This window comes from Gossypium hirsutum, chromosome A01 (assembly GCF_007990345.1).
Source record: "Gossypium hirsutum isolate 1008001.06 chromosome A01, Gossypium_hirsutum_v2.1, whole genome shotgun sequence".
Lineage (NCBI taxonomy): Eukaryota > Viridiplantae > Streptophyta > Magnoliopsida > Malvales > Malvaceae > Gossypium > Gossypium hirsutum.
This window is the reverse complement of record NC_053424.1, coordinates 117946552-118018073: the sequence shown is the minus strand read 5'-3', so window position 1 is coordinate 118018073 and position 71522 is coordinate 117946552. Positions and strand designations below refer to the sequence as shown.

The window sequence follows — 71522 nt, the reverse complement described above, 5'->3', positions numbered from 1 at the left end:
TTAACAGATAAATTATATATTTTTTATGTAATATGCTGATATGACACTATTTAGGTAGGTTTCTTAGTATAACTTTAATAAAGGTAAAGGGTCAAGGGTAGATGCATGCATGGCCCTTTGACTGATCAGTCGTGCTTTTTCATGCAGGTGTTATCATCATCATATTCAAGAAGCCAACCATCAAGATCAAGATGCTAATTACCATTGGTGCATTTGAAATGTGTGGTAATGTGACTTCTGCATTTTTTTTCAAGATAATTTCTAGATTATATATATGGCAAAGCAACCATTCAATTCATAATATGAAACATTTTTTTGCATTTAACTTCACAATACACATTTACGTCTGTCTGTAATCTATATATATTTATATTAATTAAGTTATAAAAATTAATTATATTAATTATATATGTTAAATAATAATTATATATTTATATTAAATCATTAACTCAATAATAATTAAATTCATTATTGAAAACTTCAAAAAACTTACTCAACTAAATAACTCAACTCAAAATATAAAATTTTAAAAATTATATTTAATACAATAAAATATTTATTATATTTATTTGTATTTTTTAATATAATGAAACATTTATTATATTTATAGTAGTGTTTTCTCTAATATAAATACTTTTTGAATGTAGTTTTAATGTGTTAATAAACTTTATTTTAGTGATTTTAGTGCATTTGGTGTATTATATTTTCTTAAATATTATTTTTAAAGAAAAATTAATCTAAAAAAAAATCAAATTTGAGTGGGCTGGGTCGGGCTTGGGTTTTCGTTTCTTAAATTAGGTTGGGTTGACTTGGGCTTAAAAAATTAGTCTAAATATCTTATGTAGGTTTGGCTCATAGCACTTTTACTTTCAATATATATTATTTACAAATTATTATATATCAATTTATTTGCTATTAAGAAAATGAAAATTGAACGGTAAAGAGTTTATTTTACAATATAATATTTTTTATTGTTTGTAATGTTTTAATAATAGAATTTCGTAGTTAGTAACATATTTGAATTATCAAAATAATGAATATATTTTAATAGCCTTTAGTAGTTATTATTTTAAATAATGATTACATGAAGTAAAATTACATTATATGTTGAAAATATTATTAATGTTTTAATTATAATTTGAATTTTTTTAATATTATCAAAAAATTATTTATCAACAAAATATCAATCTTTTGATATGATATTAGAAATTTCTTTTTTATTATATTTGATTTGTTAAATAGATTGATATATTTTAATTATATTTAACAATTCATATAATAAATTAAAATTTTAATTACAATAATTAAAAATACTTTATTTAAAAACTATTTAAAAATTAAACGCTAAATTTCAAACAAAGTATTATTTTAAAATCTCTTCTTTTTCTCTATAGTAAAGAATGAACATCGAAGTTCATAAAAAAAACCCCCCAGAAATTTCCTTCCCAAGTTAGACAATCAGCCAGCATATCTTTCGTTGCCTGCCACCATAGTTGCCGTTGGTTGACTTTCACTGTTTCTCGAGATGTCATTCTCGTAACAATTTTGATCCATATTTTTTATTTTTTAAAAATAATAAATTTTGCAATTTTTCTTGAAAATAAAAAATTGCTAAAGTAGAAAGAAATTATCAAATTTTTATACCCAGACAGCCTATAAAATAAATTTGATGTTCTATTGTGATGGTATGATAGGAGAAAAGATTAACAACGATAGGAGTGGTCGAAATGAATTTTTAATTTTTAATAGTTTATATATTTATAATTTTAAACTATTAAATTAAATTTTCATAATTTTAAAAAAAGTTAAAGTGTAATTTTATCTTTACTAATTTAAAATTTTAAAAATTTTTAAATGGTAAAAACAATAATTTTTTATTTTAAGGAACTAGGGCGTAAAACAATAATTTTTTATTTTAAGGAGCTAGGGCGTAAAGTTGCCTCTGACAATGATGGTAAAATAAATTTCATAAACAATTTAATCAACCATGAGCTAGAATTCTTTCTTTCAAAATGATTATTCCATTTCAAGTGACATAATAATAATAGATTATACTTGCTTACAAATAAATAATAAATAAATATCAGCTCAAAGAAATTGTATTTCAATATTGTATATGCCTAAAATGATTAATGAAAAACTAATTAAAGAAGAGGACAAGTAATCACACAAATAATTAAGAAAAATATATTATTAATAACACGTTTTTAACAAAAAAAATAACAATTTTTAATTAAAATATAAATTTTTGACTGATTAATAAAATAATCATAGCTTGATCCAAGAAGACATTTAGAATCAGTAAGGAGGAAGAAAACATTTTAGATTTTATATGTTTAAATTATTTCATATATATTAAGTGTTTATATATAATTTTTTATAATATCTTTTAGCTTTTATTTTTATAATTTTTAATAAAATTTAAAAATTTAAAATAATATTTACAAATTTTTATAATAGTTACAAGTTTTTTTTTCATATTTTACAATAATATTATTAATTTCAATTAATTTCTTTTCATTTATCGTATTTTTAAAATAATTTTTATGAGTTATATTTTTTTCTTGATTATATATATTTTGAATTTTTATATATTTATTTCCATACTTTATATATATATTTTAATTTTTATATACATTTGATAAAAGAAAATATATATTTTTTACAAAATGACTTCATTTGGTGTTATGTGATTGGTCATTAGCTTTTTTAGTGTCCATTAAAAAATTAACTAAAAAATATAATGAACGCATACTTTAAAGGACTAAATTAAAAAGCAAGTTAAGCATTTTAGAAATTTAAGTGTTGCACTTGAAAATGGGTTTAACTAAAAAAAATTGGCCATAAACTATATTGTTTTTCACTTAAATATATAATTTTTTGATAAAAATGGCAATTAAATTATTAAAAGTTAATTTATTTTACCAAAAAATATATGGTGTTTAACAAAAATAGGTCACATCTCATGGTTTTATTGATTACCACTTAAAAGTACGTAAGTGAAAAAAACCAAAATAGTATGAGGTCTAATTTTGGATTTAACCCTAAAAGATTTGCTATATTGATCAAATTAGGCTGGACGACCCTAAAAGCAAAGAAAAACAAATTTAAAGTTGTTCCTTTAAAAAAGGGTTAATATATTATTTGGTACGAAAATTTAGTTTTAATATTCAATTCAATACTTTAGTTTTTTTGTCCCAATTTGATACTTAAGTTTAGTTTCAATGTTCACTTTAGTAACTGAATTTTTAAATTTGATACCTGAGGTTTTTTATCCTAATTTAGTACCTAAATTTAACTTCAATATTCAATTTAGTACTCGAATTTTTTCTTTGTCTCATTTAAGTACTTAATTTTTTAATAAAGTACACATGTCAAATATTTATTAAGCCACATGAAATTGTTTGGTCTGGTTACCAAATGGAAGTTGAAGCTAAACTTAAGTACCAAATTGGAATAAAAAAGACTCAGGTACCAAATTGCAACTTGAAGCCAAACTCAGGTACTAGATGGTATATTAACCCTTTAAAGAAAACATACCCTACAGTTACAGTGTTGCAGGCTGTAGTTCATTTTCATTGTCTTTTTATTTTTATAAAACTGTTTTAATTTTTGAATCTCTGGAGTCTGGAGGTTGGTTCCGTTACCAATATTAACGGCGAAAGAAAAGAAATCAAATTCTTTTCTTTTCTTTTCTTTTCTTTTCATCCAAACAGCTTCATTTATCGGTAGACTCATCGAAGCTAATTAGACAAAAGAAGAAGAAGAAGAAAATGACTGTCATTGATATATTGACCAGAGTAGATGTGATCTGTAAGAAGTACGACAAATACGACGTCGAAAAGCAGCGAGACCAAAATATCTCCGGCGACGATGCCTTTGCTCGCCAATACGCTGCTATTGAAGCCGACATTGAATCCGCTCTTCAAGTAAACTCCCGATCTAATCTATTTGGTTTAAGCTTATTTTTGTTGAGATTTGTTAGGTTTAAGCTTGCGATTTAGAGTGTCAGTCTTCTCTGCTTTTTGTTTAATTGAGAGTTTTTCAGCAAGAATTAGGGTTTTTATGTCTTCAATTTATGTTTATTCGTTTTGTTTTAGAAAGCGGAGCTTGTTTCCAAGGAGAAAAGTAAGGCATCTGCTGTTGCGGTGAATGCTGAGATTCGTCGAACCAAGGCTAGATTGCTTGAGGAGGTCCCTAAACTGCAGAGGTTGGCTGTTAAGAAGGTTACTTTCTTATCTTATCTTTAAAATTTCCAAAAAATAAATTTTAACAGTTTAGTGTAAATGTGAGCTCGTTTACTAGTAATTGATTGGTTGTGTTGTTATGTAACACAAGCATAGGCTACGTTTTTGTGATAGTGCATTTTATTTAACACGTTTAAGGGTATTGTGTATTTGTGGACTTGAGAAATCAATTAGTTCAGACTTCTAGTGTGATAAATTTTGGAATTTGCTTTCAGGTTAAAGGGATTTCAACCGAAGAGATGACTGCTCGTAGTGATCTGGTCCTCGCATTGCCGGATAGGATTCAAGCTATACCTGATGGAACTGCTGCTCCTAAAACTGGAGGCGGGATGTCTTCAGCACCTTCAGCTTCTCGTACTGAAATTAAGTTCGACTCAGGTGATTCTTAACTTCATTGAAATTTATTGAGATTGTATACACGTAGTGTAAATTTTTATGTAAAAAATCTAGTTTATACGACCTTTGCGGAATGAAATAAGGATAACCTGATCTTTGAAGACAAATGGTTTGACTCACTGATCAATAACAAAATAAAAAATGAGACTACTGTCTTTAATTTTCTTGTTCCGTTCAAATGGTATGGTTTTAGACAATGATGTGCTGTCTTTGAATGTCTTTCTAAAACCAAATTGTTGGTTTTGTTTCATGTTATACTTCCCTACTTTCGTTTTTGTTTGTTTTGGGAAGGGTAGATGTGGTCTAATGGTTCATTTTCTTTGGTGGTGGTGTACATAATGATGCGAGGAGTGTTATTTTGTTTTATGAGAGCTGCTTCAACCTTAAGATGAAAAATTGGGAAAAAATGGATAAAGAACAATAGCTTGACTCAGATAAAATAGAAGAATTCGGGAGATAAAGATGGAGAAATAGAAGTAATAGTGGGAACCCCAGAAAATGTTGGGGAGAGAGAGATAAACATATGAATGCTATCTCAAATATAGAAAAAGTTTTATAGTTGACCATTTATTGCTTCAATAATAATACAGCAAGGAGGGTGCTTACTTATGCCAAGTACAAAACCACTCATTCTTTTATTAATATCTGACTATTTGTGGTGGGAAAATTTTCTGTCATAGTTTATCATGCAGAATTTATCAATTACTCTTTCTTAACCTCTGAAATTTTTGCCTGGAAGATCTTATGATTTGTTGTACTTACATATTCATATTGTTCATAGATGGGCGATTTGATAATGAATACTTTCAAGAATCTGAGCAGTCAAGTCAATTCAGGCAGGAGTATGAAATGCGAAGAATAAAGCAGGCAAGTCGAACTTTTGCTGATGCTATTGTTTTTGATCCTTCTTCCTTTGGAAGGAAAGCTTGCTTGTGTTTTGCTTACATGCACCCCATTGATGGAGCTATGATTGGCTTTTTATTTCTTTTGATATCGATGTAGGACCAAGGTTTAGATATGATTTCAGAAGGTTTGGATACTTTAAAGAACATGGCTCATGATATGAATGAGGTAAGGTTGCCTTGATGGTCATTTGAAACTATTCAATATTATGTATTGTAACATTTATGCTTGCTACTTAAGTGTTACCTCTGATACGTGCAGGAATTGGATAGGCAAGTTCCTTTGATGGATGAAATTGAAACCAAGGTTAGCATCATGACCATCATGTTATTATACATCTTACTATCTTAGTAACTGCTTAGATTACCAATTTACACTATGTATTCTGCTCCTTACACATTTTACAGGTGGATAAGGCAGCTGGTGACCTAAAGAATACCAATGTCAGACTTAAACACACTGTCACTCAGGTGATTCATTATAGCTTCATTAATTGTAGATTTGCATCCTTTTTCATTTTTCTTTGTTGGATCTGACTTAATTTTCTGATTTTATCCAGCTGAGATCCAGCCGAAATTTCTGCATCGATATTGTCTTATTATGCATAGTTTTGGGAATTGCTGCCTATTTATACAAGTAAGCTTCAAACTCATGCCTTCTATTAAAAAAATGAATAAAAGAAAAACCCTGCATCATAAGCTTTTTTCTAACGCTCTAGTGAATCAAAAACGTGCAAGGATATTGGTCTGTGTTTGACAAGGGTAGGGGCTCCCCCCCCCCTCCCCCCGGAAATGGGAAATTGCTGCTTTAAACCCCTCAAAATTTGTTAAATCTTAAGCTAATATATGGTAAAATTATAGTTTGGCCCCCCAAAATGCTAGAATTTTAATTTAGTCCTTTCGAAAACCATAAAGATATAAGCCAATACAATGGTGAAATACATTTTAGCTCTCATGAAAATATATAACTTAATCTGGGCCCCCCCAAAATAATTTTTGGCTTCACCCCTGGACAAAGGATTGTTTTTTTGAAGTTCTTCATTATACCTTGAAGTGGAGGGTCATATCCTTCATACTCATGTCCATACAATGTCTCAGACATGTCCAAGAATAAAATAAATAATCGAAGCGACATAATCATATTCTATGTCATAGAATATCATTTTAATTGAACTCATATGGTGTGCTTCAGTTTTATTTGGGGATACAATTTGGATTTTGGTTTTTTCAAGTAATGATTTAGGCCGAATAACTCATTTGTTCTCACATTTCTTTTGTTTTTATCGTTGAGAAGCGGTCACCCTTAACCTTAAAATGTCCCTCATTTACAGTGTTTTGAAGAAATGAAGCGATAAAAGGATAAGTCGATCCGTTCCCTTATGTTCTGTCATCTTTTCTTGCATTGTCTTCCATCTTGAGGGCTTGCTAAGGTGGTCGATCTCGTATTTGATTTGTTTCTTTTGTGGGAATCATTGGTCACACTGGCATAATGTGAGTTTATCTATATATTATGTGATTTACAGAGATGGATTATCACATTATTTTAAAATGATACTTCTGCTTTCATTGCTCTTCATCCAGATATGGACATTGTTATCATACTCTGGAAAGATCATATAGTGCATTGTTTTGTGTATTTCTTCATCCAGATATGGGGCATTGTTAACGTTATTTAAATTGGCCTATATATATATAGTGTTGTATTTTGGTAAGTAAAGCTATTAAGAGCTAAATCCCAATCACTTAATTAAGAATCAATCATTATATCGTGGTTTTGTAAACTTTGAAATTTAGTTTTTGTATTTTTTATTTTTAGAAATTTAGTCAGATTTCAAACTTCGGGTTCAATTATTAACATTGTTAAAATTATTTTATTAAATTTAAATTTATTATAATGTTATTTTTTAGTTATATGATTATCAAGTGAAATTTTTTATTTATTTAAAAGTGTCATATCAACAAATTCAACAAAGAAAAGTTTTTAATAGTATTAATAATTGAATTTTAATTTTGAAGTCTCAAAAATAGATGGATTAAATTTTAAATTTTTAAAGAATATAAAGATTTATCGAATATTTTAGCTAAGCTACGCTTTCTAATGTTGCCAAGTTGGTTATTAGAATAACAAACTTGAGAAGCTTATAATGGGTTTGGATAGGCAGTGCATTTACCTATGGTTAGTGTCAAAATAACACTGGCGATAAGATTAGATATTGTAGTGATACTATAGCCTGAGACAAAAAGTAAGCTAAACGCGTTGCATTGCACTTCACCACTGATCCAAACCCACCGTTAAGATGCTCAGTTGAGAGGAAAAAATTAAAAGGGCATTTGTGTAAAATTGGTTTTTTTTATAAAATATTCATCCAACTGAAAAAAAATTCCATAAAAGAAAAGATTTTTTATTTTGATAAATTTTTTCATAAACAGTACCATATCACTTGTAAATTTTAATAAAAATTTCGTCAAAAAAGTAGTATATCAAACTAAAAATCAATTACAAAGAATATAGAAAGATATTCCATATTGGCAATATTTTTGAATAGATTTTTGAATTTTTATAAAATTTAAATGTTTAGATTTTTTTTTCGATTATTTAAGTTTTGAAATTGATAGTCATTTAAAAAATTTTGGAAATATTTTTTTATAAATGTACTGAATTTTTTAAAACTATTTTTTGGACAATTTTGATTTTTAAATATTTTTTACTACTTTCTATAGATTTTAATTTTGTTATCATTTTAAAATTTTTAATGATTTAAAAAGAATCAAAATTATGGATAGGTCTAGTTCTTTGGGCTTTTTTATGTCCCAACAGTAAGGAAATCCAGGAAATTATTTGAATTGGGCCAGTCTCAAGTCGAGAGAAAAATTATTTTATGACGTGTCAATATTCTACTGCTAAAAATTCCACGTACACTTTGGTCCCATTAAATTCTACGTGTATTCCATCAATTGGTTGAAATAACGTGGACTGACATGCAAATCCTCGGATCCTCGATCATTTCTTCTAAAAAAAAATTCGAACAAATTTTTTATAAATTCAAATTCCATTAATTTTTTATTTTCATTTACTGACAAATATTTGGTTTTCTCAAAATACCCAAATCCGAAAAAATTGCCAAACATCAAAAAAGTATTCCTATGTAAATCTATTGATTTATAGAGAACTGAAGGAAGAACAATGTTGAAGAGTTTGAGTTTGAACTGGGCCTTCAATTCAATGGCTTGGAATGGACTTGTCTACACAGCTTTTATACTGAATTTTGTATTGATTTGTCAGCATTTGCTTCTTCAGCCTCTCGTTTCGGCTTTGGGTTAGTTTTCTTTTTTAACTTTGTTGTGTTTTTTGAAGTATTCCCATTAATTTGTTCCTGATTTGATAATTTGATCTGTGTTTTTTTTTAATAAATTAGTGTGCTTTAGCTTTAACCTTATCTGGGGTTTTATTTGAGTGTGGTTAAATGATGTCTTTGGGTTAAAGATTGTGAGAAAGTCGGAAGTCTTCGAAGGGAAAAAGGGAAATTTTAATCAGTTCTTTTGTATAGTCAATTAGTCATTTTATGCTTTTATTAATTGCTTATTCATTGCTATATTAATTCATCCAGCTTGAGTAGAATTGTGAGAAAAATAAAATGAAAATTTTAAAATTGCAAATGGGAAAAAGTTTTGAATTTTATGATATGCAAAAATCGCCATTATCTTGTAAAATGATTATCAAATATATTGGATCTTAATTGGGTTAGGATGGATAGTTTTATCATATTTTATGGTTTATCATCATATTTGTAATTAGTCATTAGCCTTCTATTGTGAACATTGATGAATTAGAATTTGTCTATTGGATAATTCGGGTTGAAAATAGCCGTTCTTGTGTTCGAACTTACTTCAAAATGTACTATTTGAAATGAATTGAGAAGTGTTGAGGGGAGAAGTCTTTGAAGTGTCGTCCATTGAGCAGCTGATCGGGCCCTCAAATAGTGGAGGTATAGTGCTCGGGGTTCGATGCTCAGTTTTAGCCTCGGGTTTTATCTCCCGACTCCAAGGAGAGCCCAACGGGTTCATGGAGTTTGGGGAGCATCTCGCCGCCAAGGAAATGTTTAGCATTTTGGCCTCCTTGGTGGGGTTGAAATCCATGCCCTTATATGGCATTAGTGGGTAAGAACAGCCGCCCAACAATGTCTTCATATAAATGCATCATCTGTTTCATTGTTTTATGATGTTTTAAGTCTGAGGAGCCAAATAGCCAGTGCTTGTTTTTTGAATATCGGAATTAATATTCTTGGAGTTTGCAACCATTGCATATACTTTCAATATGTCTTTGCTTAACATTTCAACTTGGATGTGTAGATGGAAATCTAGGAAATGCTGCTGAGTTGTTCGAGAGAGTTTCACAGAGTATAAAAGTGAAGCGTTACAGTGAGGCACTCAATGATCTCAATGCTGCTATTGAGGCAGATCCAGCACTTTCAGAAGCATATATGCGCCATGCATCTCTTTTACGTCAGCTATGCCGGTATTGTTGAATCACAGGAAGTTTGGATATATATATATATACACTTGTAATCTATCATTCACAGTACTCTCTTTTCCTTTCACATTTTTGGTTAAAAAATGATGAAAACTATTACGAAACTATGATTTTATTGAGCTATCCTGAAGTCTTAGATGACATTTGCCTGTAATAAAAATGCTTTTTCATTGCAGATACGAGGAATCGGAGAAAAGCTACAAAAAGTTTCTAGAACTAAAACCCAGAAATTCTGTTGCTGAAAAGGAACTATCTCAGTTACATCAGGCTCAAAGTGCTTTGGAAACAGCTTTCAGTTTATTTGAGTCCAAGGATTATACAAAAGCTTTGGATTATGTGGATAAAGTTGTACTTGTTTTTTCTCCAGCATGCTCGAAGGTAGCACATACATTCCGTTTCTGTTTTATTTTTTATAGCAATATTCATAAACTCTAATATGCTTCATTTGCTGCAGGCTAAGATGCTAAAGTTGAAACTGCTTGTAGCGGCTAAAGACTATTCTAGTGTTATTTCCGAATCCGGGTTTATTCTCAAGGAAGATGAGAACAATCTTGAGGCCTTACTCCTCCGTGGTCATGCTTATTACTATTTAGCAGATCATGATGTTGCCCAAAGGTTTGTTAAAATTTTTCTTGTTTATGAGCTATTGAAATCACATACATAATTGGGATTTATAGTTATAATACATGATCTTTTCAGGCATTACCAGAAAGGTCTTCGCCTAGATCCAGAGCACGGTGAACTGAAGAAAGCATATTTTAGATTGAAAAATTTATTGAAGAAGACTAAAAGTGTATGCCCACCAAACATGTTTCCAAATTCTCCTTTTTGGTTTTGTTGGTAAAAGTACCCTGGATGCACCTGTATTAAGAGTCAGATTGCATTTTGTCCTCTTTATTAAAAAAGTTGGCAAATTAGTCCTTTTACATTATCATAGAGCAAACTGATCCTTTCTGTTAAAAATTTAATTTATTTCTATTGTTGAAAACTGGTGTGACTATTAAAATAATCAGATAGTTATATGTAGCCTGCCACGTGTACCTTATGCTAGCGTACAGGGACCAATTTTTAATTGTAAAAATGGATGGAATTTTTAATTGTAAAAATGGATGGAATTTTTAATAAAAGGACCAATTTGCTCTTTGATCTAACATGTGTGGACTAATTTGCTCTTTTTTTTAGTAAAAGGGGCAAAATGCAATTCAACCCCAATATGAGGGCATCCATAGTACTTTTACCTGTTTTTTTTTGTTTGTTTGAGATTAGTGTAGGCCTATAGGGTTTAGATACATGGGGTATTGGCCTTATTTTATCAAGATATTTCGACTCTTGGAATGTATAGGCGGAAGATAATGCAAACAAGGGTAAGCTGCGCGTTGCCGTTGAGGACTACAAAGGAGCACTTGCATTGGACCCAAATCATCTCGCTCATAACGTGCATCTTCACCTTGGATTATGTAAGGTCTTGGTTAGGCTCGGAAGAGGGAAGGATGCTTTAAGTAGTTGCTCTGAGGCGCTTAACATTGATGAGGAACTTCTCGAAGCTTTAGTACAGGTTTGTTGTATAGTCAAATGATTTGTCGAACTTTATACTGCAATTGGTTGAAGTACATTATGCTGTAATTCTCGCTCTTTAACTATGTGTGCATGTGTCAGAGGGGTGAAGCTAAACTTTTAACAGAGGACTGGGAAGGTGCCGTTGAAGACCTAAAATCGGCAGCTGAGAAATCACCTCAGGTTAGTCATGATATCAAATTTGGATGACAATTATCTCGATTAAAATTTTCTTCTTTCAGAGTATGGTTTTAGGCTTCTCTATGGTATTTAGATCGGTAACATGCTATGCACATATTTGTTTCTACACCTAAAGATACACAGTTTGCTTTTGTGGTTCCTCGTAATAACAATTTTTTGAATCTAAGACTGGTTTTGTAGTCGTTTCAATTTGTGCATCTTGAAGATCTTTTGAATTCTACCAAAGTTCATTTTCATGGTTTCTTACTCTTGGTTAGAATCGTTGCTAAGTGAGAAACCCAGGTTACAAATTAGAGGATACCATGCATAAGATAGGTATCCCGAGTCCACAACCCATGGCACCTACCAAAACACACTAAGCAATAACCTCCGGTTCAACTTTGAGAGTTATATTTGGCTATTGTCCTAATCACTTGTACCTCTAATTCATGAGAGCTAAAAATTGATTTGCAGGATATGAATATCCGTGGGGCACTTATGAGGGCTGAGAAAGCTTTAAAGTTGAGCAAACGCAAAGACTGGTACAAAATTCTCGGTGTTTCAAAGACTGCTTCGGTAGCTGAAATAAAACGTGCGTACAAGAAACTCGCTTTACAATGGCACCCTGATAAGAATGTTGATAATAGAGAAGAAGCTGAGGCACAATTCCGAGAAATCGCTGCTGCGTACGAGGTATATGATTCATTAATATTTAACTTTCTTTATCAATCCCATTTGTTCTTTACATGAATGAAATGTTGCTTACAGGTTCTTGGAGACGAGGAAAAAAGAACAAGGTATGATAGAGGAGAAGATATTGAAGACATAGGTATGGGCGGAGGTGGTTTCAATCCGTTTGGTGGTGGTGGTGGAGGACAGCATTTCACATTTACGTTTGATGGTGGGTTTCCCGGTGGCTTTGGAGGAGGATTTCCAGGTGGTGATGGTGGTGGTGGTGGTTTCGGTTTCAACTTTTGATACCTTCGGGAATCGGTTATAAGAGCACATTTTTCGTTCGTTCTTGAGCCGTAAACATCAATATGACTAGAAGACTGACAATCTTTCAGCAAGTATGTAACTTTATACCACTACAATTGGTTTCTTAGATGAACAATTTATGCCCTTTCACAAAGTTTTGTTCCATTTCATTTCATTTGATTTTAAAGCTTGTATACGTTGATGATAGGAAATTGAAATGCCTTCATTTAGCTATATGTTGAGTTCTTCTTTTCAGCATTCACTCCATAATCTTTATTGTTGGTAGCTATAAAATTGATTGTTTGATCCATCTCTTATTTGATTTGTGGAAATAATTTAGGTTAAATTCTGCAATTGACCCCTATATTTTGCGAAAGCGAAAATTGTAAGATTTAGTCTTTGTATTTAATTTGGTCATTTTTAGTTTTATACTTTTCGAATTTAAAATTCATGACCTCACTAAATGATAACTATTTAATTTGTTAAGTTTTGCTATTTTCAAAATCTAAATGCGGTAAACAACTATACGTATAGTATATGACTAGTAATTAAATTTAGCTAAACGGGTTTCATTGTTACTGTTTGAATCACGACTAAAATTTTAAAATTCGAAAAATATAAAGATTAAAATTAATTAATTTGAAAAGTACAACTTTTGCAAAGTATAGGGACTATACCAGAATATAATTTATGGGAATTGAAGGATTATTATTAGCATATTATTGGAACTGAAATTGAACCCAAAGAACAAAAAAGTAAAAAAGCTTTTTCCCCAAGTAACGTTTAATAAAATCAACAATAGACAAGCATGTAAAGCATCTCTACACAATGAGATGGTATATGTACAACAGAAAACTTTCATTGAACACCATTTTTTACACCTTATAGATGTTTTAAACTTAATTGGCATTCCCACTTTCTAAAGCTCTCCTTTCGGGTTCATTACCATGGGCGTTCGTATCCGTTTGTGTTTGTAACGGTGCCGTTACCGGTGCTTGATTGGGCCGTGGTACCTCTTGAGAACTAAGCGGTTGGTTTGACTCTATGTGCCGCCTTTCCCATGCTCCCGAAACCTCGTAAATAATAGAGGTTCCGCACATTGTGGACCCGAACCCAACAAATGCCGAGAGAAGAACCGAAAGAACAGCCTGTACATGTGTCGATCAAAAACACATGTAAGGTTCTATATCCGAATAATGCAAGTTATAACCTGAGACTTCTAAATTCTAAGTTTTACCAATGAGTAGAAAAGATGACGGAAAGAACCACAAGCGCGAATTGAATCGTAGCGTAAAGCCAGACATATTTTCTCCTTACTGAAAAGAAAAACAAGGTACCGTAAGACGGATAATGAAATTCGCAAAAATGAGACTATCGAAAGAAAGTTACCCATTGTTGTCGACGTCATGGATGCAAGGAGGCCCAATATACATGAAAACGGAAGAGAGATAGCGATAGCACCGGACTTCATTTTCGAAACCTGAGCACGTAGCGAGTTTAGAAACAGCTAAAAAGTTCGTAATGAAGGGAAATTTTTGGAAATTGCTTAACTTACCAACAGCTGCTCGAGAAAACAAAAGTAAGCAAGCATGCTGACAATGACGAGAATCGGGACATCCTGCCAAACCCTGCGAAAAAAGTACTTTCATGTTAAAAATATGCAATCGTTGAAGATAATCTCGAACCGAAATACTTGCCTGTATCTAGCAGACTCGATTCGTGCCCCAGGTCCTCTCATGTTATGAGCTTGAGCGTTTTGAATCCGTAAAAGAGTGACGGGTAAGTTTTGAACTTCTTGCTTGCACACGTCACACATTTTGTTACCTTTGATGCTAAACCATTTTATGGCACATTCTTGGTGCGCAAGGGCAAGTTCACCTTTGCAGCTACATTCCATCTTAAGGGTCTCAGCTCCTTCTCCGAGTTCGATCAAGCAAATTCGACAAACAGCTTCTTCTTCAGGAATATCTTCACCATCATCATTGTTTCCATCTGAACAATAAGACTAACATATGACATAGGTTGGTTATCACAAGCATAGAAAAGCTAAAATCGAAAATTTTGCCAGCATATGAAAATACCATACGTAATCATAAGAATGTAGAGTTAATCGAAAAATTACTCATATCACTTTTGATAACTATGTTTGATGTTGTTACAACTGTTCCTTTGACTACTCGTGGAGTTGTAGGAATTACACGAAATACACCGCTAAAAGAATCCAATTGCGTTATGCTTCCATCTTTGTTAAGCGTAGGCACTGAATGCGAACGATGAATGGGTGGTCCGGTGATCCCTCCTTTCTGTAAAGTGAGCAATTCTGTAAGAATCAAGTAGAAAATAGTACAACACACAGTGGGAGTATCGGAGTATATAAGCATCGGCTATGTATATATAAGTGCCAATGAATGTAATGAGCATGATGAATTGACAACTTTGGAAAAGTACAACATGAATCCTGGTTCGTGTGTTTGTAGTTCAAAATTGGGTTGTTGAAGGCTAATTTACCTGCCCGCCGTGCGTGGACTCGGGGTTCGAATGTGCAATCGGAGTACCAGGTAATGATGAAGTATTTTTAGCTCTCGGTGTGAAAATCTTCGAGAGAGAAAACGTTCTCGGGATACGAGGCTTTCCTTGTATATCTGCTGATGAACCTCCTAGAGCTAAGATAGCAGCCTTCTCGATCTCCAAATTAGTGTTTCGATATTTGAAACTCAACTTCGGAAGGAGGCTTTTTAAGGACGGTTTACTCTTCGGCGATGAATAGACAGGGGACTCGTCAAATCTGTTAAAAATAGGACTAGGCATAGGTGAAAAATTGACTCTTCTAGGAGTAGCTGTTGGTGTCAAGGTCATGTCTATTCTTACAAACTCCTCCCTCGCATCCTCGACACTTCGATTTGGTATCTCTAAGACGAGATCATCTTGTCTTCGGTGCTGATCGTGTGGCGTCTCTTCGATTATCTCAGTTGAATCTGCGAACTGTGAAGAGAAGTTGCAACTTTTAAATCATTCAATCAATATTCATATGGCAGATATATTAGGATCCTTTAGCTTCAATAGATTACCAATTCAGTCAACTTACAATCTCAAATGATAAAAACAGCTTCAATCAATAGATATTCATGGAATCAAAAGGATGAAGGGAAGCTGAAACTGTTACCTTAATTATCCATCCTCATTTATTATTGGTGAGAGTCGGTTGGGGAGAAATCTTCAAAGTGTGTCTGTCGGGCAACCGATCGGACCCCAACAACCGAAAGTACTGTCCCTTGGGAAGGTTTTGTCTCACATGCTCTACCGAGAGCCAGCATGCCACATATGGCAGAGAGGGGAGCCCCTCAACCGTACATGAACATACAGCCATCCACCAAGGGGTTCGAACCCCTGACCTATGACATATGCGTCACTTGTGGAAGATTGTAACTTCGGTTATTGGGGTCCGGTCAGCTGTCCTGTCAATTGGACCACACTTCGAAGACTTCTCTGAGTCGATCAACCCTCAACAATTATGAAGAATTGTTTAACATGGCTTAGTTTTAATCTTTATGATTGCTTAGTGTTTGATAAAATTCCACATAAACCTATATATACCTTACAATCTAACACAATATTTTTCCCCAAAAATTTGCAGACTGCAACAAAGGCTTTTCACTTTTTAGTTGAAACTCTAATTCTTCAAATTTTCTCTTTGATTTTTTTTAAAAAAAATGAAAACAGATCAAAAACAGGACAAGAAATTCATGATCTTTAAGCAATAAAAACAGCTAAAAGGTTCAAAATGGACAAAAAAAAAAGCTATGATCTTTACAAGCAAGACAAAAGAAAATAAAAAATAAAAGTACCCTTTGAAGTGGAGGATTAAGAGTGTTGTTGCTATTGCAGCTGCTTGTTCCTTCACCATTCTTCAGTACATGGTCTCCTTCATTTTCCATGTTTCATAACAATTTTCTGAGAAAAAAAAGAAGAGAAAAGATTCAAACTTTTTTCAGAAGAGACAGATGATGATGGGGGGTGTTTTATAGTTAACTTCAATTATGATTTTCTGACAAGAAAAAAAACTGTTTCTTTGAACTTTGTCTGAAAATCTTTTTACACTGGTTGATAAAAACAGGTAAGGGAAACTGACAGAGAGATTATATGAGCAAACTGAGGTGGCCATCTTAAGGGCAAAGAGAGAGAAAGAGAGAAGAGTTTAATGATTTTTTTTTAAAAATTAAATAAATAAAAAAAGTATTTTTTTTAATTTAAAATAAAATTGAAAACAAAATTTTGCTGATGTTAGTGTATTTTGTTTGATGATGAAATGGAGACAAAGTAACAAATTTAGTTACAATATTATTTGGCAAGGTGGGTTTGTCACATGATTTTGGTTCAACAGGGGAATTTATAATATTAATTTACTAAAATTCTTATATTTGGATTATATTTATTTTATGATAATTGTATGTAATTTATATAAATTTTCATACTTTAATTATTTATATTAGAAATGTAGAAATTACGTATTTAGGATATAAATTTATGTTTAAAAATAATATACTGAAATTTAATGTTTGAAACTAATTAATCATAATAACTCATGAAATATGTACAATATTAAAATAAAAAATAGATTAAATTGTGAGTAAACAAAATTTAAACGCATAAATAACTACATTAATTGCGAGTTAGTGTCGAGTTAACTTATGACATCAATTCAATTGATAACATTACCTATATATACAAATTTGGTGAGATAAAATATTTTTCCCCAAAATTATTGGTGCAATAATAAAGAATTTGTTTATAAATCCATTAAATACGGGTTTAATCTCTAGACATGTTAATTTTAGTTCTTCTATTTAAAAACTATATAAATGTACGAAAAAGATTTAAAAAAAAAGGCCACCAAAATAATAGTAGCAGTCATTTAATAAATATATATATTAATCATTTTCTAACTGAATTAGTACCCGATTAACTCGTAACACCAACTCAATCAAGGGTTTCATTATTATTAATATAGATATATAAATTTGAGATTTTTTTTAGTGTTTGTATTTTTTTATATTACATTGTATCATATTTTAATTTTTATTATATTTGTGTTTTTACCAATATTTTTTTATTCCACAAGCAACATTAAAAAATTGGCATTTGTCCTTTTTTTAATTTATTTTTTAATATTTTAGTATATCCCTAGATATTTATCAACCCGTGACCCTACTTGTAAAGTTTAAAGACTCCATTTGCAATGTACCAAAAATATTTTTATTTTATAAATGTATTTTGTATACTTTTAAAAAAAAGGTATTTTGCATATATAATATCTTCAATAGATAAATTGAAATATTCTAAAAACGAGTTTTTTTTTAAAACAATCTCATTATAGGTTCTGATCATATTTGTTCTTTTTTAGACAATACCTATAACTAGTCATAGCCCCTCCTCAATCCATAAAATAAAAGGATAATGCGCTTCAACACCCATGTTAATTGAGCAAAGACTCAATCGGCCAAAAATTTTATAAAAGGGTTAAAATATAAAAAAATATAAAAAGAATTATATTACTATTACATAATTTACATTATGTAAATCTTAATATATTGTTAATTTTGATCATAGAAGGATGAAAAAGAAAAAAAAAAAAGAGTTGTGAGCAGAAAATTGATAGTTTTATAGTAATTTTATTTTGGTTTCTTTTTAATTACTATTTATGAACTTGACTTTAAAAATTAGCATTCATAATTATTTAATAAGTTTTCCAATGTTGAATTTGCGTTCAAAATTGTAACCTGCATAATATATAAATTAATGGTAAAAAGTTAATATTGCCCTTCAAAAATTGTTAATTTTTTTCTTTTTGAAAGAAAGAAATGTTAATTAATTGAATATTGATTAATGATATTTAAAACAAAACTTAATATATTTGTTAATACAATTAATAATAACATAATACTAAATGATTAAACTCGATTATGGGCCGGACAGAGTTCACTTGAAAAATAGAAGGGTTTGGGTAAAAATATAAGCTTAAAAATGGGCTTAGACAAAAAAAAGGTCTGCTTAAAAACGGGTCGAGCCTCGGGTAAACCTTTTTTGGCCTGGATCGTATTTGCAAAAAAATATATATGTTGTTGTTTTTCCACTATTTTGCTGTCATTTTACTGTTATTTTGCATTATTTTGTTGTTATTATTTGGATATTGGTCCTGTTTGGCAATTGGTTGATAGCTGATTACAGTGATTGGTTTGACCAACTGATTCTATTAATTATTTTATTTAGAAGTGTTTAGTAAAATTTAGCTTATAGCTGAAAGCTGATATGTGTAAAATAATAAATAATGGCATGACACATTTTATTATTAAGTATTTATTTGTTTATAATACTTTAGTCTTTATTGGGTGAAATTATTGAAATAAAACAGTATTACCAATGAATTAAAACATCCATTATGGAAATTAGTTAGTGAATATTTTTTAAAATTTAAATAAACAATTTTCTTAAAGTTCCTTATTTGTAAATATTAATCTTATGAAAATTGATAAATATTAATAGTGTACCAATATAACTGTGAATTATATTCTGAGTGATAATTATGCTATGTTCTTAGTATGTAAATTAGTAATAATTATGTCACACTTTGAATAAATTTGTCAAGTAGCATATTTCATTTAATATAAAATTGTGAAGTAATTTTTAAGCAATCGTGATCAAATATATCAGTCCACATATTCCCAATCAGCTGTGAAAAAAGTTGAGCATCCCAGCATTTTTTGTTTTGAAGGTTTTAGTTCAACATGCTATTGCAAACCTCCATTCATCAAACATGCAATTAGAATGTTTGACTACTCAATACTCCATTTATGCTCAAATCAGCTAAAAAAAACTCAAAACTCTGTTTACCAAACACCCTCGTTGTATAACTTTTGTTTTATTGTTAATTTCGTTACTATTTTAAAGGCATTTACTTGTTAAGTTGCATCTATCTTAGTATTATTTAAGTATAAAAACTTTTTTAAATTTATTTTCAATTTATTGAGAAATATTTATTTTAATTATTTTAGTGCATTTGATGTATTATATTTTTTAAATTTATTTTTATATAAAAATAATATAAAAATTAATAAAAGCGAGCCAGACCAGACTCAAGTTTTAACTTTTTTATTCGAATCGAAACTAGGCAAAATTTTAAGTCCACTAGGCCCTATCAAATGGGCCTGAGATTTTGTTATGGTTCAACTCAACTCATGATTGCCTCTAACTAAATGTAATAATTAACATTTTTATTTATTATTTAAGATGTATTGAATAAATTTATTGTTATGTGTAATAATTATATTAAAAACTATAATTTTTATAATCGATAAATATAAACTTAGCTTTTACTTTTTTTATTACTTTAGCCTTAATTTTTATTTTTAGATTATTTTGATTTTTAACTCTTAAATTTTATTTTATTTTTTTGAAAATTTGAATGGGCTGTTAAAATTTTAACGTTTATAATGTAGTAGCTTATGTGATAATTTATATGTACTTTAAAAAAATAATTAAAATGTTAAAAAAAAGTATACGTGGACTACCACACAAGCTGCTATGTTAGTGTTATTAAAATTTTAAATTCAACTTTTCATCAAAAATAGGATTTTAATTAAAATTTTAAAAATTAAGATCAAAATAATAAAAAATTAAGATCAAAATAAAAAACAATATTAAAAATTAAATTTATCATTATGCTTATTTGTTGTAAAATTCTTTGTTAATTAATTAATGCAACCCTTTTATCTTGGCTAAATTAGTCAAAAAAATAATAATTTTTTTTAAAAAATATAACGAAATAGGCCAATTTCTACGATATTTACTAGAATAGACCAATTTTGGAGAGAGAAGGTGAAACCACGTCCTAACACGTTTTGCTGACTGTGCAGGAAAATAGGCCTATTTAGACGCGTTTTGAGCTTCTCTATCATTGGTCAGGTTTAAGGTTTTTTAGGGTTGGAAATATGGGGAGGCTGATTTAATTGTGTTCGTGTTTGAGGTAGACATTGTGAAAGCTTAAAGGTATATTTCAGTTGATGATGGTGTGATAGCGTTGCGAGACCTATACATTTCTATTGTCGTATCAGGATGGAACCATTGTCTTAGAAGCTCATCGCATTGCAAATCAAGCTCCAAGTTTGCGGTGCTTATACGGTCACAGTTGTAGTATAACAAAGGCTCCTAGTTGATGAATGTTAATGTTGGAAAAATCCCGGTTTGAAAATAATTTTCTTGCACATCAAACAATTAAAATTTTGAAATCCGACCCGACTTGTGATATTTATAGAAATAAATTTTAATTGAATTTGTACATGTGTTTTCGCTTTGTGGACGTTTAATGTTCTCGGCTTTCAACCAAATGATCTTCTTCGTTATTCTTGTACGACGAACTGCTTTGAGTGTGGGCTCAAACCAATTGAATCTAAACACAGAACTAGGAAAAGTTCTTTCATTTTGGGATGAAAATGAAAATTCTCTCTTCTCTAAAAGAAGTCAGTAGAATTTTTATTCTGGAAATATATATGTAATGGTTTAGAATAAATTCTCTCTATTTTTTCTGCAGAATAATAATCTCTCAAAGTTGCGTTAATAGCTCTACCGGTGTCATCTATTTATAAGAAGAGAAGGTAGAACCTTTGTTTAGTTTTAGCGGTTTATTTCAAATAGAAAAACATCTTACTTAGAATAAGACTAGGTTGTCACCCCCTTCATGTTAATGAAGGGTTTTTGAGTCTCTCTCACATCAAGTCCAATTACGAGTACTTCCTATTCCTTTTTAACATAGTACTCTTTGATGTGATCTAACTCGATTCAGTTTTTCTATTTCACAAAATAATTTTTAATATTTATAGATAAAACAATTTTTTCATCCCTATTTTACCTGCAGTAAAATTTTGACGATTTTATCCCTAGTAAAATTTTGACGATTTTGCCATTGATAAAATTTTGAGAAAATATGTTCAATATTTCACAACTCAACATGTTCACTATAGCCGAATGGTTTATTTTCATTTTCGGACTTCAAAACAGTCCAAAAACATAAATGCAATCTTCTGATCATTTTTTAAGTAATTCATATAGGAATGGATCATTTCTATTTTCATTTTCATTTTCTGAAAACTACATTCATTTCCAAATGAATCCATTTTCCATTTAAGAGAAAATCATAATCATTCCTGAATGATTCCCATTTCTCTTTACCTATTCATTCCGTTCATTTCTATTCAAACACGCAGTTCATTTTTTGTTTCAACGAGCTAGCGAATGGATCGATTGGACGTATATAGTTGAGCCTCAAATGATTTATAATAAAATTCTAATTTTTCACTTATTAATTATAAACTCATTTAGTCACGAAGTCATTCTATTATAGTATCGTGAATGAGCTCTCCTTAGTGACATATCGTTACGAAAGCAACTACTTAGTACTCGTCTAATTACCTTGTCATAAGTGTGTGACCCTGATAGGATATCATTGATCTCTTTGGAGTAATATCTGTTCTCCTAATATTATCCTATTTTATCTCATGATAATCATTACATCTTCCTTTATGAAAAGTCAATTACAATCAAATAGTGAACAAGTCATCCATCACAAAGACGGATGACCCGTGGCTACGTTTACTTTTCGTCAACCATGTAATGCCTCAAACTTTTACTTATATTAAAGTGCACGAGTCACGCATACATAGTTTGCCATCTAGTTAGGGTTTTAGTATACTACACTATGAACGTCACAAGTGAATAAATCCATAAACGGATTCATGATCTATTTTGTTTGGGTCCAGTCCGATGTACTATTTGTCCAGCCAATCACACCTATGTCTCTATCTTCTGAGAGTCATCCGTTCTTATGCCCAAGACAAGGCATCTCTCTAATTGGACTTGATAGACGACATATTATTCTTTCAATTGATTTTTTCATTTCCGATTAGACTAAGGATATGTTTAGGTTTGTCTACTAATATAAGTTGTCTTTCTATATTACAATCCGATCACGTAATACCGCTTAATACTAGTTAAATATTAGAAAATCAATGAGTAATATTTTCTTCCATTTTACTTTGCGTGCAAAAACAATATAAGGAAAATATACAAATTATTAATGTAATTTATAAATAATTTTATTAACCAATTTGTTCGAAAAAAGTTCAAGTGTACTTAGATGAAAATACTACACTTAGGGCACCAGATCCAACAATTAATGTGGGGTCACGGTTTGGAGTATAACTTGGAAGGCCACTTGGTAGTGATTATGAGGTCACGGGTTCAGTTTCACCTAACCGAAAGAGGATGATACAGAAGTTTAAGATGATAATCGTAGGGAAAAACTTAAAAACTTTCCAATACAAACAAGTTATAATTTTTCTCCCTCACCACCAAAAGCAAGATCCATGACCTCCCAATTATCTGAAACAATGATAAAGTTGGATACAAAAGCCCTGCCAAGGGGTGAGCAACGGTGGTGGTGGAGAGAAGTTGGAGGTAAAGTTGGGGATAACGGTAGCTGAAGGTCGAGTCAGGGCAACAATGGTTGTAGTTAATAATGAGTGGTTAAATCATAGCAATTGTTGTCGACACTAAATGATCTTCAACTTTTGTCCAACACAACAGTCACTCGCCACTTGACAATACACTTGCCCCTAACTTCGTCGCTGATTTTGGGACAAAAGGGAGGTTGACGATATTGCCTTTGGTGGTAGTGGAGAAAAAAAAGTGGATTATACTGAAAAACCCTTGAGTTTATCCCAACAATTATACTTTCTAACTTATGTATCGGTTCTACAAAACATCCATTTCTAGTGAGGCGAAACTTGAACTCATGGTCACATACCCATCGTCAAAGGGCTCCCAAGTCATACTCCAACCCATGATTGTATATTAACGTCCGTCAACTAGGACCCATAGTTAGACTACAACCCGTGATCGTATAAGCATTGCAAACTCGGAGCCTTAGTTGAAATACGATGGGCTTCTAATAGAATGGTCTCGTCCCGACACGACAAATGAAATATGTGGGTCTCAGAGCGCCACCGTATCATCGTAAACTCAAACACACCTTAAAACTAGCACACTATCTCCCTAAAACAAAAATAAACATGTTCGTAAATAAAGTTAAACACTTGAAAGTAAACTATAAACAATGATGTAGAGAAGTTTTTAGGGGTGAGGGAGGTGGCTGAGATAGTAGATAGAGTAGGGGGAGTAAAACCCCCATTTGTATAGGCAATTGGGTGGGCAACGAATGAAAAAGAAAACAAAAATGTGCCTTGGTTAATATAAAAATATCTCAGGATTCCCGGGACATCTGAAAAATGAATATCAGGATTATCAAGTTCTGGAAACTTTTCAGGGGGTTGAAAATGGGAAAGGAAAAATGCTCTGCGCAAGGCGCGCACTTTTAGTGGTGTGGTAGAAAGATGCACTGAAAGTGTGCGCCTAATGAGGCATTTTCCCCTTCCAATTCTTGAATGATAATTGGTTTGTGAATAGGTAAGAAATCGTACCTATGCTCCCAAATGTTGACATATTCCTCGTGAAATTTAGGTCAATTTTTGTTGTTTCTCCCTCACAAGTCGACTTTGTACAGTGCTCTTATGTCTTAGGGTGGAGATGGAATTGTTTGTCTAGTTTGTCTAAAATCGAACTTTCACATCACTTGCTTGAATTCGTGCATCTCTATTGTAGCATAAACTATTAATGACACATTCATGTGTCATTAATTGGGATTAACCAAAAATTCAAGCAGGATGCATTGTTGAATTCTCAGATCGAAGTATGGCATCCATTCAAACTATAGTACAAAATAATAAAGTTTATTATCTACTTAATATTAGTTTTGAAATCCTTACATAAATATTGTATAATTAAAAAATTTTAAAAACTAGCGTCGGCTTTCGATCGTTGATCTAACAGTAGCCAAATATCTTCGAGCTCCTCAGGTATCCTCACATAACTCGGGCTATGGTTCCGCCTATTCAAATAATATATTTTTCAAAAATATTATAATGAAATAATATTACGATAACTATATTATCAAATTAATTTTACCTTGTTACGAGTAGGAAAGTATAAGGGAAGCCGACTCGAGGACGTAAAAATAGTGGTCGGAACCATGCCCATAATTGCAGAAGGAGTACACAACCACCAATTTTATTTTATTTTAGTTGCGTTGCCCGACACATCTCGATACAACATTGGCAATATGGCTGATCCCTAACTGAATCGTCCTGCTTCTTTCAAATCGACAAGTTGTAGCAACTACCTTAAATGTAGAAGAGTTTGAGATTTATTGGGCATTAGAACACCTCCAATTAACCCCAAGATATACGCTCAGACGTGTCATTCCCTTCTAAGGGGACTCAAACTCTCATAGGGATATTATAAATTTTCTTGCAACCATTTCATATTTATCCGGCTACCGAAAATCTTATCTAGCACCTTGCCTAACAGTTGCTCGCAAATATGGCTCCAATCATCAACGACCATTGATTATGTAACGATTGGCCCATCCACTAGTAAACCGAGCTGTAATTGAATGTCTTTAAGTGATTGTACACTCATTGCATGGAAGATGGAATATATGTCTCAGGTCTCCATATTTCGACTAACGCGCTGATAAGTGTGGGGTCCAATTTACACCCCCCGAGCATAAGAGACACGTACAAGGATCCCGCATATTCCAAACAGGGTTCAATAATAGGTTATAGCCTCGAAGATAGATTTTGTGTACACATGTCTCCAAAATCTGATCTTTGGCCCAATTATAAAAAAAAAATCTTTTTAACAACTTAATAATAAACTTAAAAAAAATTATAAAAACTAGAAATTTGTTCTTACCATTTGCAATTGTACTGCGAAAATGGGGTTGTCATTCAAACGAATAAGAGTATTTGTCATTATAAAATTCAATTAAAACAAATAAAAATCGAAATATGAAATTAAATCAAGACAAACTTGAGAAAACTTTAATTAAAATTTTAAAACTAAAATCTCGAACGAATTGATAGAAATGAATTTGAATGAAAAAATGAGGAAAAGGCTTAGGTTTATATAGAAATAAAACTAGTCGTTTTTATGGCTGTTGGGAAAAACGCATCCAACGGGACATACTTTTCTACATAGTTAGACGGAAAACGCGTTCAGCCTATTCTAATAAATATCGCAAAAATTTGCCTATTCCTTTATTTTTTTTAAAGCCCCACCTTTGCTAATTTAGCCTTTTATATTAGATATACACACATTCAAGTAGTGCAGCCTTTTTAGACTACTATTGATTTTACAATACATCCTTGAATACTTGGCAGGTCAATAAAACTACCAAAAGGTGCTAAAAGATTATTGTTATTGCAAATTTGCCCCCCTTTTTTATAGAAAAAAAATATAAATTATAATTTGAGGTACTTATCCTCTCTATTTATAATATTCAACATCCATTAATTAAAAATAAACAAAGTTCAAGTGATGATCATAAAAAATTATAAATAAATGAATAAAGAGGGTTGATGCCCTCAGCATGTAACATTTCTGGCCTTTCCAAATAATATTTTAATTCCATAAGAAATATTTAAATATTTGTATATGTATTATTTTTTATTTTTTATTTTTTATAATGCCCTAAATAAGATATTTTTATAAATTTTAAAATGCTAATGGAGTCCAAAGAGATCATTGATTGACAGGTGATTTTCAGTGGAAATTAAATTTAATAATTAGGAATTAAAAGGACACCATTCTTTTTCCTGCAGACAACTTACCTGCAAGGCCAAGGAGATTAGGAATTATAATAAGATAAATATAATATAAATAATAAATCAGGGCTTGGTTTAAAATACCATAATTTATTTTATAAAATAAGAGTATTTTCGTCGTTATTTAATTGAGTTGGTATTTAATTAAATCGCGAGAAGGGGATACCGAAGGCAGGACTAGTTACTGGAGTGAAGTCGTAATAAGGTAGTTATATTGGATGGTGTAACTAGATCATCTCCTTTTCAGAGAGAGCTAATGCTTGTTGAGTATTTTGATTTGGTACTACTTCACACTAAAAAAGAAGCGAGTTACTTTTGAATTAAGCTTGAAGATGAAAACTTTCTTTCGTTTCTCGACAGTGAAACAAGTCGACATAAGTTGATAGAATCTCTTTTAACACCTACGAGTCTCTCCCATGTGGAAACATGGGGGCATAAAAAGGAAAGAGAAAGATGGAGTTTCTTTCACTTTTGACATAATCAGTCCCTAGCGAAACCGCACGAATAATTGAATGTGCTCATCAGCGTCGGACCTTGATATACATTGCTTTGCTCATGTGAATTTTTCTTTTACAATTTTATAAAAGAGATATTTTTGGTTGCCGCTGATTCATTTCCAATTAATTTATTTTCTTTAATTAATAAAAAAATAAAAATCTTTAATTAATTACAGACCACAAAATAGTTTTATTCGTTGAACTTTTCCAATACCGACCTATATGAATTTTAAATTAATACCCCCAAAAATATAATTAATAGCTTGGTAATGCCAGCACAAGCCAAGTTGACCAAATGACAATAAATTAAATTATAAAGATAGAATTTTTTTTATATAAAATAATTAAAAAATAAATAGATCAATAAACCCAAATTATTTTTTAGGGTTAATGTAGGTGGTGTGTTATAATAAAAATAAATGAATGTCAACTGTAAGAAGCATTATTTTGAATGTCAACTATTGTAAGAAACATTAATTTTATAGATTTTGAACTAAATTTATATATTATTTATTTGTTTTGCATGAAGCACACCAAGTGGTGTACTTTGAATTATTTATTAATATTTTAGGTATTTAAAATTTTTTTTATATCTTTTGCCTAACATAGAAGTAAGAATTTGGTTACTTATGATTAAGCACAAATTATATGACTCAAGAGTTTGATATGGAAGCAAGTTCTTTGTTTATAGGATTCATTTTTTTAATAAAATAATATTTTTTTTTGTTAATAACTAATTAATACTAAAATAGTGAGAAAGAAAACCCATGGAGCTGCTTTGGATATAAATAAATATTTTATTTTAAATGAAAAATAGCCAATTTATGGTAAGAACTGATCTCATTATTTTTTAATAATTAATGATATTTTGTACAAATTAATTTCATTAATAATGTATCAGATATTAATGTTAATAAATTAAACGGTTAAAAATACTTATTTAAAGTAAAAATAAATAAATTGTTACCAAATATTTATATGTTGTAGTTTTTTTTTTCAATTCGAATTTTATAAAGGAAAAAAATAATATTGAATAAATTTGTCATCAAAATAAAATTTTATTTGGTTCAACTTCGATTTAGTTAAGGTGATCGTGACTATTAAATATAGAAGGATTATAAATTAAATTAAATTAAATTATATTATATGCTTTTTTGGCAATGGCACATGTTGTAAAGCGAACTCTATGAAGTGGTAACTACCATAGCCGAATCAGATTCTAATCAAAACCATCGGTCCAAATTTTAAAGCAAAGTCCATGAAAATGGGTCCATAATCCACATCTCATCTCTTAATATCTTTTTATTTATTTATTTATTTATTTGTTATGCAATGTGAAAAAGATGTATATTCGACATTTTATTCATAGTTTATGTCTATATGCGGTGAAACACAATAATAGAAAGTAAAAGTATCGTGAAAGTTTCTATATTAGAAGCAGGATTTGTATTTTTATTTTGAAAAATGGATAAATTAGATATTATATATTAGATTAAAGAGTAAATTGATTATTCTATTAAAAATTAGTTCTTATACATCAGCATGAGTTATATATAGCATACCATATATCACTATCAGGTTATTCCGTTAAAGTGTGAGAAAAATTCAATTCGACTCGAAATTTTTTTTAAAAATTGAGTTAATCGAGTCAACTCAAATAAGTAATTCAAGTTTCGGGTTTGAGTTTGGGTTAAACTTTACAATTTGAATAACTCAAATAATAGATAGGTGTAAATACTATTTGGTCCCTCTTAATTTTGAAAATGAATAAATTAATCTTCCTCAACAAAAAATTAAAAAAGTTCCAACAAAAATTCAAAATAAATTTTAAAAATCCAAATATTTATAAAAAATCCTAAAGAATATATGAAAATGCTTAATTTTTTTTTCTAAAACAATAATTTCGGGCAATAAATTCTTCTTTTTGGCTTTGAAAGAGTTTCCAAAAATATATAAGTGCTCTAAAATAGAATTTAACAATATGTTAATTTGACATTTCTAATTTTTTGAATTTAACTCGATTCGATTCGACTCAATTCAAATTCTATTTCACTCGACTCGATTTGAAAAAAATTCAAATCAAACTAAAATAATAAAATAGGACTCATAAACTTAATTAACTCGAAATTCTTTTATTCGATTCGATTAAATACCACCCTAAATTTTTAAATGATTATCAGACAAATCTTAATCATCGGCTTGAAATAGAACATATTAGAAGGTATCAGAATTGACAATTTTATATATAGGAAAGCCAGTCGTAATCTTTGAGGTTGATTTTTAGAATTGACATAAACCTTAATACGACAAATACTTTTAATGTTCTAATTTCTAAATTGAGAACATGCATGTATGTGTCCAATATAGGTTCTTTAAATTATAGATTAAATTTTAAAATATTTTAATTGAATATTTAAATGTATTAAATTAAGTTAAATATAAAATCGGAGATAATATGAAGTATGTTTAAATTAAGTCAAATTTTAAATACATGTGTACCTACTTTATATATATTTCGGTTTAAGAGTAAAGGTAGAATTTTTTTTTTGGAGGTCGAGACTAAGTTATATATTTTTATAAAAGTTAAAATGCAATTTAACCATGTACTAGTTTATATCTTTATTGTTTTTAGAAGGATTGAATCAAAATTTTATCACTTTTGGAGGACAAAATTATAACTTTATCCAGGGGCGAAACCATAAATTAAAAGGGGGGCGGAATTGAATTATAAGATTTTAAGAGGTCAAAATATGATTTTATCACGCGTTAATTATTATTACATTATTTTTGAAAGGACATAACATAATTTTTTTTTTTTCATTTTTAGAGCTAAAATGCAATTTAATCATATATTTATTTATAATTTAAATATTTTTTAAGGAAGAGCCTTAAATTTGCCCTTAACTTTTGTCATGTATTATTTTTTTTACTATAACTTTTTGAGGGCCTAAAGTATAATTTTCCTATTTTAAGGAGACCAAGCACCAACCTACTCCTATCGTTGTCCTTGTTTTTGATCTAATGTATTAAAAAAAAGTCTAATGATGAAATTATTCTTTTTACTTTGCGAAATTTGAGAAATTAAACCCTCTATTTTAATTGATTAGAATTCGATATTCGTATTTTATAATTTAGATGATGACGTAGAAAGTTCAATGGAGTAAATATATGGAAAGGAAATGGCAAGAAAACATGATAGGAAAATGAAAGTTGGTGTGTTTTTGGGTTTGGATTAAAACACACAACCACCACAAAAAAAATTGTATGGTCAGGTCCCATACATAGGAAAATGGGGAGTGAGTAGCCACAATGTGTGTACTAAAATTTCTGAGTTCCCATCAACCAGGGGCACTCACTAAGCCACCTAGCTTTACAATCATATGAAAGCTATACTTTTTTTCAAGTTGACTTTGAAATTTTATATAAATTCCATAATTTACCTACTTTCTCATGATAATGATTTTTATTCAATTTTATAAATTTTGACACTATAAAAGATATTAATATATATTTAAAAAATCTTAGAATTAACTACGAGAGTTAAGTGAGATGGTAAGAATTTCTTCTACCTTGACTAATGGTCGAAGGCTTGATCCTCACTCTGAATACAGAGCAGTTTTAAAATTTGTGACTAATATCTACCTATTAATAGACATACAAAATACAATTGTTACATTTAAATTTAACCAAAAAAAAGCATTTTACAGTTAGGGTCTGGAAACCCAAACCTTTTTTTCCTTTTGGGCCTAATAAAGTTATTTTGAGGCTAATAAAAGCCCAAATAAGAAGGGAGTTCTTAATAATTTGAAATGCATTGCTTGATTGCTTTGCATAAGAAGCTAAAAAGATTTGTGCATCTAACCCAAGGCCACGGTGGACCATTAATGTCTGGGTAAGTGTGCCAGTTAGAGGGACTGATGGGTCATGTCTGGTCCGGTCGGATTTAGGTTGAGCCCATATAAGTTATTTAGATTAATTTTTTAAGTTTAAGTTTGACTCGATTTAAAAAATGAGTTTATTTTTTACTTAAGTACGGCCCATTTTAAGAAAGGTATATCAGGTTCGACTTAATCCACTCATATTTATTTTTTTATTAATTTTTATTTAAAAATAAAATTTTAAAAAAATATAATACACTAAATGCACTAAAAATGTTAAAATAAAAGTTTTTTAACACATTAAAAAGCACTATTATAAATATAATAAATGTTTTATTATATTAAAAAATACAAATAAATATAATAAATGTTGGATTGTATTAAATATAATTTTTGATTTTTTTTATTTTGGATTGGGTTATTTAGTTGGGTAAGTGTTTTTTTTTTTTTAGGTTTTGGGTAATGAGTTTAATTATTATTAAATTAGTGACTTAATATAAGTATAAATATATATAATTAATATGATATTTTTATAACATAATATATTCAGGTGGGGTTGGGTTTGGATAAAAAAAATTGCCCAAGGCCCGACTCATATAGAAAACAAGCCTTAGATTTTATCTAAGCCTATTTTTCGGACCTCGTATTTTATCTAAACCTTCACATTCTTCAAGCAGATCTTCAGACTTGGGCAGGTATCACTTGACAACATGTTTTTGTCACTCGACAAACAAAAGTGAACCTGATAAACTATATATGAAATAATTTATGAGATATTATTCGCTTTTAACACATTAACATGTTATTTATCAAATTAATGAATAAAGTATGAAATCAGATCGAGTTTTAAATGTAATGGTTGGAATTAATTTACAACAATTATTGAATATTATTTATGGTTACTATTCAAATAGATCGTTATTTAATTACATGTTATAAGAAGTAACTAAAAGAATAAAAATAAAGATGAACACAATAATTAGTTACGTAGTTCAAAAGCTTTTCCTACGTTTGGGGGTTTACATAAAAAGTTCGATCTATTGACTATTACAAATATTATAGAAGAATAATATTAAATATCTAAATATCTTATAAAAATTGAAGCCATAATTTAAAAAAAAATCGAGATGGAGGTTTAATAGCTTAGTATTGCTTTTAAAAATTGTTACGATAAATGTTTTCGAAAAATTTAGTTTAAGATTTAAGTGTTTAGTATTAATAAAAAATTATTCTTGAAAAATAAAATGTCCATTTTAAACATGATATTGTAAAGTAAATAAAAAATCTTTTTAAATAATATTCAAATTTATTAATATTATGATATTTAAATAAGAATATAAAAAATAATTTATGATAACTCATTTTAATATTTTTATATATGAAATATAAATTTTAAATTTTTTAAGTAATTAATATTAATTATTCGTGAAATTTAATTTGAATATATAATTTATATTAAATATTATAATATAAATATTACAATTTTTGTATGGTTAACCATTATACATTTAAATGTATAATGTTAAATATTTGAAATAAAATTCAATAAGAAAAATAATTGTATATGTAATTTAAATATGATATAAAATATATTGTATTATAAATAAAGGTTAAAAATATTATTGGACTACAAAAATGTTTTTCGTAAATGAAAACTTTTGCGCAGTACTTTTTGACTTAAAAATGGCCTATTTAATATTATTTATGGTCTCAAAAGTACTTTTAAAAATTAATGCTTAATAAAACTTAAATTGTCACTGTTGCCTTTATGATGCGTGGCACAAATTAATGTAATGATTTAACATCACATAAAACTCAAGAGTCGCGGAGAGTTGAGATAATTTTAAAAAATGTTTATTTTGAAAAATAAGTTTCTTGGGCTTAACAATTCTCACATTCGAGTTTAAATTTTTTTTATCTAAGTTAGTACCTAAACTTGATAATATTGTCCCCACATTAGATTCTGAACTGGGCAATTGTTCTCATATTAGGTCTTGAACATTTTTTGTAGCAATTGTTATCATATCAGGGCTTGAATTCGATAATTGTTCCCATATTTAAGTCTGAACTTAAAAGTTTTTAACGAAATGTTAAGAACTAAATTGGACAACAAAAGAGTTCAGATCTTAATGTAAGAATAATTACTAAGTTCAGGGATTAATTTAAAAAAAACTCAAATACTAACATGAGAATAACTGTTAAATTCAGATCAACAAAAAAATTTAAACCTTGATATGAGAATAATTTTCAAATTGAGGCTCCAAAACGTGATTTAATACTAATATAAAATATTCTAAAGGAAACTTCAATGAAATTATGTTCACGTTAGTGCCCATAGTACTGAAAAGGTTGGAACATAATACGGGGGGTCCAAAAGACAGAACCTACGGTCTGTCTTTGTTTGATGTATTTGGTTTGTTGGTGATCAATCTTTTCGGATCAGATGCTTTCTTTTGCTGCCACGTAACACAATCATCTCCATCTTGGTTCCCACTTCCTTTATTTCCCTTGGTGTAGTTGCAAATTAAATGATAGAGAGTTAAATTCTGCTTAGTGGTCCTTGTACTATGCATAAATTATTGTTTTAATCCTTATATTTTAATTTAGTTATTTTTAATGCTTATCAAATGACCATTGTTAAAAGGGATAATATAATTTTTGGTGCTTAAACTTGGTAACTAGATTTAATTTGGTACTTATATTTTATTTTTTTGTTTAGTTGGTACTTGAACTTGGCAACAAGATTCATTTTGATCATTGAACTTGGATTCCATCAAAATTTGATGATGTGACTAGTGTTCTTGGAATAAGATTATATCTAGTTCAGAGACCAAAATGGATCTTATTGTCAAGTTCAAGTATCAAAATAGACCTAATTGCTAAGTTTAGGGCCAAAATTATATTATCCCCTTGTTAAATTCATTAAATTCTATTATTTCTAAAATTTAACGCAGCAAAAATATTATTATACATGTAATATTATATTAACTCGATATTTCATATATTATTTACAAAAAAATTCAGTTAATGAATTTAATAATTATCGTTTTACATAAAGATTAAAATTTTAAAATTTTTAAAAAAATATAACGACTAAGAATGATTCAAGTGGAGAACTAAATCTACAACTTTTAAATAATACAAAAATAATTGTAAAATCTAAAAAAATAAATATAACTATTACGGTTTAAATCAGTATTGAAATTTCAAAATCCTACAAATATAGAGACTAAAATTGATAAATAAAAAATATAAAGACTAAATTCCCAACTTAACAGATTAGAGGACTAATAGTAAAATTTGACAAAAATACAGATCCAGATCTACTAGGTTTGTACGGCTCTTCATTGCTTCATATATAGGCTCATCTAACTTCACTTTACTTTCAAGTTTCAACCATACCAGTATCAAGCAACTCATTAAAGAAAAACAACAAAAAGTTTTCATTTTCATTTTTAATTTTTTTTTCCTTTGTTTCAATCATTGGTTCAAAACCCAGATTTTAGATTGGCCTAATTCATCAAAAGATGTAATGTAGAATAGTTTCAAAAATTGATTTTTTTTTTGTTGATGTTTGAAATAATGAAGCCAAGTAAAAGGCTTCCAATGAAGGTTTGGTTAACTGCTCAAAGATCAATGGGTCTCCTCGTGGGTGGAAATCACACTTCCTCCAGGTTTTGTACTCGTTAATCTTGTTTCCTTGTTTAGTTTTGGGGCACATTTCCTTTTCAATTTTCTCATTTTATATCAAAAGATTGGATCTTTGTTACAAGAACATGGATTTTAAGACCTTGAAATTGATGATCTTTCATGGTTCTTTAGCAAGACGTGTACTTTTACGTGCTCTAATGGTGATTACTGCTTTGTCAATTGTTCCTCTACTGCAAATCATATCTGGGGTTGACCTTGAATCTGGTTATTCAAGTTCATTTATATTCCCAGGCACTTTTGCCTTCTCTAAAGCTTGGGGTTCATTTAAAATGGTTCAATATGGAGGAAATGGGAACTTGACAACCAGTGTGGTTAAAGAGCTAATGGGAAAGAACATGTTGAATTACAGTGCAAAAGCTCTATGTGTTGGTGAAGGTTCAATGTCAGCTGTCATGGCATTGAAAGACTTGGGATTCTTTGATGTTCATGGGGTTTATAGGCACCCCTTTTTCTCTCTTAAGCATAAGAAATTCATTTATGAGCTTGATTATGAAGACAAATCTTATGATTTTGTGTTGTCAAGGGATTTAGATAAAGTATCTGTCCCTGCGCTTCTTTTGCTTGAGATTGAACGTGTTCTTAAACCAGGTGGAATTGGTGCTATACTTATTGGTCCTACTGGTTCAGACCCTACTAGCTTGATTAGATCGGCTACACCGGTTTCTTCTCTATTGAAAGCTTCTATTGTTGTTTATGTTGATCATTTGAATGAGCTTACATTAGTTGTATTCGAGAAGAAACTTGAAAACGTCACTTACTTTGAGCAATATCGTCTCCCTGCTGATTGTCCATCTATGACAAACAACAAAGCTATAATGAATCATATTGAGCCTCTTATGGAAGTGAAACCAATGGAGTTTGAGGAAAACATTGCTTATTTGCCTGAGTTTGTTAATGTATCTTCGAAGCAACGGTTGGTTTATATTGATATCGGGGCCAGTGAACATATGAACTCGAATGTTTCAAGCTGGTTCTTCCCATCTTATCCTTTGGATCATAAAGCTTTCGATGTTTATTTCGTTGATCATAATATTTCAGTGATGCTATCTTATATCAAAAGACCTGGTATTAACTTTGTTTATTACCCTGGCCTTGCTGAAAACCGAGCTGCATTGAGTTCAACTAATAGGGATTCGGATCCATTTGTTGAAGATGAAGGGTTTGACTTTCAACTCTGGTTTAAAGATACAGTCCAATATGCAGATTATGTGGTTCTGAAAATGAATGCAGGTGATGTGGAGTTGCAACTTCTATCAGATTTGTTTGAAAGTGGAATCATATGCTTCATCGATGAACTTTTTCTTCACTGCTCGGACCGAACTGAAAGTGGACAAGCTGTGAAAGGAAGAGACTGTATGAGTCTCTTCAAGTCCCTTAGAAGAGCTGGTGTTTATGTGCATCAATGGTGGGGAGCTTAGACACCCATTGCAAATGTCGGGGACTCTTGTTTTAGGTTCTGTTCTATTCGAGTCTTGTGTCATCTATGTACAAGGCCTGCTTGCAGGTGCCATTGTTGTCGTCTGCTAGTTATCGTTGTTGTGGTCTGTTTGAACTTATGTTGCTTTTGTGGTTGAGCACTATACTAAATAAGCAACCACTATTGTCTCTGGTTTGTTGTTTAAAGTTCACTTCTTATTGTGTGCTTATGGCTTAATTGTACTTACTTTTGATGTCTACGAAACCTGAACATATATGCATATAGCAAGAGATTAAAGGGTGTCGGAGTAGGGACTACGATTAAAGGGTGCTGGAGTTTGAACTTGTAAAAGTAGTATCAGCAGTACCGGAGGAATAATAACACCACTAATAGGGAAGCTAGCTACCTCACTTAACACAAGCCTATACTTCTTACCTCATCTAAATGAATCAATTTGCCAATTTAACATGTTTACAGGCCACTCAAATCATTTTCTATCCAGAATTTTTTAAACTAAACAGAAGGGAAAAAAGGGGTTAGACATTGAATTGAACTCATTTAAATAATGTAAAAGATAGATTCTATAAAATTTTCAACAACATACAGACACCAAGACAAAGCCAAAAAAGGAAAAAACAGAAAGAAAATTGAAAGGTAAACAGGGTTGATGACAAAATTGAAAGGTAAACAGGGTTGATGACAACGCTTGGAGCACTTTAAAAAGTGAAGTGCCAAATTCAATGCTCTGAAAAATTCTCTTCACAATCATAGAAAAAGTTTGATCCATTCTTCAATGACAACCTCTTTGTTTTACATGGCTGAGCTGCTTCTGAAGGATCCAAGAGCTTTAGCAGCTCCTGCTCTGAGGATATACTGGTGATAAGTTGCAGCAATGGCAGCTCCAATGAATGGTCCAACCCAGAATATCCACTGCAATATTCCAAACAGATATAAAAATATGTTTAATAGGAGCCGTATAAAACAAAAGAAAAAAAATAGAAAATCAATTGTATAAATGAAGGTTCATACATGGTCATCCCATGGCTTGTCCTGGTTGAACATAACAGCAGCTCCGAAACTACGAGCAGGGTTGATTCCGGTTCCGGTGATCGGAATAGTTGCCAAATGAACCATAAACACAGTAAACCCAATGGGAAGTGGTGCCAACACCTTCAAAATGTAGAAAAAATTAGAACCTAAAAACATACTTGTCAATGAACTTGTGTGTAGTGTTGGATTGAATTAAGAGACATACAGGAACATGAGAATCTCTTGCGTTTCTTTTGGGATCAGTTGCAGATAATACAGTGTAAGCAAGCACAAACGTGCCTATAATTTCAGCAGCCAAACCAGTGCCAGTGCTGTATCCATCAGCCAAGCTATTAGCTCCTCCACCATACTTGTTGTAATAACTCTTTTGGAATGCCTTGACTAACCCACACCCACAAATGGCTCCTAAACATTGAGCAGCCATATAAAGTATGGCTCGAACCAATGATACCTTACGAGCCAAGAAAAGCCCAAAGGTCACTGCTGGGTTGATATGTCCCCCTACACATCACCAAACAAACATGCTAAGAAAACACCCTTTTAAGTTTTAACCATATCGTTCAAAAACGAGTGTGTATAAGATATTATTACCTGAGATACCAGCAGTGCAGTAAACAAGGATGAAAATCATGCCACCAAAGGCCCAAGCAATACCAAGAATGCCAACACCATCACAATCTTGACCACCCTTATCTGGATCAACTTGGCTCTTGTATCCAATCACTGTTAACACAGTGATGTATAAAAACAAAAGGGTGGCAATGAATTCAGCTATTATAGCCCTATAAAAAGACCACTGAGTTAACTCTTGGGCATCTACCAATGGAGCTGGTGGAGGATCATGGTAGTCCTTGGCTTGGAACTCACCACCAACCTCAACATCCTTAGCCATTGATCAAGAACTTGAACAAGAACAAGAACACCTTTTTTTTGTGCTCTCCTTTGTCAAAGAGATAGTTGAAGAATATTGTGGTGATGGGAAGTATTGAGAAGTGGAGTGGGGGTATATATGGGGGTTCAAATGAATGAGTGAGTGTCAATACATAGCCTTGCCGCCCCATATGACAAAAGTAGGGTTTGTTTCATTGTCTGAGACCCCACCATTGATGCCTGTTTGGACTTTGATTCCTTGCCTCTCCCTTAGATTTGGAAGGATAATAATAATGGCAGTTTGAATCATGATCAACTTTTTTATGATGTAATTGTTCAAGCATAAGTTAGATTAAAACTCCATATGTATTTGCATGTGTATATACATACGTAGTGGAAGCTATTTCATGTTCTTAAAAAAAATAAAAATAAAAGTTGGTAATAAAAGTGGGGAAATTGTTATTTTTTATTAAACATTTCAACAATTTTATTATAAATTCTCATTATATCTATTTTTCTTATAGTATACTTAAAATTTCTCTAGTCTCTCCTCAACTATTAATTTATAGGATAATGTACTTCAATATACACAGACTCATGATCTCTTATACTAATAATAATACCCATGCTAATTAAATTAAAATTCAATTGAATCATGATAATATATTTAATTTCTCAATTAAATGCAATTTTAATTAGATGGGTGGTTCCAAAAGACATAATCATTATTATTGTCCTTCTTTGCAATGATATGGAGATCCACAAACTTCCCAAAATGTCCAATTAAAAAAAATATGGAAAATTCCAGGGTCGGTTGATTAGGCGAAAAGTGAGAAAAAAAATTGAATAAGGCCAAAACTGGAAAAATCATAGCCATACCTGATAAGAGGCTAATAATTCGCCACGTGTATAGCATATGGTGGGACCGTGGGCCAACCAATGGCTGTAAATGGAACAGCTAGGATCACATGAAATGGTGTGTTAAGGTCATGAGTATTTGTTGAGGGTGGTATTGGTTTGGTTTGGTAAGTTTTTTAATAAATTACTCTAAAAAATAAATTTTCAAGTAAATAAAAAATAAAAAAATTAATTATTTTTAAAAAATTATATAAAAATTTTAAGTTTATTTTTAATTTTAGATATAAAAATATTTATTTTTACATCATAAAAATAAAAAATTAATATTTGATTTGAATCTAATTCGAGTAACTATAACTTTTTAACTTATATTTTATAAACCATTCAAGACTTCGGGTTGAGTCAATTTTTGATTTCTCAAATTTTCTTGCTAGCACTAGTGTGAATGTTTATAGAGAAAAACTCAAAAATAGGGGCAAAATCAGAATTTTTTTTGGAGTGGCTGAATTTGAATTATAAATTTTTGAGTGAGCTAAAAATATAGTTTCGTCATTGTATTATTGTAAAATTTACAAGTTTCAAGGGATTAGAGTATAAACTTTTTGTTTCTGAAGATGACAAAATTTAATACAAAATTTATAAAGAGATTGAAATATAATTTTACCATTCAATTAACTTAAAACTTTAGAAACATTCAAAGGACTAAACTGATAATTTTCATTTTTGGGGCCCTTGGTTGCCCCTAGCTTCTCCTCCTTTCAACAAATGGGTTATGGATATATATGGACAAGAACATAGTTGGCATGAAGTATTAGCGAGTAAAATATAGAGTGAAATCTTAATTTATTATCATTTTGTTGGTTGATTGGTTAAGTTTAATTCAGTTGATATAATTGCTATTGCAATATTTAGACGGATGTAGATTTAAGGGTGCTTAAATGCATTTTTTCTTTAGAAGAATTATGGGTAGAAGTAAGAAAAAAGGTATTTGTGAAGTTTAACATTTGTTTTATTTTTTGGTAAAATTTCTTATCCAACCCCTTTCAAAATTGATATTGAATAAATTGGTCACTCTAAAAAAATGAAGCAATTTAATCTCTATCAATTTCAAAAGTGATCAACTAAGGATAATTAATTACGACGTTAATATTTTCTGTCAATTTGTGCATAACTTTGATTGGTATGATAACAAATTTAGCCTTCAATACTTATATATTATGTGCAAATGTTGCAGGTTAAATTTGTTAAACTAGGACCAAATTTATAGAATGTGTAAATGTTGTGGGCTAAATTTGTTATTATGCCAATAAAAATACGTACAATTGACAAAAAACATTAATGTGATTAATTCTTTTTAGTTGATCACTTTCAAAATTGGCAGGGATTAAATTACTTTAATTTTTCGAGTAAAACCAATTTACTCACGAGAGAGACTAGAAAAATATTTTTATCAATTTATTAAATAATTTTTTCATCTAAATTATGGGTGTGCGATAATCTAATTCTTTGTATATGGATTATATCGAGTTGAATATTTATATTTTGTTGTAAACTTTAATTTTATATTTGTAAATTTATTTTAAAGTTTAAATTTACTTATTATTTAAATTTATATTTAACATGAGTATTATTATTCAAATTAAAATTATAATAAATTAAATTATTCGTTGAATATCTAAATCTATTAAATATAAAGATTTTATTAAGTAAAAAATTGTAAAATAGAAAATGTAAAAAGTAAATTGGATAATAGATTTTGATATCATTCAAATCCATTACTAATAAAATAAAAAAAATTTAAAAAATAAATATCAAGATTAGAACCAGAATCTATTATTCAAAAAAGTAAAATGGATATTAATTAAAATATTTAAATTTAAAAATTATTTAAAACAATAATATTTAAATTTATACTCATAAATAGACCGAATCCATTTTTTTTAGAATTAGATTAAAATAATTGGTTAAATTAATTAAACCAAAAATTTATTAGTAAAATAATTTAGAACTAATCATTGATTCATGAATAGATATAAATCAATTGAGTTGAATGAAAAATCCAAATAAATTGAAGGCTCAACAAGCTGGTCTATAGAGAGGTGTAGGCGTGGCTAAAATGTTTGAACCCACTAATCAGTGTAAATTTCGACACCCATCACTGTCAATTTCCGCTGCGGTCACACCGACCATCACCAGCACTGATTAGCTCAACCACTGTTGTAATGCCACGTTGTATTTAGTCCCCCACACAGCCGCCGCATATCACTGGTCGTCTACTAGTTATCGTTTTCAGCATCCGGTAATGTTCGGAAGAAGTTATGTAGCTTTTGTGGTTGATCACTATACTGAATAAGCAACCACTACTATCTCTAGTTTCTTGATTAATAAAGTTCACATCGGCTTGTCAATTGTTTGGGATTGCTGTAGCAGGAGGTTAAATACGGGATCATCAGGGAGTTGGGGTCGTTGTTATGTGGTTTTAATGGAACTTTGAGGTGGTCTTGAGGAGCTCCAACTAGTATAGGTTTAGGCTTAGAGAGGGTGATATTCGAGATAGATAGCAAAGGTATCGAAGTGATACAAGCAAATAAAAAAATAATAAAGTTCACATCAGCTGAATTAACACTCAAATCATTTAAAGCAAAGTAAAAGGCGTAGATTCTATTAAATTTTCAACATACAGACACCAAGACAAAGCCAAAAACAGAAAGAAAAACAGGGATGATGACTACACTTGGGGCACTTTAAAAATTGAAGTGCCAAATATAAAGAAGCATGTCACATTTCCATTATGATTTACAAATTCAATGCTCTGAAAAATTCTCTTCACAATCATAGATAAAACTTGATCCATTCTTCAATGGCAACCCCTTTGTTTTACATGGCTGAGCTGCTTCTGAAGGATCCAAGAGCTTTAGCAGCTCCTGCTCTGAGGATATACTGGTGATAAATTGCAGCAATGGCAGCTCCAATGAATGGTCCAACCCAGAATATCCACTGCAATATTCCAAACAGATATAAAAATATGTTTAATAGGAGCCGTATAAAACAAAGCAAAAAAATAGAAAATCAATTGTATAAATGAAGGTTCATACATGGTCATCCCATGGCTTGTCCTGGTTGAACATAACAGCAGCTCCGAAACTACGAGCAGGGTTGATTCCGGTTCCGGTGATCGGAATAGTTGCCAAATGAACCATAAACACAGCAAACCCAATGGGAAGTGGTGCCAACACCTTCAAGATGTAGAAAAAATTAGTCCCTAAAAACATACTTGTCAATGAACTTGTGTGTGGTGTTGGATTGAATTAAGAGACATACAGGAACATGAGAATCTCTTGCGTTTCTTTTGGGATCAGTTGCAGAGAAAACAGTGTAAACAAGCACAAATGTGCCAATAATTTCAGCAGCCAAACCAGTGCCAGTGCTGTATCCATCAGCCAAGCTATTAGCTCCTCCACCATACTTGTTGTAATAACTCTTTTGGAAAGCCTTGACTAACCCACACCCACAAATGGCTCCTAAACATTGAGCAGCCATATAAAGTATGGCTCGAACCAATGATACCTTACGAGCCAAGAAAAGCCCAAAGGTCACTGCTGGGTTGATATGTCCCCCTACATATCACCAAATAAACATGCTAAGAAAACACCCTTTAAAGTTTTAACCATATCGTTCAAAAACGAGTGTGTATAAGATATTATTACCTGAGATACCAGCAGTGCAGTAAACAAGGATGAAAATCATGCCACCAAAGGCCCAAGCAATACCAAGAATGCCAACACCATCACAATCTTGACCACCCTTATCTGGATCAACTTGGCTCTTGTATCCGATCACTGTTAACACAGTGATGTATAAAAACAAAAGGGTGGCAATGAACTCAGCTATTATAGCCCTGTAAAAGGACCACTGAGTTAACTCTTGGGCATCTACCAATGGAGCTGGTGGAGGATCATGGTAGTCCTTGGCTTGGAACTCACCACCAACCTCAACATCCTTAGCCATTGATCAATAACTTGAGCAAGAACAAGAACCCCTTTTTTCTGTGCTCTCCTTTGTGAAAGAGATAGGTGAAGAATATTGTGGTGATGGGAAGTGTTGAGAAATGGTGTGGGGGTATATATGGGGGTTCAAATGAGTGAGTGTCAAATACATAGCTTTGCCGCCCCATATGACAAAAAGTAAGAGAACAGAAAAAAAAGTTGCTAGGGTTTGTTTCATTGTCTAGACCCCACCATGGATGGACTGTTTGTTCATGAACTTTGATTCCCTGGCTCTCCCTTTGATTTGGAAAGATGAAAATAATGCCAGTCCACATATTCTTGGCTTTGTTTCTATAAAAGTGTCTTGAAAACTATTAAAAAAAACAAATAACATTAGTATTTTTATTAAAATTTCATTCATTTTTATTATTAAAAATTTATCTTTATACGTTTGAGGTTTGAGGCACGGATCAGGTATTATGTGAAACTGTCTTATTATTCCATCATATTTTATAATAATTAATTCTATTTTTTAACGTTTATATTTTTGTAACTTAAAAAAGAAAAGGAAATTTTAATTAATTATATATTTGCACTTTTATGAGGAAGTTTGAATCATGATCAACTTTCATATAATCTAATTGTTCAAGCAAATTAGATTAAAACATTTGCATGTCTATATATATATATAGATAGATAGATAGTGGAAGCTATTTCATGTCTCAACTTATGATCTTTAATTAAAATTAAATAAAAATAAATGTTGTTGATAAGAAAAGTGGGGGAAATGAGAAAGAATTTTTAGGGTTTGAAATTAAATTATAATTTTTATAATATTGAAAATGTAATTTTATTATTTTAATAGTTTATATATTTATAATTTTTAAAATATTAAATTAAATTTTTATATATTTAGAGAGGTTAAAGTATAATTTTATTTTTTTAATTTAAAATTTTAAAAAGTCTAAATGAATTTTTTTTTATTTTTGGGGCTGAGCCTACTAACCCCTACTTTCGACTCTATGCTTGTCAATTATGCGAAACTCCACAAATCAAAGATAAATAAATTATTTTATTAAGGTACATTGTTATTGACAACAATTATAAACTTATGATTTAAGTTAATTTTTTAAAGTCAAATAATTATTTTTAATTTTATTCTAATAATAATTGAACCATGGATAATGTATTTAATTTCTCAAGTAAATGCATTTTTAATTAGATTGGTGGTTTATTTAATTTCTCAATTAAAAGCATAATCATTTTATTTGGCCAGATAATCATTATCAAAATTATTGTCCTTCTTTGCAATGATATGGAAATCCACAAACTTCCCAAAAAGTCCAAATAAAAAATATGGAAAATTACGGGTCGTTGGATTAGATGAAAAGTGAGAAAAAGAAGAAGAAGACAAAACTGGAAAATCATAGCCGTGCTGATAAGTGGCTAGTAATTCGCCACGTGTATTTCATCTGATGGGACCTTGTGCCAACCAATGGCTGTAAAAGGACAGCTAGGATCACATGAAATGGTGTATAGGGTCTTTAAGATGAACGTTAGGAGAGAAAAGGCGTGACTAGAAAGGTGAACCGACTAATGGATATGTATACTCATAAAAATGAGTCAGATATTTATAACGTGGCGAAATTACTTTAAAGTCACTAAATTTTTAGAAATTAATGTTTTAATCACTTAATTTTAAAAAGTTACAAAATTATCATTAAACTATTAAAATCGCTTATGTAGGGCCTTCTTTGTTTGCACTATTTGTATCAATCAAAAGGTCTTTGTGTTATTATTTTTTTTATGAAATAGTTTTAAACATTGTGAATCTGCAAATCAAAAGTTAAACAATTTTCTTCTTCGTTCTCCAACACCGACCGTCAGATCAATTTGGTTCTAAAATATGTTCTTCTACTCATTGATAGGTACTGATCTATCGTACTGATTGTCAAATTGTTGCTCAGAGCTTGTTAGCGAAATTTTAAAAAAAATTTAACAACTCAATAACTTAAATAAAATTTTTTGAATAATTTAATAATTATTTTATAACTTATTTAAGTTGAGTGATCAAATCATAAACTTACTAATTATTTAAGAACTTAGAATGTAATTTACTCTATTTTTTAGAATGGAGTTACAATTCAATCCAACCTCGAACAATGAAAGGTGTAGGGGTGACTAAAAAGGTTAACCGACTAAATCAGTGTTTAATTTCAACACCCATCACCGTCCATTCCCACGGCCGTCCCACCAACCAGCACCGGCGGTGATTGGTTCAACCACTCTTGTCATGCCACGTTGTATATAGTCCCACACAGCCGCCACATAAAATTGGTATTACATTCTAAGCAAAATTTACCTGGCTTATGATTTGCCACGTGTCAGAATACAGTATTTTCAGGGAGAACCGTCATGGTCATAGCTGTTGTTTGATTGGTCAGTAAACTTTGGTCGGTTGTCTGCTTCTGATATTTTATCATGTGCGCTCACTGTACAGGATAGTAACGGCTAGTAACTTGGTATTATTTATTTATTTTCATTAATATATATTATTAATAAAATAAATTAAAACAAAAAAAAGTTTTTAACGAAGAGATTAAAAATGAAATTTTAATTAATGGTTTTTTAAAAAAAATATAAAAACAAATTATTATAACAAAGAACTGAAAAAAAGAAAAAAGAGAAAATGATTGTTAGTATTCTCTTTTTTTTCCTTGATCCTACTACTCGTGTATTCATAATCCTTCCTATGTCTTAAAACGGATATCTATGTGAAGTTATAAGACCATATGTAGAGGCTAACACTTGTATAATGCCGAAAAGTTAAAGAAGTTGGTGACCTGATGATAAGTGAATCATCTACTAAAACCCCAATGAACGTCAATCGTAAATATAATAGTTCGAAAGTAGTGAAATTTTTCATCGGATAAATTCTGATTCACACAAAAAACATAAGGGTTTGGATCTTGTCTCAAAGAGAAGTTCGATGAAATCAATGTTCGAAACTCATTAGTTTTTTGTTAGATAACAAAACTATGTTACGACTCAATTGATTATTATTCTTAAATCCATGTTGGGGTAGATAATATTTTTGTAGTTTTAATTTTAAATATAGTAGAAATAGATATTACAAAATTGATGGAACTCTTTTCCATGTGAAAATTTCATACAATGTTTCAAAAGGAAGAAGAAAACACAGTTAACCTCCAAGATTCATGCATGGATGTTGATTAAAAGGCCTTTCAATCACAATCTTAAGCAAACTTTGTTTCGTGTCTTTTCTAATTGTGTCTCTTACATTTCCAGATTAATTTTTTTAAAAACATTAAACTTGAGTTAAGTATTGAAAATAGGTATCTATTCAATAGAGGCGGAAGCAAGGGAGGAAGGACACAGCTTTGACCCCTTTAAATGGAAACTTATATTTTTATTTTTTAAAATATATAAAAGTATACATTAATAATAATAAATTTATATTTTGACCTCTAAAATGATAAAATTTTAATTTAATCATTTTAAAAAATACATTTTAATTCTCATCAAAATATATAACTTAATTTCGCCCTAAAATCTTTTTCTAGCTTCACCTTCAAACAAAAGCAATTTTTCCCCTTAAGTGTAATTGTTAGGATATTATTATGAGATATTATCCTTTAGGAATATCTAAATATATTATATATCTTTCCTATTCTTAGGTGACTACGGCTGTAGAAATATTATGTATACTCTTGAGGTCTATCAATACTATGGAAAGGGATTACCTTATTCTTGTCATGGTATCTGAGCTTGGTGTTTAACATAATTTTTTTTTCATCATTCTCAATGGCTAGTGATGATTCTACTTCTCCACCACCACCTAAAATTGAACCTAACTTTCCGTTACTTCCTGATTTTACCGCTGAGCAATGGCAGTCTCTTCTGGCAGTGTTTGGTAATACACAATCTACTATCAATCGGTTTAATGGTAAGTCCAAAAATAATTGGATTATTGATATAGGGCGTTTAAATCATGTTACAGTTAATCTTACGTGTTTGACGGATGTTAGAGAAGTTGTAACAGGTTTCATAGGACTTCTTGATGGCCAAACAATGGTGGCTACCCAAGAAGGAAGGGTTAAATTGATAAACAAAATTCACTTAAAACATGTTTTTTACTTTTCTAAATTAAACTGCAATTTAATTTTGATTTCACAGTTGAAGGATGATATGAACTATTTTGTCCAATTTTTTGCTAATATATGTGCTATTCGGGACCTTCATTCAAGGGAGCTGATTGGAGCGAGTAAGAGACGGGATGAACTTTACTACTTCTGGAAAGTATCGACGGCTAAAGCAATTTCGATTGAAGCTTCATCATTTTTGGAACTTTAGCATAGAAGATTAGGTAATCCTTTCGAGAAAGTAGTGAAGTTACTTCCTTATGATAGTAACTTTAGATATCATTTGAATAAAGCATGTGAAATTTGTCATTGGGCTAAGCAAACTAGAAATAACTTTCCACTTTTATCATGAGAAAATTTTTAGTTAATTCATTGTGATTTATAGGGTTTTTATGATACTCCATTTTGTGGATTCCATTATTTTTTGACATTGGTTGATAATTTCTCCCGTGTTGTTTGGGTATATATATTGGTTAATAAGAAAGAGGTTTTCAAGATTTTCATGTCATTTATTGCTATGATTGATCGTCAATTTTCTATATAGATAAAGTTTGTTAGAAGTGATAATGAGACGAAATTTAATTGTCTCCAGATTTTTTTCTTACAAATGACATTATTTTTCAAACATTTTATGTTAGTACTCCTCAACAAAATGGGAGAGTGGAGAGGAAACATCAACATATTTTAAATGTGGCTCGTGCTTTGCGTTTTCAAAGAAATCTGCCTATATTTTTTTGGGGAGTGTGTTTTTGCTGCTTCTCATCTTATCAATCAAACTCCTTCGCCACTTTTGTGTCTCATGATGTGAAATTTTTTTAGGATATTTTTCCGTATTTGGATAGGAATCTGCGACCATTGAACCTAACCATGTTGTTCTCCCATATAGGAGTGCAGACACAATTTTTGATACAAATTTTGGTGAGCCAGATGTGTCGCAGCCCACGGTAGTTCCTCCGCTTATTACTCTGTAGCTTGTGAGTTCACCACCTGTGGTGTTTCTTCTTCCTCTAATGATAAGATGGTACAAGGAGCTTTAGGTAATGGTGCACCTGAATTGAAATGACAGCATAAGGAGAAATTTCCCTCAGTGAAGCTTCGGGATTTTGTCACTTAAACCACCGTAAAGAAAAGTCTATCTCTTGCTTCACTTGTTTCAAAGCCTTCCTTAAGTGCTCCATTTCCTATAGAGCATTATGTTGATTGTAACAAATTTACTGTAAAACACCGACATTTTTTTTACAGTTATTATTGTAGGGGTCAAGCCATAGTCTTTTTAAGAGATGCAGGATGGCGTGATGCTATGCAAAAAGAGATTCGTGCTCTGGAAGATAATGTCACTTGGTCTATAAGACACTTTCTCTCAGAAAGAAAGCTTTGGGTAGTAAATGGGTGTACAAGATTAAATATAACTCCGATTAAAGTGTTGAGAGACTTAAAACTTGTCTTGTTATTTTTGATAATCATTAGGTAGAAGGTATTGACTATAATGAAACTTTTGCACTTATGGTGAAAATGGTGACTGTTCATGCTTTATTAGTTATTGTAGCTTTGAAAAATTGTGAGTTACATCAGATGAATGAACATAATGCCTTTTTGCATGGTGATCTTGATAAAGAGGTTTACATGAAGCTTCCTTCAAGTTTTTCCCCTAGTAATACTGGAATGGTTTGCCGTTTGCACAAGTTTTTGTATGGGTTAAAGCAATCTCCTCGGTGTTGGTTTGCTAAGTTGATTACTGCACTGAAAGGGTATGGATTTCTTCAATCATATTTTGATTATTATCTTTTTACATACATTAAGGGGTATGTACACATTAATGTGCTAGTTTATGTTGATGATTTTCTTATTATTGGGAACGAATCCGCTGCTTTTAAAACTTTTAAAGGGTATCTCAATTATTGCTTTCATATGAAAGTTCTTGGTATTTTGAAATATTTTTTGGGGATAGAGGTAGCTAGTAGTTTATTGGGTATATTTCTTTTGTAAGACAGATCTTTTGGGAGCAAAGCCCGTAAGATTGCCAATAGAGTAAAATCATAGGTTGACGCATGCTACAGGGGCAATTTTGACTAATCCTGAGTCATATAGGCGGTTAATGGGTTGTTTGATTTAGTTGGTAGTGACCAAACTTGATTTAGCATACTCGGTCCATATTTTATCTTAGTTTATTCATGAACCAAGGCTGGAGCATTGGGATGCAACTCTGCGTGTTGTCCGGTACTTGAAAGGCTTTCTTGACCAAAGGATTCTATTGAGATGTCCTTAAATGGGAGGTGTGATTTTGATTGGGTTATTTTTCCGTTAACTCGGCGTCCGCTTACTGGCTGACTTGTCTTTCTAGGACAATCTCCTATTTCTTGGAAAACTACAAAACAACATACTGTGTCTCGATCTTCCGCTGAGGTTAAGGATAGGTCTATGACTTCCGTCACTTGTGAGCTCAAGTGGTTGAAGGCTTTGCTATTGAGCTTAGGTGTTTATCATCCTAAAACTATTCATTTATTTGGTGATAGCCAACCTGTGTTGCATATTGCACATAATTTTGTATCTCACAAGAGTACTAACATATTGAAGTGGATTGTCACTTTGTTAAAGATGCAATAGGATGGGTTAATTGCACCATTTTATGTACCGGCCTTCATTCAGTTGGCTGACATTTTTACAAAGGCTTTTGGCAAAGTGCAATTTGAATACCTTCTCAACAAGTTAGGCATTTATGATTTACATGTTCTAACTTGAGAGAGTGTTAGGATATTATTATAAGATATTATCTTTTAGGAATATCTAAATATATTGTATATTATTATATATCTTTTAGGCATATATATTTAGGTATATTTCCTATTCCTACCTGACTACGGTTGTATAAATATTATATATACACTTGAGGTCTATCAATAAGATTAAAAGGGATTACCCTGTTCTATCAATAATTGCATAATCCTTGTAAAATCACACCTCTATATTCATATAAATACTTGAAAAATTAAAGAGTTCGACAACATAATCTGTCATAATTTTAGTACTTACAATGTAAAAGAAAATATTTTTTCCACTAAAATAGAAGGCTGAAATTCATAAATTGATGTCAATAACAGTAATTTACAAAAATTAATTACCCCGTTGAAGTTTTTTCTTTTCAATTAGTTCCTTCCAAATTCCATCTATCCTTCTCTTCCAAAGCAATTACCTAGATATATCATATGTTTTAGAGTAACCAAGCTGTTCCATCTCCCAATTCAACTTTGAAGCAACTCTTTCATGGCAGGGGACATATTCCTTTTACCGATAAGCAAACATGAAAAAAAAAAAACAATTATTTACGGGAATATTTTTATTATGGACCAATAATGTACAATTTCACATTTCATACCAAATATATATATATGCAAGGCTAAAAGTATTATAGAGGTCCTGCTATAAGAATTATATTGCATTTACTCTTTTTACTCAAAAAACGAGTAAATTAATGTTATATGTTAGATCAAAATGCAAGCTAATCTTTTTTGTTAAAAATTTATCCATTTTTATTGTTAAAAACTAGTGTAATTAACAAAATAGAATAGCATCAGTGAACAGGTTTCCTTTGATTTATACCTCCAATTTCTTTACTAGCTCCTTTGCTGTGGGTGCAGATACAATGATTTGGCGTGCACTTGGACTAATAAACCCTTCTTCGACAGCTTTATCCATAAAGGAAAGCAATGAGTTATAGTATCCATCAACATTCAACAAGCCAACCTGAAAAAGAAAGTAGAATATTATGCATTATTGATTATTTGTTTCGTATTTTGTTGTTCCGGGGTATGGTATTGATGAGGGATGAAACTAGAAAATTGCTTTAGGGAGGGACCAAAGATAAATCATAAATTATAGGGAGCCAAACTACAATTTTATTATTATACTAATATGTAATTTTATAAAAATTTAATAGACTAAATGGTAAATCAATCATTTTTAGAGGGTCAAGGCTGCTGGCTTCTTCCTTGCTATTGATTTTCATAATTATGTCTGACACTCACACTCGAGTTACAAAAAGGAACATAAGTTTATCATGTATAAAAGGAAAAATGGCGAGGACATACTGATTTATCATGAATTCCGAGCTGAGCCCAAGTAATGACTTCAAGTAGTTCTTCAAGAGTTCCATAACCACCTGCATTTGTATTTTTAAGTTATAACGAATGAAGTGAATATATCATGTAAGTGGATTTTTTTTGTTCACTGTAAAAGTATCAAAATCCACTCTATATTATAATATAAGAACCTGTAAAGGTACTTTTACTTACACATTTCTATCTAAATATAGAATCAAAGAGACTTGTCAATGCATTATTTGCATATCCTCACAATAAGGTTTCAATACATTTAGCTGAAAAAGAGCTAAAAAAGAGAGGTTAGCCTTTTCAAAGTGGCAAAAAAGGATTCCCTATTAGATGCAGCAGCTAGTTGGCAAACAATCTTTTTAGTGAAAGTTTTAAGGATTTTGTACTTTAGGTCAGTCTTGATATGGCAGGTGGCACTGTGTAAAACACCACAGACATTGGGGATACTTCAAATTAAGCAAGGAAAGAGAGTTCCTCACAAAGGTCTAATTTTCAGTGTAAACTGTAAAGACATTGATAGGTCAATTAACTAGGGTCTAAAGGCTTGCTTTCTAATCATAGGCTTTAGGGTCTGTGCTCTCTAATCAAAACGCGTTTGATTGTAATGTGATAGGAAATACCAAAATAGTTACTAGTATAAAACTACAGTAAAAGTGAGGTTAAAGTAGAAAACATGAAATTAATGATTTTTTTTCTTTGAAACAATCCATTAGTGTCTGTGGACAAAGGGTAGAGCCTTAAACTATTATAGGTACATGTATTAATACTTTGACTTACCTTATCCCCATAACATAGCACCTTTCTTAGAACTATCTTTTAACCTAAGATGAAACCATTAGTTAACATTAAATAAGCAAACTAATGGTGAAGGGCAGGTTTTTGTATTCTGGGTTCCATCTTTTCTAATATCAAATAAAGCAGAGGAATGTAGCAAAGCACACTTGATGATAGCTATAAATTTAGTTGATTTGCTTTGTTATTTTGGTGTAAAAATAAGGGCTTGTATTGTACTAAACCTGGTAAGGCAATGAAAGCATCGGAATGCTTAGCCATCTCTGCCTTCCTTTGATGCATATCTGCAACAGCTTTCACTTCCCCTATTGTTTCACCAGTTAACTGCAAAATGGCACAGAAAAAAAAATGAAAAGAGAAAGATCATCTTGAGTGTTGTGCAGTGAGGCAATGATGAGTGTTGCAGGTATAATGGACTTGTTTTAAAGAACTTTTAACACTGAGAAATTTCCCTGACCAGTAAATATTTTTACCTACGTAAATTTGCAAAAAAAGAGTAAAAATCCAAATTTTAGAAAAGGCCAATCAAGAAAAAAAACAAAAGAAACCCATTTTTGTGATCCCAAATATATATATACACATATATGAAAAAGGTAAAGAAAGTTGCAGTTGTCCCTTTGATTTTGTAGATAAAGATTATTTATTTTTTATATTTATGATATGCAAATGTTAATATTTTAAATACTCCTAATTATTACTTCTAACAATATCATTTTCAGAGTTCAAGAAAAATAATTCTAACACCATGGATGGTGAAAAGAAAGAGCAAAATGATGATGATAATGAAACTTGTAGGTAGGTGACGGTCCATTGGTTTATTTTTTTAATCAATTTAAAATAAAAAAAAAAACAAATTTCAGAAAAGGCCAGCAAAAACAAAAAAAGAGGCACAAGAATAAGCCCATGTTTTGATCCCAAATATAATATTATAAGAGAAAATGGTAAAGTGGGAAGTTGCAATACTCCCAGAATATTGTGGATAAGGCTATATCAAATATTAAATAATTATATTACCAGTAAAGAAAAACACTTTAGAAAAGTTTGGTTAATCTAAAATGGTATAAATGTGAAAAACCATGATTTCAAAAAGAAACAAAACACCATGAAGGGTGAAAAGTAAGAGCAAAAAAGATAGTGATGCAGGTAAATGAAGGTCCATTTTTTTTTCATACCTCTCGAGGCATGAGTGTCTTGGGAATAACGCTGCAAATAGACAATAACATGACAAAAATTTCAGTTGTGTTGTAATAAGGAAAGACCATAACAATAACAACAACAAACAAAAGCCAGTTTCACTGAGAAATGAGGGTTCTTTTACCCAATGACATGGCGACCACCATTATGAACAGCTTGTGAAACTAAACCCATCAATCCTATGCTACCTCCTCCATAGACCAAATCAATGTTCCTTGTGACCTGTAAAAGAACAAGACACTGGTTCAAAGATCAATGTATGTTAAAGAGGGAATGAGAAACTATGGTTCAAAGTTTCAAGCATGTATATATATACATTAACATTGAAACTCATTTGAGTTCAACACACATTAAAAAATGCTAAAAGACGAGCAAAAAAGCTAAAAGCTTGAGGGGGCTTTTTAAAAAATGCTAGATACCATATAAACAAATTCACAAACAGGTTCCAAACATTAAAGAAATGGTATTATACCAGAAGATATACACAATACAAATAAACAATACAACCTTTATGGAAATAGAAGTTCATGGCTTTATGTAACTTTTAAAAGATTTCTTGCAGAACCCATGTCCTCCATTTTAAGAAAAAAAAAAGCAAAACCATAACCAAAACATGTCTCATTTAGTGTAAAAGACCCAAAAAAACAAAACAGAGAAAAAAGAAACAGAGCTTTATGGTAAATAAATACCAATTCCCTTCCAAGCTCAATAGCAGCATCTTGGTAACTTCTCTTTTTGCCTTGACTACTTCCACAAAACACACAAATCCTCTTGAATTTTGATTGCTTTGTTTCACTCTCCATCTCCATTTTTAACTCTACTTTTCCTTCTTTATGTATATGCTTTTGGGTCTATCAAAAGCTTTAAAAGCTTGTATCTTTGCTTCCTAATCTATACACATATCAATATGAAAAAACTACAATGCAAAAGTACCAAAGCTTTAAAATTTCTTTTTGTTTTGATTACTACTACCACTACTATATTGAGTAGTGCATTCTCTTCATGGTGGTATTATATAAAAACCTAGCCACACGTGAGTGCCTCATAGCACGCTTCTTCACACATATACACAACTAGTCTTCCCACGCGTGGGCCACTTGGTTTTTTTTTTGTGTTGTTTATGGTAAAAGTATTGTGAAAGCAATTGTGCTAATAGTTAGATTGTATTTTTCTCTTTTTATTTTAAAAAAATGGTAAATTAGTCATTTACATTGTACATTATATCAAAGAATAAACTGATTCTTATATGACCAAATAAGCATATAGTTATACATAACATGTCACATGTACCTCAATCTAACATACATAGACCAGTTTATTTATTTTTTATCTAATATATATATATAAAGATTAATTTACCCATTTTTAAAGTAAAATGGACAAAATATAATCTAACTTTTAATACAAATGAATGAAACAGATATATATCAAAAGGAAGATTCATAAACCAGTTTATCTTTTATATGATCATGCTTTGTCACTCCAAGAAAAAGGCTAATTTTTTGTTCCTTGAATCTTAGTGAAATGGCCAAAATGATTTTCACTATGGATATTTATTTTGAAATACAAAAATACATATATAATTTTTCTGAGCTAAGTTATGGGTAAAATTCAGAGGCTTAGATGGTGGTGATTTATAGAGCAATTGTTTAATTTTTATGATTGAATAAAAACATTAGTGGGATATGGCCTATGCATACCTTTGTACCCTCATTCACCCTCCACGTTGAATACAAAGGAAACATTGGATTTTTATTTCATATACTCTCCCCCACCAGGCATGCTGTCCCTCAAAACCTTCTAAATCTCAAAATCTTGAATACCATACAATTATATAATGCCTATATTTTAATATAAACATAATATACACAAATGTTCCAAAGCTCTATATTGTTAAAGTTCTTAATCAGCAGAAGCCAAGAATTTTTTTAGGAGCATAGTAAGTGAATTATAAAATTTTTGAGAGATCGAAATATAATTTTATTATGTATTAATTTATAATTTCATCATTTTTGAAGGGACTAAACATAATTTTTTTTTATATTTTGGGGGCCAAAGTACAATTTTATCATGATTTAACCTACAAAATTATTTTTGAAAAGGAACTAAATTAAAATTTTTCATTTTTAGAGGGTTGCTTGTCCCCCTTGTGTCGCCTCTGCTAATGAGTATATATCAACTTTGTTAAACTTGGATAAAATGAATTAAAAGGCGGTAAAAGTATTATAGAGGCCCCTGTACTAGAAGCTAGATTACATTTTGTCTCTTTTACTCAAAAAATGAGCAAATTAGCTTTTATACATTAGATCAAAGAGTAAATTAGTTTTTTTTTAAAAAAAACTCATGCAAAGATACTATTCAAAAGTGGTCCCTGTACATCAACACGAGATGTATGCGGAAATTAGTTCTTTTTTTTAAAAAAAACTCATGCAAATATACTATTCAAAAGTGGTCCTTGTACATCAACACGAGATGTATGCAGCACACCATGTGTCACTATTTTGGTTATTCTGTCGGCCATAGCAATTTTTAACAATAAAAATGGATGAAATTTTTAATAGAATGAACCACTTTGCTCTTTGATCTAATAAATAGGGACTAATTTGCCTATTTTTTGAGTAGAGGGGGCAAAATGCAATCTTACACCTAATATAGAGACCTCTCCAAGGGTGAAGCTAGATATTTTTTTCAGGGGGCGGAATTAAATTGTATAATTTTATGAGAGCTAAAATGCAATTTAACCATTTTAATGTCTTATATTTTTACAATTTTTAAAGGACTAAATTAAAATTTTATCGTCTTGGAGGGTCAAAGTGTAATTTTACCATGTACTAACTTAAAATTTTATAAATTTTAAAGGTCCAACAGTTGAATTTCTCATTTTAGGAGAGGTTGTGCTCTTGCCAACCCCCCTCCCGTCACCCCTAGGCCTTCATTTTACTTTTACCATCAAAAGGGTTTCGACTCCAATAGGCATTGTAACGTCCCCTAACCATATATCGTCGCTGGAACAGGGTTACAAGACATTACCAGTCAATACAGCCCAATTCTGATAGCTGTGTTACTCAGTCTTGAATTCTGAATAATATCTTTTCAACTTTCCTCGAGCAATCACTAAAATAATAATAAGAAGAATCATGTCTAGCACATATTCCATTCCTTATTCTATATTATTCAGCTTCTGTCTTCATTTAAACCATCTTCAAACCATTTGTATCATACGGTTTCTATCAGAATACACCCTCTGCTATACTTATTCAATCAAACAAATTCCCTTCATACACAGTTACGATCATATGATCCTGTTTAAGCTTCAAGAATTCTGTACATTTCTGATCAAGAAATCTCCAACTGATGTATATATCTTTCAAAACTCATCTCAGAAAAATTCCAAATAACCCTTTCTGAATCACAACAGAAATCAATATTTTCCACCGCTGGCAATCTGAATCTTTTTAACAAAAATATCATACCTTTCTAACATTTAATCGTTGAACAGAATAATTCATTTACAATCCTGATAATATTCTCTAACTAGATTTCAATTCTTTCAAAATCATTTTCAACTTTAATTCTCAATTCATCCACACTATATTTACGAAGTATTAGCAACAAATAACTTACCCGTTTAGACAAACTCCGTACCTTGAAGCACTTTGGGAACCGATTGAGAAACAAGAGGGGTAGATGTCGTAGCAGATACAATTTCTTCTATTCACTGTGCAACATTAGTTATAATTTTAAACAGTTATATATTATCTATTTCTCTATTATTTCATCAGTCAACATTCAATAATTAATTACTTATTGAGTTAATACTCAATATTACCGATTCAGTTTTCATTTAATTCACCAAACTATTCATCTCCAATATATAATTCGTAATCAATACCACCGATATGTTCATCTAACATTTCAACTATCAAACAGCACCAAACAAATATATCAGCATCCGATCCCGACTCAATTTCGACTCAATCATGGCATGTACCTCCAGAATCTTTTCAGTACTTGACTTAATCCTAGAATCGGCTAAACCCGATTAGCTCTGATACCATTAAATGTAACGTCCTCTAACCCTATACCGTCGCTAGAACAGGGTTACAAGACATTACCAGTCAGTACAGCCCAATTCCGGTTATTAATTAAAATAAATATTCACTCTCACCCTAGTTTTAAGATGTCGTCCCATTAATGGGCCCTTGCGATCCAATATGAACAATAAATTCAATTTGGAACTAATTTAGAATCACTATGAATTTTTTTTTATAAATTTCAAAATTCATACTATATACCGTTGCCAACCATAATTTACTTATTTCATCAATACTTTTACAACCTAAATGACTCTCATTAAACATCCTAGGTACATGCCATTATCAATACTCAACATACTTTACCTCATTGAATTCGGGATCGGCCTGGAATGCTGATTCAACAGTTTAGCCTTAACTTAACCTGCGCACGGAAACAAACCGTACGCTGAGTATACACTCAGTGGTATTTCTATAATCCGAACACTTGATAATATAACAATTAAACTTAAAAATCACAATAACAAATATAACTATTCATTTATTTATTTTATAGATAAGTTTCATTTACTTACCATAAAAATTCTATACAAGCCATATAACAAACACAACAACATATTTGCTCAATTCTTTTCATTTGCTTACCGTATAAATTTTTTACAATATATTCACAATTCATTTGTATTCACACTTTACTTCTTAACAATATATCATTTTAATTCATTCTAACATCAATCATCATCCATTTGAACTTCACTCATTTCATGAACCTTTTGGTTCATGTTTTCAATCTCATATCTCAATTTCAATTCTCAATTCAATTTCTCATTTCATTCCAATAGCTCAATCAATCAAATTCACTCGATTTATCTTTTCACTTATTTACCCCTATTAGCAAGACTCGGACTTTGATAGATACGTGGATTCCTCCCAAACACACCAGAATATCCAACCCAAACACACCCGGAATATTATAAATACTCCATAACACACCAGTATATCATATCCTCCCAAACACACCAATAAGGCATTAAATGCCTCTTCGGATAAATCGAAGTATATAATAACAGAAACATCTTTTTGGCCGAACTACAAATCTCCTCATCACATCACAAATCCAATGGCATGCCATTTGTATCCAATCTGGTCCGATACTATTAATAGGGTATTTGATTCACTTTCTCAATTTAATAAATCTTTTATCAATTTACCATTCTAATAATCACATATATTCACACATTTTCATAATTTCATACATTTTCATTCAATTCAACAAATATATTTCAATTATTCACATTAATTCATAATTCAATACAACTCAATTCACTTTTCAATATCAAATATTCAATTATCACAAATCTCATATATTCATATCAATTCCCTCATATTCCAATCAATATAATTTTTCAATATAACATTCATTCAATATTCAATTTTTTACATAAATCATATATATAATATATATTTCAATCAATATAAATTTAATCAAAATGATTTCAATCAATATAAATTTGATAAATTCATCACATACCAAAATCAATCCATTTCAATTGTAAAACATCATAATTCTAACACTAACAGTTGTCATTTGTATATAAATATAACAAATAATGACTGAGTTCGGATTATAGAAATACAAACCGTAGTTTTTGAGCTAACTCCCGTTGACTTTGTCTTGTCCTTTCTTAGCCGAGATTTCCGGTACCACATTGACTACGAAATTAATACAATTCATAATCATTAATACATTACTAATTTATATCTTGAGTTACAGAATTCTAAATTAAAATTTGCTAATTTTTCCTGAAACTAGACTCACAAATCTTCTTACCATAAAATTTTCAGAATTTTTTTTTTGGTTAGCCATTAAGTACAGCTTATTCTTTAAATTCACCCCTATTCTGCTGTCTGACAGTTTCGACCCTTATTTACTAAAAATTAATTATCTCACAGTACAGAACTCGGATAATATTCCCGTTGATTTCTCCTAAAAATAGACTCATTAGGGATTCTAAACAGATAACTATAACCCTCTAATTATTTTTCTCCAATTTTTGGTGATTTTCCAAAGTCAGAACAGGGAAACCCGAATTTATTCTGACCTTGTCTCACAAAATTCATTATATCTCATAATTTACAATTCAATTGCTTAAACCATTTCTTTTATAAGAAACTAGACTCAATAAGCTTTAATTCCATATTTTATTTATCCTCTAATTCAATTTCTATAATTTTTGGTGATTTTTCAAACTTAGACTACTGCTGCTGTCCAAAATAGTCTTAGTGCAAAATGTTGATTTTCTACTTTTAATTTCAATTTAATCCTAACTAAATTCACTTACTTTTCTATCTTAATTCATACTTTATTTCTACTCAATTTTTAACCAAACTTAGACATAATTATCAATTTTTCATCATAAAACCATAATTTCGAAATTCTTTCAATTTAGTCCTTAAAGCATAAAACTTATGAATCACTTTACAATTCAATCCTTATTTCATTTCTAACTTGAATTTCTATCAATTTAGCCTTTAATTCATCATTTTACTCAACATGAACAATATTTATAAATCTAATAACTTTCAAATATCAACTTAATTTCATCAAAACTTTGTTCTAAAGCTTTTAAAACATCAAAATTAAGTAAAAAGGGCCAAATTGACATACCTATTAAAGTTTAAAGCTTCAAAACCTTGATTTTCCCTTTTCTCCCTTTCTTTCTTTCTTTCCTTTCTTTCTCCCCTGTTCTTCTCTGTTTCTGTTTCGTTTGCTTTGTTTTTCTTTTTCATTTCTTTTATTTCATTTTCTTTATTTTATTATTAAACTATTATAATATTTATTATTTATACATGTGTAAATTTATTAATACACATGTATTAATTTCACCTTATGCTTGTCATAACTTTAATTTATTTAATTAATTAATATAAAATGATATTAATATAATATACTTTAATTATTATTATTTTACTTATATAATAAGTAAATACACATGTATAATACATGTGTACCATTTATATTTGTACACATTTAACTTATTTTAACCATACATTTGTCACCCCTTTTTGGCTTATTTCCTATTTAGTCCCTTCACTTTTCTTTATTCTATAATTAAACTTTCACACTTAATTCAATTTAATCCTTTCCACTAATTACTCTTAATTAAGCTAAATTTACTTAATTAAAGTCTATTTAACCACTCAATTGACTTCGTAAATATTTTTAATAAATATTTTACGAATCTATTTTTTTAGAAATGGAGACCCAAAAATTCACTTTCCCGATAACCGTAAAATTTGGGTCATGACAAGCATAGTACTCGTGTCACATGCTAGAACTTTCGTCTCGCAATCTGTATGGTCTTAGACAATTTCTTGGGTTTAAGTCAACCTAACTCTCGCAAAGTGAGAATTCTCGCAAAAATTCTCCAATGCACCAAAAATATAGCAAAAGCAACTCAAAGACAAAAGAAAGCTCGGAAAAAGAGAATAGCCACAAAAAAGCAACACCCACAAGGTGTTTAAGTAAATGTTCTGAATTAATAGTCACCTTAGAATACATTGAATACAATGGATGATTACAATTGAGGGAAAGATCTTCTATTTGTAGTTTAGCTTCCCTAAATCCAACGATATAGCTAGTTTTACATCAATGGACGAGATCGAAGTCTATCTACAATGGAATTTACATAATCCCTAAAGATTACACAATAAAATCTTATCATATTATGATCTCCTACAATCTTCTAAGATTACTTTCTATATTTACCAAGGTAGTCCTAATTTACCATAAGTATTTCATTGGGCTACGAAGGCTTCAAGTAGATGAGATTCGTCACTAATTCTTCGAATAGGGCCAATTCAAGCAAGTCAAATGAGCCACATTTAATAAATTGACCTCCATGAGATGCTCTTTGTGCAATGATCATGGGCTTTGAACCACAACCCGTGACACTTGCATGAGCTTAAGCTTCTTAAGGCCTATGAGCCTACCTACTGACGTCCCTAATAAATAGGAGATGTCACATCAAGTAATCATTGTCCAATCGATAATTCTAGGTAGCAGATAGGTTCTCCAATAATTAACTATAAATACTAAACCTTGACTTTAATTCATGTATTACCTCTTGTTCGTACTTAATTTTTCCATATTTTCACCTCTAACTTTTTATCGTGTAGTTAAAGCATTGACCCGAAGTTTAAGGTTTAGGGTGTTAGAGAGCATCTTGAAGGACAAGTTCCTACCCAGTCCTCAATCCAACAAACTTCAACACATGAATATACGAGGGCTTACAAGGGGCGTAACCAAAGGGGTAGGTAGGAGGAGCCTTGACCCTCCTTAGTTAAATAGGAAAATTGCCCTTGAGCCCCTCTCGAACATTAAATCATTCTATTTAAACTCTTTAGTTCTTAATAGAATAGAAAACTTTCATTATTGACCCTCTAAAAATTTAATAACACACTTTAATCCATTTTAAATCTGACCCTCCAAAAAAATTGTAATTTTTTCTCCACCCTCACCTATTTTAAACAAATCCCATTTGCTAATATCTTTATTACCTTTTATGGTCCTCATTGTTGCATTAACTTAGGGTTATATTTTATTCATTACATCCAATTGCCAGGATTACTGGAACTGAACCTATGCTGTTTAAACCAAATTAAAGTAATATGGGTATTGATTATTTAACATCCTCAATCCCCAAAAATGGCCTTTTTTAGCACTTCTTTTTGAGGTTATTTTTTTAATCTGTCTGCCTAATTCCTGCCCAACCTATGTTTGGATATTATAAACTCATAATTACTATTGCTTAATAGTGGATAATTCAGCATATAAATAAATAAATATATTTAATTAATTGTTATGTGTAAGCTTCTGCATGCTTGCATGCGCAGTTAACTCAAGTTTTTGTGTGTTTGTGAAACCGCGTGTATAGGTAATTGCACTAAGTGCATAAATATTTCATTAATAATTAAAAATAAAAACTTGTGCTTCTTTCATTTGGTCTAATTCTGCTTGATCCTTATATTTTTGCATATTTATAATTTAGTATATTTACTTTTAATTATATTTAATTTTTTTGTCTTGAATTAATAAGATTTTCGTTGAACTTCAATTGTTAATTTACTGTAATTCATTTCACGTGTTATCAATTGAACTTCAATTGTTAATTTAAAATAATAATAGAGGGACTAAATTTCTAAAATTAAAAATAAAAAATAATTTATAAAGACTTAAAACTTGATTAGACTTTTTTATTTTCTTGATACGATAAGGAAATCGGCCTCGAATGGTCTAGAGCGATGAGTAAAAATCGACAAAAGAATCGAGCATACACCAAACTAGAGAGGACGACAACAAAACCATCCCTAAAATCACTTGTAAAACTAATGTGACATGCATAAGTAATACTAAAAAATATGCTACAATAGCAAACAAAAATTTCTAAAACTGAAAACTTATTAAACAATGAAAAAACAAACAAAAAAAACATGTAAAACTTAAGACAATACGGATCCAAATTGACTTGTGAAATCATTTATTATTCTGAAAAACTACTGATAGCCGGTGGGGTTTTAGAAAACGACAGGTGTCGTCATCTGTCCATCATAACTTGTAAAGACAATAAAGATACCCACAAAATAAATCTGCAAACTACAAAGAGAGAAGACATGTGGAGTGAATAAGAAAAATAAAGAAAGTAAGGGTTGGTGGAAGAGAGAAAAAGGCAGACGATAACAACCTGAAAACTAGCATCGCTACAAAACAAAATAAAAAATAAGAAGCAAACAGTTTGAAGAAAAAAAAATCCTAACACAATTTAACCCACCCATTCTAAATAACTGTAAGACACAGATAATGACAGGTAACGATTAAACCTATAATTCAGTGTCTAGATTGTTAGTTGCCGACATTATTTCCACAATTAACTGAAATAACTATATGTTTGATTGGGATTTATGGTAACTGACAAAGCAATTTAGGTATTCTCTACAGTACTATCAAATTTGTTTTTTTTTTTCTAAAATTCCAATTATTTTATAAATATTTATATCATTTTCATGAAATGTTTCTTATGTCACTATTTCACTTTTGAATTATATTTGTTGTTTTTCTTTTGTTGAGGTATTTTTTTTATGATGTTTATCTATTTATATGATATGAGTATTGTTTATTGAGATGGTATGCTAAGTAAGCTCAATGCATATAGATAAGTACTGTACACATTATCATGCATATATAACTTCACAGAGGAGTAGGCTCGGCAAGCGAGCTCTGCCTGCAAGCTCAGTCTGCGACCTTGTCGGTCCAAACCCAAATAGATTTTAGACCGATAGTAGTAACTATCCTAACAACTTTGATATTTGATTTCTTTATCTGTTATAATTTTTTATCTAAATTATAAAAAATTATTAACTTTAAGCAATGGAAAAAAAAATGGAAATATAGAGCCCCAAACAAAACAATTTTTTAAATAAATGAAGCACTAAGATATTTGGAGAGGGATCATTGCTTGTGGCCACCCATACCCTTGTTTCCCCTACATTTCCCAATGTGTAAAATCGTTGCATCTTTGTTTATAGAGTCCCCCATAACTATCAAGATATGTATGTCTTACAAATTTTGGTCTAAAAAAAAAGTTTGGTGTAAAATAAAAAGGTTTGATTTTCTTTCGTTTGAAGGTGATTTTGAGTATCAGAAGATTGGTACGGTTTAGAGATTGTGAATTTTTTTTTATTTACTTGTTTTTACGTGTTCTGTTAGATTCATATCGTCTTATATTGCTTTTGTTTTATGGTGAGATTCTAAGATATCTTTTTATTCTAAAATCTTTAATGAATATATTTATTTTTCGATTAAATTTTAAAAGTTTTAGAAGGTTGAATGTATAAATTTTATTTAAATAAAAATTAAATTGAATATTTTATTTAAAAATTGAATAATTTTTAAAGGACTAAGTCAAATTTTTATATTTTTAAGGGAGACAAAATATAATTTTACCTTTACTAATTTAAAATTTTAAAGGGCCAAATAGAAAATTTCTCATTTTAGGAGGGTCGGGGCCCCTGCCAGCCCCTTTAGTTTCGCCCCTTGTTATAAAATATATCACAAAATCTGATCCATCCGGGTGACCTAGAATCCGTCTTGCTCTCCACTCTACTAGCTTGCAGGATCTCAGCAGAGATAACTCTAAAGATACGTGTCGAGCCTAAGAAAATAATGTATCGCTATGCATAACATCTAATTACCCCTAACATATCACATGAGAGAACTGTATCTCATAAAAAATAGAAAAAAGCCTCAATAATATATATATATATATATTAAAAAACATGTTTCTTGATGTTCCCATACAAATCAATTGAATAGCAAAAGAATTCATCAATGAAAAGAAAGCAAAAAAAACAACAACAAATTACCCATATTTTAAAAGATCCAAAAATTGGAGAAGTAGCTTTCAGAATTGGAAAAAGAAAAAAGTTCATAAAATATTGATTAAATATGTCCACATTTTTGGTTCACAATTTCAAAAAGGATTGAAGCTTTTTCTCAACTTTATTTTCCCTCAGGAACTTGGTTGGCAACTTGTTTTTGTCATCAAACACTTAAACTACACTCAAATGCTTTTCTTATTAATAAAATAAAAGCCTGCAAAAATTTTGGTCCGTTGACATAAGGTGCTTCATCACCCTGAGATGCCACGTGGCTTTAGGTAAGTGGACGATGCATCATTGCTCCACTCATAATTTCCCTGCAGAGTTTTCACCATCCGACTCAGCCTGCTGGTTATAGGTCATATCGTTAAGGACAAAATAAAAAAATATCATAAATTTTTAAGAGATTAAATATCATTATACTAACATGTAATTTCATAAAAATATAAGAGATTGAATGGCAAATCTATTAGTTGCCATTGCTTGCCCCTCTTTGCTTTCGTCCTACACGTCATGAGGGCATAATTGAAAATTATTCTTTTCTTGTATTCACAATTTCTTTAAGATTTTGTCACTTTCAAGTGATATTAAACTCTACATCGTAACATATACGCATTTAACATTGTAGATACATGTTATTTCATTCAAAACTTTAAAGGATTTGTAAGTATTCATAAAATACAGTTATAAATTATACTTTCACGACATGACATAGTTCATGTCCAATAAGATAAGTCTGATCATGACAAATTTTATGGAAAAGATTAATAATAATTAGATTTGAATTGGTCAGCCTTTCTACTATGTTTTTATAATGCCATCAGTTAGTCCAAGTAGTTAATTTTTTCAATTAAAGTATTTATATATATATATTCTTGAAAAATATTTCGACCTTCAACTCATTATGCTAACATGGATTATTATGATATTAACTAATTGACTCTAACATGAGGTTAACTAAAAAAATCATTCTTCTTACAAAATAACAAATATTATTACGACATATTTTTACTTTTTTATATTTTTATATAAAATTTATAAAAAGAAATTTAAAACCATAATAAATCTAGGGAAATACCCAATAGGATTTAAAGTTTTTTTTTAAATCTCTATAAAATATGTCAATAATTTTTTTTAAGAATAAAAAATTATTTAGATTAAATTAAATAAATAAAGTGATGAAATTTATTATATACAGTCAATTATTTTATCCCGACATTAACATTGAAGTGGTACATGTTACACCAATTATTGTGAGACCAAGCTAACGTGAGTGCCATGTTTGTAATGTTCACATTGTAGTATAAAATTATCGAAATTGACTTAATCAGTTTGATCATAAAAATTGTCAATTTAAATATGAATCGATTTGAAATGACTCGAATTTAAAATAGTATAAACTTGTAATAATTTATTCCAAAAACACGAATTTTAAATTTAATCGATTTGAATGCGAGTAAAACAATAAAAATTGAAACCTATTTTAATATTTTGAATATGGTATCTTATTTATTAATAATTGAAATTTTATTTATTTTTGATGGGTGGGGGAGCATGCAAAGGAATAGTGAATGATTGGATATGACAAACCATAAATCCACTTGTAGAAATTTTCTTAGGAAATTTACTATACTCTTTTATTCCTTACTTTTTCCCCAATTTGTCAATAAAATTGTCATAGCATAGGTTACAAGGCTTTGTCTCTATATATAGACAACATCCCATAGGTGAACATGTCTAACTAGCTTAGTAGCTTAGGCTTTTTAATTTCATATAGGGATGTACTTTCTTCATATATTTGTAAAATTAATATTCAACTTTTATAATCGATAAAGCCACTGTTAAAGTTATAAAATTATTGTTCGTTAGTATCATAAATCAATGTTCTAGTCTTTTGTCATTCATCTTTTTCGAATATTAATTTTATTATAAATTCTTATCATACTTATTCTTTTTGATACAATATTTAGAACTACCCATAACCCCTCCCCTACACTTAAATAAGAGGGTAATGCGCTTCAGCGCATTCGAACCCACATCCTCTTACATTGGCAATAATATCAATACCAATCGAACTAAGATTTAATCAACTTTTGTCATTCATCTTTCTTTCCCTGACGTAATTGTATTTTAAGTATTAATTAATTAAGAGTCTACTTATGTCATTTAAAAAGAGAAAAATTAAGGGAATATATTTGTTTTTCTTTTTACCTTGTAATAAATTATTTAAAAGAGTTGCATTTTACCATCAAATATTTTAGTCTTTATTGCATATTCATATTCAAATATTTATGGATTTGGTACTCAAATGCTACAATAATAAAATTAATAATATGGGTAAACTATCAAAATAGTCACCTCAAGTTCTATTTTAGTCACTTATGTTTGAAATGTTACGTTTTAGTCACTTACGTTATCGTGTTGTAACATTTTAGTTACTAAGCCGTTAATTACCATTAACGGTGTAACGGCAAGCTAATGTGGCACGTTAAATCATCATTTCAAACTAAAATTTTAGGTTAATTTATACATTCGGTCCCTATATTTTTTTTATTTTGAGCAATTTAATTTTTTTCTTTTATGTTTTTTTTAACTTTCCTTTCTTTTTTTTCCATTCTCTTCTGCTTCTCCCTCTATTTTTCTCCCTTCTCCATTTCTTTTAACGTAGTTTTTCTGTGTTTTCCATTTGTTAAAACTAGTCCTTATACTTTTATTTTTTTTGAATAATTTAATTTTTTCAAGTGAGGCGAGCTTGTGGACTAGTTTTAACAAATGAAAAACATAGAAGAACTACGTTAAAAAAAATGAAGGAGGAAAACAGAGGGACAAGTAGAAGAGAATGAGAAAAAAAAAGGAAAGTTAAAAAAACATAAAAGAAAAAATTAAATTGCTCAAAATGGAAAAATATAGGGGCCAATTACAAATTTTAACCTAAAATTTTTGTTTGAAATGATGATTTAATGTGCCACGTCAACTTACCATTACGTCATTGATGACAATTAATGGCTTCGTGACTAAAATGTTACAATACGATAACGTAAGTGATTAAAATGTATCCTGAGGTAAACAAAAGTGACTATTTTGATAATTTACCCTAATAAAATAGAAAAAAAAAAGCACAAATTATTACCAAAAGGAACAATAATGCATGTTTATTGTAATTTGACCAAAAATTGAACTCTCTCTATATATATTTGATGAAATTGTGGAAAATATAAAAGGGGAAGATAAAGGATCTTTCAAAGTTATTTGGCAAAGAGTTGTTGTCATCTAGCACTAAAGAAAGGGATGCTCTTTTCTTTTCTTTATTATTATTTTTTATTGGGCAGCAGGGTAAAGCAAAACTGAATTATAAATACTTTGGAGGATCAAAATGCAATTTTACCATTATATTAATTGATCATTTTATAATTATTGAATGGGCTCAACTGCAATTGAACCATTTTTGGGTGCCTGCCGCCTAAATTGGGCAAAAAACAAGGCAAGCAATATATTAATTTGGCTTGAATTTCAAGTCCATAATCTCACCATTGTACATGTGGGGTAAACATTGAGATCCTTTTTCTATATCCACTAAAATTACTTTTTCACTTTGAGACAAGTAATTTCCTTGTAATTGAATACTCCGAATCAGATTTTATTTTTATTACTTTTTGATCCAATGGTAAAAGTATTACGGAGGTCATGTATTGTAGTAGAAATCGGATTTCATTTTGACCTCTCTATTAAAAAACTAGGCAAATTAGCCTTCGTAAGTTAGATTAAAGAGCAAATTGATCCTTATGTTAAAAACTTCATCCATTTCTACTATTAAAAATTGGTCATTGTACGTTAGCATGAGGTACACGTGGCACATCACACGTCACTATTTGGTTATTCTATCAGCCACACTAGTTTTTAACAATACAAAGGGATGGAATTTTTCATAGAAATGACTAGTTTGTTCTTTGATTTAACATACAAGGATTAATTTGCTTATTTTTTTAGTAGAGCAGACAAAATGCAATTCAACTCTTAATATAAGAATTTCCACGATACTTTTACCCAAATCGATATATCTATTTTGAAGTTACAAAATACATCTATATGAGAAATTACGATTAAAATATATCGGTATCAATAATTACATTCACAAAGTATTGAATAACGAATCGTACTAGTCTGAACCAAAAACGACTTTGGCAGATAATATAAAAAATTTGAATTGTGATCCGCTTTGACCTATAGACAAGTGCACATGAGATGAAACATAAGAACCCTAATTTTTTTTTAAAAAAAAAAGCCTGATTTTAAGGTGCTTTTTGAAGTTTTCTAAGTTGAAGTTTCTCTTGATAGCGAATAGGGCAAAGTGCATGGCTGTGTCTTTAATTAGAAATGGACTGATCTGAAAAAAAAAAGCAAAACAATAAAATAAATGTCGGGGGATTGACTCTTTGACTTTCATGCATGCAACCGAAAGTTTTATTTCCTTTTTGTTTGATAGATAGGTTTTTATAAATAAATTTATTAATTTGTGTATTTAGAGGTGAAGTCATAAATTTAGTATTAAGTAGGAATTACGCGTCAAAATGGAAAAATTATAACGCAGACTCTTTAAAAAATATTTAAATTATAAATTAATATATGATCAAATTATAATTTAACTTTCAAAAATAAAAAAAAATTCTATTAAATCTATTCAGAGAATAATGAAATCATAAATTAATACATGATAATTTTTTTTAACTTTTTATAAATTTATATTTCAATTTCGTCTTCCTAAAAAATTTATGAATTCACTTTTGGTATTAGGGTCGAAATAAAATTATATAAAATTATTTTTTATTAAAAAAAATTAATAGAAAAACCATGATCATGCAACATTCATGCATACGAACTTAAACTTTGAAAAGAAGTTTAATTTATAATTAAATTTTTAGCTTTAATTTTTGGGAATTTTGTGAATGATTTGACGGAAATGTAGGTTTAGGGAATTTTTGGGATATTTGCATAATAATTAAGTTGAAAAGTGTAGGTTTATGAACAAATGCATGATTATTATAGGAAAAAAGTGGATAATTATTCTATGGACCCTACTTTTCCAACAATCCTATATAAACCGAAAATAAATAGTTTGTTTGGCAACGACAGTTATTTGCAGTTGGTTTTACACTTTTAGTCAAACCTTTAAGTTGATTATAGATAAGGTAAAATTTAGTTAAAATATCGTGAGTTCCCTATATTACGAGTCAGAGTGTATTTTATTTTTTTATTTAAAAAAGGGATAAGTTAGTTTATATACGTTAAATTAAAGACCAAATCGGTCTTTTCTATTAAAAAATTGATCCATTTCTAAAGTTAAAAATTGGTGTGGTTGATGGAATAACTAGACAATGACACGTGGTTTGTCACATGTATCTCATGCTGATGTACAACACTAGTTTTTTTAACTATAGAAATGGATGATTTTTTTTAATAGAAAGACAAGTTTGCTATTTGATCTAACGTGCATGAACTAATCTGCCATTTTTTTAGTAGAGGGGCAAAATGTAATTTGGCTCTTAATACAAGGACATCGATGATACTTTTACCAGTAAAATTACATTGAGTTCAAATCGTAAGAAGCTTAAGTTTGAAATTTGAGATTTGAGGTTCAATCCGAGTTCAATATAGTTTCACTTTTAAAAATCAATCTCGATTTGAGATAAAGATCGAGCTATTCAAATGTACTCGATTCAATTCATTTATTTAATGGAGTTCAACCGAGTTTTACTTCTAAATATTAAGTTTGATTTGAAATAAAGATTGAACTACTCAAGCTTGATTAGGCTTGTTTACGCAATAAAAACATAAGCTCAAGCTCTATTCTAGGCGTCATGCTTCGATTAAATGTCTCGAATGTGAAATTCAAAATACTAATTAAGAATACACGAATATATAAATGTTGAAATTAAATCTCAATTAAAATTACAAGTTTAATTAATAATGTTTTGACTTTTTTTGTCAGGGGTGAATCTAGAAAAAAATTTAGGAGAGGTCGGAATTGAATTATAAATTTTTGAGAGATCAAAATATAATTTTATCATATATTAGTTTATGATTTCATCATTTTTGAAAAAGATTAAAATGATTTTTTTTAAATTTTCTTGTCAGAACCAAAGTATAATTTTTTATAAGGGACAAAATTGCAATTATCCATTTTTGGGGCTGATTTTTGTGAAACAAAAGGAGTGAAAGATGCCTACCATTTCGCTAAAAGAAAAAGTTGGCAGTGACACGAAAAGAAACCGATAAGATTTTCATTAAAGATCAATGTCTCCTGTTTCTAAAACATATTTTACGGTTCTTCATTATGTATATAGGTTAAAATATGCAATAAGTCCTTATATTTTTTATAAATTTAAAATTTAGTCCTTATACTTTTATTTTTAGAAATTTAGTCTCTTTACTTTTCAAATTTCAAAATTCAGATTCAATATTTAATTAAAATTATTTTGTTAAATTTAAGCTCTTTACAACATCATTCTTTTGTTGCTCTATTTTTATAATTGGGAATGGGGAATGGTTGTTTGGGATTGAACTCGAGCTCTCATACCTACAATATAATACTCTTGTCCACTACGCCAAGAGGTTGTTAGCCACATTATTTAGTTGCATTGTTATCAAAAGAGTATTTTTTTTAAAGTGGAGATCGGAATTGAATTATAAATTTTTAAGAGGTCAAAATATAATTTTATTATTTATTAATTTTTTATTTCACCATTTTTGAAGGGAATAATTTTTTTTTTAATTTTTGGGGGCCAAAGTACAATTTTACAATGTATTAACTTAAATTCTCATTATTCATAAAGGGACTAAATTGCATGGTTTTCATTTTTGGGGAGCCAAGGTCATTGCTTGCCCCCTTAAATTCTCCCTTGTTAAAATGGCACATCAACAAATTTAACAATAAAAATCTAACAACATTAACAATTTGACCTAAATTTTGAA

The 71522-nt window shown here is 30.2% G+C and overlaps 7 protein-coding genes and 1 pseudogene across 13 annotated transcripts; 4 read left to right on the top strand and 4 right to left on the bottom strand.

The window, feature by feature from the left end:
• The window catches only part of LOC121230444 (probable DNA helicase MCM8), an 8053-nt pseudogene extending 7728 nt beyond the window's left edge, over positions 1-325 (top strand).
• Positions 326-3458: 3133 nt separating this feature from the next.
• LOC107944466 (syntaxin-71) lies at positions 3459-7257 on the top strand. The gene is made up of 9 exons (XM_041115265.1): positions 3459-3929; positions 4101-4226; positions 4463-4625; positions 5425-5510; positions 5646-5714; positions 5808-5852; positions 5954-6016; positions 6106-6182; positions 6877-7257. The coding sequence occupies exons 1-9, from the start codon at positions 3774-3776 to the stop codon at positions 6890-6892; spliced, it is 801 nt and encodes a 266-aa protein (XP_040971199.1). The 5' UTR covers positions 3459-3773; the 3' UTR covers positions 6893-7257.
• A 1284-nt stretch (positions 7258-8541) lies between these two features.
• On the top strand, positions 8542-13022 carry LOC107944467 (dnaJ protein P58IPK homolog). 3 transcript variants are annotated; one of them, XM_016878292.2, is made up of 9 exons: positions 8542-8862; positions 9896-10061; positions 10253-10454; positions 10531-10691; positions 10776-10869; positions 11419-11631; positions 11733-11813; positions 12285-12503; positions 12579-13022. In XM_016878292.2, the coding sequence occupies exons 1-9, from the start codon at positions 8730-8732 to the stop codon at positions 12786-12788; spliced, it is 1479 nt and encodes a 492-aa protein (XP_016733781.1). In that variant the 5' UTR covers positions 8542-8729; the 3' UTR covers positions 12789-13022. The 3 variants fall into 3 exon arrangements, with proteins under 3 accessions (XP_016733781.1, XP_016733782.1, XP_040971196.1); XM_016878293.2 differs by lacking the exon at positions 8542-8862 and adding an exon at positions 8921-9703; XM_041115262.1 differs by lacking the exon at positions 8542-8862 and having other exon boundaries at positions 9978-10107.
• A 929-nt stretch (positions 13023-13951) lies between these two features.
• LOC107944465 (uncharacterized) lies at positions 13952-16962 on the bottom strand. 2 transcript variants are annotated; one of them, XM_041115246.1, is made up of 7 exons: positions 16634-16962; positions 15297-15770; positions 14987-15091; positions 14486-14793; positions 14344-14416; positions 14178-14268; positions 13952-14104 (listed from the first exon to the last, which is right to left on the bottom strand). In XM_041115246.1, the coding sequence occupies exons 1-7, from the start codon at positions 16721-16723 to the stop codon at positions 14022-14024; spliced, it is 1224 nt and encodes a 407-aa protein (XP_040971180.1). In that variant the 5' UTR covers positions 16724-16962; the 3' UTR covers positions 13952-14021. The 2 variants fall into 2 exon arrangements, with proteins under 2 accessions (XP_040971180.1, XP_040971174.1); XM_041115240.1 differs by having other exon boundaries at positions 14486-14780; positions 14911-15091; positions 16634-16960.
• Positions 16963-34711: 17749 nt separating this feature from the next.
• Positions 34712-36064, top strand: LOC121203589 (uncharacterized). Its single transcript, XM_041096430.1, has one exon. The coding sequence runs from the start codon at positions 34712-34714 to the stop codon at positions 36062-36064; it is 1353 nt and encodes a 450-aa protein (XP_040952364.1).
• Positions 36065-36626: 562 nt separating this feature from the next.
• On the bottom strand, positions 36627-38092 carry LOC121230440 (aquaporin PIP2-2). The gene is made up of 4 exons (XM_041115233.1): positions 37705-38092; positions 37319-37614; positions 37093-37233; positions 36627-36993 (listed from the first exon to the last, which is right to left on the bottom strand). Exons 1-4 carry the CDS (start codon positions 38003-38005, stop codon positions 36874-36876), a joined length of 858 nt encoding a protein of 285 aa, XP_040971167.1. The 5' UTR covers positions 38006-38092; the 3' UTR covers positions 36627-36873.
• Positions 38093-41475: 3383 nt separating this feature from the next.
• On the bottom strand, positions 41476-43153 carry LOC121230441 (aquaporin PIP2-2). Its single transcript, XM_041115238.1, has 4 exons — positions 42549-43153; positions 42163-42458; positions 41937-42077; positions 41476-41838 (listed from the first exon to the last, which is right to left on the bottom strand). Exons 1-4 carry the CDS (start codon positions 42847-42849, stop codon positions 41719-41721), a joined length of 858 nt encoding a protein of 285 aa, XP_040971172.1. The 5' UTR covers positions 42850-43153; the 3' UTR covers positions 41476-41718.
• Positions 43154-50024: 6871 nt separating this feature from the next.
• On the bottom strand, positions 50025-54104 carry LOC121230437 (cytokinin riboside 5'-monophosphate phosphoribohydrolase LOG3). Of its 4 annotated transcripts, none has more exons than XM_041115212.1 (7): positions 53772-54104; positions 53207-53304; positions 53061-53091; positions 52113-52212; positions 51076-51146; positions 50588-50731; positions 50025-50269 (listed from the first exon to the last, which is right to left on the bottom strand). In XM_041115212.1, the coding sequence occupies exons 1-7, from the start codon at positions 53889-53891 to the stop codon at positions 50177-50179; spliced, it is 657 nt and encodes a 218-aa protein (XP_040971146.1). In that variant the 5' UTR covers positions 53892-54104; the 3' UTR covers positions 50025-50176. The 4 variants fall into 4 exon arrangements, with proteins under 4 accessions (XP_040971146.1, XP_040971152.1, XP_040971162.1 ...); XM_041115218.1 differs by lacking the exon at positions 53772-54104 and adding an exon at positions 53555-53626; XM_041115228.1 differs by lacking the exon at positions 53772-54104 and adding an exon at positions 53502-53520.
• Positions 54105-71522: the final 17418 nt, after the last annotated feature.

Coding starts and splice junctions, on each gene's coding strand:
- LOC121230437 (XM_041115212.1), bottom strand. CDS start 53,891: ATGGAGATGGAGAGTGAAACAAAGCAATCAAAATTCAAGAGGATTTGT. Junction 53,305..53,771: donor TTGAGCTTGGAAGGGAATTG/GTATTTATTTAC, acceptor GTTCTTTTACAG/GTCACAAGGAACATTGATTT. Junction 53,092..53,206: donor GGTGGTCGCCATGTCATTGG/GTAAAAGAACCC, acceptor GTCTATTTGCAG/CGTTATTCCCAAGACACTCA.
- LOC107944465 (XM_041115240.1), bottom strand. CDS start 16,723: ATGGAAAATGAAGGAGACCATGTACTGAAGAATGGTGAAGGAACAAGC. Junction 15,771..16,633: donor TTAATCCTCCACTTCAAAGG/GTACTTTTATTT, acceptor TTCTCTTCACAG/TTCGCAGATTCAACTGAGAT. Junction 14,781..14,910: donor AGTTATCAAAAGTGATATGA/GTAATTTTTCGA, acceptor CTTATTGTTCAG/ATGGAAACAATGATGATGGT.
- LOC107944466 (XM_041115265.1), top strand. CDS start 3,774: ATGACTGTCATTGATATATTGACCAGAGTAGATGTGATCTGTAAGAAG. Junction 5,511..5,645: donor AAATGCGAAGAATAAAGCAG/GCAAGTCGAACT, acceptor ATATCGATGTAG/GACCAAGGTTTAGATATGAT. Junction 6,017..6,105: donor TTAAACACACTGTCACTCAG/GTGATTCATTAT, acceptor GATTTTATCCAG/CTGAGATCCAGCCGAAATTT.
- LOC121230440 (XM_041115233.1), bottom strand. CDS start 38,005: ATGGCTAAGGATGTTGAGGTTGGTGGTGAGTTCCAAGCCAAGGACTAC. Junction 37,615..37,704: donor CTGCACTGCTGGTATCTCAG/GTAATAATATCT, acceptor GGTGATGTGTAG/GGGGACATATCAACCCAGCA. Junction 36,994..37,092: donor ACAAGCCATGGGATGACCAT/GTATGAACCTTC, acceptor GGAATATTGCAG/TGGATATTCTGGGTTGGACC.
- LOC107944467 (XM_016878292.2), top strand. CDS start 8,730: ATGTTGAAGAGTTTGAGTTTGAACTGGGCCTTCAATTCAATGGCTTGG. Junction 10,870..11,418: donor TATTGAAGAAGACTAAAAGT/GTATGCCCACCA, acceptor TGGAATGTATAG/GCGGAAGATAATGCAAACAA. Junction 12,504..12,578: donor AAATCGCTGCTGCGTACGAG/GTATATGATTCA, acceptor TGTTGCTTACAG/GTTCTTGGAGACGAGGAAAA.
- LOC121230441 (XM_041115238.1), bottom strand. CDS start 42,849: ATGGCTAAGGATGTTGAGGTTGGTGGTGAGTTCCAAGCCAAGGACTAC. Junction 42,459..42,548: donor CTGCACTGCTGGTATCTCAG/GTAATAATATCT, acceptor GGTGATATGTAG/GGGGACATATCAACCCAGCA. Junction 41,839..41,936: donor ACAAGCCATGGGATGACCAT/GTATGAACCTTC, acceptor GGAATATTGCAG/TGGATATTCTGGGTTGGACC.
- LOC121203589 (XM_041096430.1), top strand. CDS start 34,712: ATGGATTTTAAGACCTTGAAATTGATGATCTTTCATGGTTCTTTAGCA.